Here is a 60,948-nt window from a genome sequence, read left to right on the forward strand (position 1 = left end):
ACCTGAGCCAAAATCAAGACTTGGCTGCTTAACCAACTGAGCCACCCAGGTGCCCCTGAGCTGCCCTTTTTGTAATATTGCATTGCCTGTCCAGCATCTCACTCTAAAATGTGAGGATACTAAACACTTATTGTTCTTGGCCTTCGACTCTCAGCCAAAACAGACATCATGAAAAAATTCATTCTTAACATTCTATTGCATGTGTTTTAAAAGAATTTCAACCAAGTTTTAGGGAATACACTTTTTTTTCATCAGGACTGCCTTTGCCAACACCTTCCCCATATATGTACTCCTTATTATAACCTATGAAGATCTGCTTATTACAAGGCAGTTTGTTCATGAGCTATACAAGCTGAATCTATTAACCAAGAGATTCCTTGAAATTTGCTAGTCCCTGAAAATGAAGTAGGTATCATTTTCCCACCTTCAAGAAGAGTATTTTTTTTTTAAGATTTTATTTTATTTATTTGATGGAGAGAGTGCACACAAGCAGGGGGAGTGGGAGAAGGAGAAGCAGGCTCCCTGCCCAATGCAGGGCTCCATCCCAGGACCCTGGGATCATGACCTGAGTCCAAAGCAGACGCTTAACCAACTGAGTCAACCAGGTGGCCCCCAAAAGAGTCTTAACAAATGGACAAGATAGAATAATCACAAATTAATGATAAATGATGCAAAAATAAGTTCAAGTTGCCGTCTTTGTTCCTATCTTTGGTTCAACTGTAATTTTTCTAACATTTGGCTACGTTGCACTGGACCAACACGTGTACTTGCTAAACTTTTAATTGCATTCCATCCATCTGTATCTTCCACTCTCACATTCATGACCCTTTCTTTCATCCAGGATTCCAAATTCTAGAATTCCAAGTCTCCAAACTCCCTTCTATAAAGCTCTTAGATGCATCAAATCATGGGGTTTCATGGCATGGCCCCAAATCAAACAAATAAACAAAATACACTGGAAGGAATTTTTCCCTAAGAAATAACAATGGTACTATTGTGTTTCTTAATGGCTTTCTCAGGACTTTCATAAACATTGTCTCCAATCTCTGATTCCCAGACCTCTGAACCTGTAATTTTACTGCAAAACAAGAAATAGGAATTCACTTTGTTTGAATTGCTAAATATATTTAAATAAGGATTTTTTTTAAAGTTACCCCCACATCTTTCTCTTTCCTATTTTCCCATGTCTTCTCCTCATTTGAGTCATTTTGGTTAAGCCTCACTCCTTTTTGAGATTCCTTCATTTACAAAAGTAATGAAATTATTATCTTACCTTCATGTTTGGGAAGAAAGGAAGAAAATTTCCACTGAGTGCCTGGTGAATTTTCAACAGCAGGAAGAGACCAGCAGCCTGCTCCCTCCCTGCCTCTCCCTGCTGGGGATTAACTTGGCACTCATAAATAGAGCAAGTGGTTCCAAGACTTAGCTCCAACCCCAACCAGATTCTCTGGGGACACGAAGAGCCTGCCCCTCTATTTGGTCCATGTCTTGAAGCCAGATGCATCTTATCAATTTGCACAGGCCTTAGCGATAGCCAGCTGGAACTGTTTGGAAGTACAGTTCTAAGAAAACATCTGTAAATCAAGAAAGGCAGCAAATGTTCTCAGTTCGATGTTTAAGTGATTTTCAACCAAAGGAGACTCTGTGTAAGGCAAGGGATAAGCCTCCTTCTATTTCAATCTTCTAAACTAAGCGGATGTTTTCGTGATTCTCTTAAAGGGTGTTGTACGCCAGACTTTGAGATTAAACACTGTGAGAAAAGAAAGATCTAAATGCAGTTCTGTCACTCAGAATATAAATGGAACATTCTGGGGTGGAATTTCCACCCCTCCCCCCACACAAAAAAAGGAAAACAAAACAAAACGCACACACACACACACACACCACATATGGCCTAACACAATATTACATCCATCCCCTCATGCTTGACTTTCACAGAATGGTCNAGGGACAAGCAGACTCCGCCCTGAGCATGGAGCCTGATGAAGGCTCAATCCCAGGACCCTGAGATCATGACCTGAGCCAAAATCAAGACTTGGCTGCTTAACCAACTGAGCCACCCAGGTGCCCCTGAGCTGCCCTTTTTGTAATATTGCATTGCCTGTCCAGCATCTCACTCTAAAATGTGAGGATACTAAACACTTATTGTTCTTGGCCTTCGACTCTCAGCCAAAACAGACATCATGAAAAAATTCATTCTTAACATTCTATTGCATGTGTTTTAAAAGAATTTCAACCAAGTTTTAGGGAATACACTTTTTTTTCATCAGGACTGCCTTTGCCAACACCTTCCCCATATATGTACTCCTTATTATAACCTATGAAGATCTGCTTATTACAAGGCAGTTTGTTCATGAGCTATACAAGCTGAATCTATTAACCAAGAGATTCCTTGAAATTTGCTAGTCCCTGAAAATGAAGTAGGTATCATTTTCCCACCTTCAAGAAGAGTATTTTTTTTTTAAGATTTTATTTTATTTATTTGATGGAGAGAGCGCACATAAGCAGGGGGAGTGGGAGAAGGAGAAGCAGGCTCCCTGCCCAATGCAGGGCTCCATCCCAGGACCCTGGGATCATGACCTGAGTCCAAAGCAGACGCTTAACCAACTGAGTCAACCAGGTGGCCCCCAAAAGAGTCTTAACAAATGGACAAGATAGAATAATCACAAATTAATGATAAATGATGCAAAAATAAGTTCAAGTTGCCGTCTTTGTTCCTATCTTTGGTTCAACTGTAATTTTTCTAACATTTGGCTACGTTGCACTGGACCAACACGTGTACTTGCTAAACTTTTAATTGCATTCCATCCATCTGTATCTTCCACTCTCACATTCATGACCCTTTCTTTCATCCAGGATTCCCAAATTCTAGAATTCCAAGTCTCCAAACTCCCTTCTATAAAGCTCTTAGATGCATCAAATCATGGGGTTTCATGGCATGGCCCCAAATCAAACAAATAAACAAAATACACTGGAAGGAATTTTTCCCTAAGAAATAACAATGGTACTATTGTGTTTCTTAATGGCTTTCTCAGGACTTTCATAAACATTGTCTCCAATCTCTGATTCCCAGACCTCTGAACCTGTAATTTTACTGCAAAACAAGAAATAGGAATTCACTTTGTTTGAATTGCTAAATATATTTAAATAAGGATTTTTTTTAAAGTTACCCCCACATCTTTCTCTTTCCTATTTTCCCATGTCTTCTCCTCATTTGAGTCATTTTGGTTAAGCCTCACTCCTTTTTGAGATTCCTTCATTTACAAAAGTAATGAAATTATTATCTTACCTTCATGTTTGGGAAGAAAGGAAGAAAATTTCCACTGAGTGCCTGGTGAATTTTCAACAGCAGGAAGAGACCAGCAGCCTGCTCCCTCCCTGCCTCTCCCTGCTGGGGATTAACTTGGCACTCATAAATAGAGCAAGTGGTTCCAAGACTTAGCTCCAACCCCAACCAGATTCTCTGGGGACACGAAGAGCCTGCCCCTCTATTTGGTCCATGTCTTGAAGCCAGATGCGTCTTATCAATTTGCACAGGCCTTAGCGATAGCCAGCTGGAACTGTTTGGAAGTACAGTTCTAAGAAAACATCTGTAAATCAAGAAAGGCAGCAAATGTTCTCAGTTCGATGTTTAAGTGATTTTCAACCAAAGGAGACTCTGTGTAAGGCAAGGGATAAGCCTCCTTCTATTTCAATCTTCTAAACTAAGCGGATGTTTTCGTGATTCTCTTAAAGGGTGTTGTACGCCAGACTTTGAGATTAAACACTGTGAGAAAAGAAAGATCTAAATGCAGTTCTGTCACTCAGAATATAAATGGAACATTCTGGGGTGGAATTTCCACCCCTCCCCCCACACAAAAAAAGGAAAACAAAACAAAACGCACACACACACACACACACCACATATGGCCTAACACAATATTACATCCATCCCCTCATGCTTGACTTTCACAGAATGGTCAAAAGCAGCATGTTTTGCAAACATATTGAGGAGCATTCACTAATTTTCCCAAGTTCTTCCCCAGTCCTCTGATGTGGAGATCACTGTTGGGAAGTTCCTATCCTGGTCATCATCCTCTGTCCATTGTCTCCTCTTCTGTTATTGTCTTGGCTAATTCTGCCAGATCATTGTTCCCCACAGGTTTGCATTGATTCTAGCAGTTCTCAACATCACTTTCATAGTTGGCAGGAACGTTGCATTTTGGGGGCAAGGTTTCAGATTTTCTATGGAAGCTGAGCTATGGTTTGATTCACGTTGTTTGGCCAAATATTCTGACACTTGCTGCTAGGGCATTAATAGGAGAGACATAAATGTTAATTGGGAAAGTATTTTTGAGTTGAGAGTAATTTTATAACTAAACATTCCATTATTAAATATTTTCTAGTTTAATGCTGTATTTCTTTCTTTATCCAAAGAACTTGAATAATAGAGACCAACCCCTACCTCCCCTGATAAATTAATGGGCCTCCAGAGAAAAATCTCCCACATCTTTTGTTAAAACCATTAGTGATTAGTGTGGAAGAAATTTTGCCACAGAGAAAATGACCCTTAATTCCTGAAAGACTTTTTGTTGTTGTTCAACTCCAGTTGCATGATTTCCAAAGGTTATGGACTATTCTTAAGTACTCATTGAGGGGGGAGGCTGCCTGGCTCAGACGGTGGAGCATGTAAGTCTTGATCTCGGGGTTTTGAGTTCAAGCCTCATGCTGGGTATGGAGATTACTGAAAAATGAAATCTTAAAAAAAAAAAAAGGTATTCAATGTACAATTCCACCTTAAGGTCTTCATTTGCATTCTCCTGAAAGCAGATTCTGAGACAGGAAATCAATTGCAAGTAGACTTTTTTTGGGGGGGGTTGGGGTCTTGGGTTGGGGTTTTAGTTGGTTTTTTTTTTTTTGGTGGGGTTTTGTTTTTGTTTTGTTTTCTGTTTTGAGAAGTGCTCCTACAAAGCACTGCTGGGGGGTAGAAAAGTGAAAGAAGAAAGGGAGGTAATCAATGAAAGGTACTTCTTGCAAGATACCACTGTGGCAATTAGAACTCAGTCCCAACGTGGAAATCTGGGGGACACTGCAGAGGCTTCTCAGAATTACTCCAACTAGCGGATATATCAACCAACACCCTATCCATAAGACATGCTACTACTCAGGGAGCAGAAGGAAGGGGAAGAACCAAAAAAGAGAGACAGAGTTTACAGAAGGAGAAGGAAAACGAAAACAGTGCACAGTCAAACCAATTCGGGAGAATCACAGAATCACCACAATGACAAGTGGATATCAAAGAGAAGGAGCATTGGGGGAAAACCACACCACTCGGCAATTGAAACATAATTAAAACACTGTGGATACACTGAGGGCAGAGTTTCCCCAGGTATTTTCTACTATAGTCCTACAAAATAGCTCAAGAAAAAAATAATTACTTTTATGTTCATTTTTTTTAAAGATTTTGTTTATTTATTTGACAGAGAGAGGAAGGGAGCACACAAGCGGGGGTCAGCAGAGGGAGAAGCAGGCCCCCCGTTGAGCAGAGAGCCCAACTCCGCAGGATCCCAGGACCCCAGGATCATGACCTGAGCCAAAGGCAGAGGCTTAACCGACTGAGCCCCTCAGGTGCCCCTGCTTTTATATTTAAATAAGTGTCAGAAGCTACATGTAATACAGAAGGGTTTCTCAGCCTTTGAATTATTCACCTTTAGGGCGTGATCATTCTTTGTTGGTAGAGGGGATAGGACCCTCAGCAGTATCCTTGGTGTCTGCCCACCTGATGCCTGTAACACTCTTCCCTAGTCATGACATTCAAAAATGTCCCCAGATATTGCCAAATACCCCCAGGAGGCAAAATCAGCCCTCCTCCATTGAGAACCACTGTTATGGCATCTTCCCTCAGCAAATGCTTGGCCTTAGATTCACAAATCACATTGCACAGTGCATTGTAAATTAAATGTTCTAAAAGTTGGACACCACTATGAGAGACTGTGGACTCTGGGAAACAAACTGAGGGCTTCAGAGGGGAGCGGGGTGGGGGATTGGGATGGGCCGGTGATGGGTAGTAAGGAGGGCACGTATAGTATGGTGCACTGGGTGTTATATGCAAATAATGAATCATGGAACATTGCATCAACAACTGGGGATGTACTGTATGGTGACTAATATAACAAAATCAAAAATAAAATAAAATAAAAGTTGTACACCAAGTAACATTTCTTAAAACTTTTTTCAAATCAGAATTTTCCAAATTCATGTGACCCCAAAACTTGTATTTCTGACAAGCTTCAAAACTGGTATAGCAGACATGCTTTAGCAAATGGGTGTCTGAGCCACTACTGAATCCATGGAAGAGGAAAGCAGATTTCTGCCAGACTGGGGAAGGTTCCACAAGGGCTCAGTCCTCTCCCTATCTCCTGCTATGACACACTCTCTATTCCCCATTAGTCTTCACTTCCCTTAGTAGCACCTAAAAAACTTTAACGTCCCCAGACCCTAAGGAAACAGACCACTGATGATACCAAGAAGCTTTTATGATCCACCTTGGGGAGATATTTGAAAACATTTTAACAAGCCTATTTCATCTGCTAGCCATTTGTTTTATCATGAATTGTTCCACTGATTCTAGGAGCATAAGAGGAATAAACCTGCTGAGGAAGAATAAAGCCTCCTTTTATCTCTTCTGTGGAGTCTGGTAAGGTCAGAATGGAAACTGCCAGAGATTGGAGCAAAAAGCAACAGTACCCCCTAGTGGCAGGCATGCGGCAGTGCCTTGAGTAATAGACGCATCAGGCTCTGGGGTTAAACCACTCAGGAGTGAGAAACGTTGAATCTTCTAAGTCTCCCACTCAAGTGCTTGTTAAACTAATAAGTACTCCAGGTGGTATCTCTTTTTCCGTTAAAGTGTCACGGTGTGACTAGTTTGAGAATGAAAAACGGCTGCTAGGCAATACCTTCTCTAAAGGAATTTTTCAGCAAAACAATGACTGTCAAGTGGCTTTATCATATACCTAATAAGAAGCGGCCCATCTCTGCTGGGAGCACTGCATTCAATACTGCGATTTATGCATTATTTAATTAGTTAATTTATTTACTTATTTATTTTAAAGGAGATAGAAGCTTACTGATTACACCACAAGGGAGCGGCAGGCAGGACAGCAAAGGAGAGACTATCTGCCTGCATTGAAGTGAGGTCACCAAAAAAAAAAAAAAAGTGAGGTCCCTAGATTTGTACTTTCTGTTGGTATCCAGTTCCTAAGAATGATGTTTAAGGTTTAAATAGATTAAGAAATATTCCCAGGGCATTACGCTTCCTTGTAGATGGTTGTTGTTGCCGTTTACAACAACATTGGACGAGCCTTTGCCCTGGGGGCCCCTATGGCTGCAGGTGGCAAGGATCCAAATACAATCAGGAAGCAATAAGACGCTTTGCCATTACGGGTGTCAAGGTTTTTGATAGTGCCAGGCATCTGCTAAATTTAGCAGAAGGCCTAGCTTGGTTTGGATTTCTAACATCTGGGTTTTTCAGTTTTCTGCAATGCACGTTGTGGCGGTAGTCTGCAAGGCTGAGATACATTGCATTTGGCTTAAATTTGAATAAAGTCAAAGAGCTCCGAGAAGGAAGACACGAAATGCAAAGATTTTCGTGGTTCCACAACTGCTGTGTATAAAGACCTGCAGAGGAAGTGTGAATAGCAAAGGACAAGGTCATTTGTTTGATGTGCACAGTAAACTTGGGGTTTACTTGGGGTTAGTAAACGCTGGTTTGTTGTTGTTTTTCCAGATCAAAAGTTCAGCATATTAGAGCTCTAAAATAAAAAGTAATCATGTTCGGAAAACATCAGTCTACGCCATAATTTTAAGCTTTCTCTCCTTAAGCTGTCTCTACACAGATATATTTTGATATCAGATTTATCATTACATGTTCCACAGGCCAAGAAAAAATAATAAGTGGTAGAAAGAAATAAAATCCTGAATTATACAACTCTTCAATGTTTGTGAGAAAGTTTAAGAAAATAGTGAAGAATAGTCACAAATACATAACTAGAGACTTCTTAAAACTAAGAATTCTCCTGAAAGCAATAAGGCATTAACCTGTGTACAAATACATGTTCTAAAGGGAGAGAGTCTGGATTCAAATCTTGGCAAATTGGTCAGCCTCTTTGATCCTCTTGCTTCCTTACCTGAAAAGTAGAAATAATATTATCTAAATCATAGGGTTGTGCTATTAAATAAATCCAGGTAAAGCAATTAGCACTGTGCCTGGAATATAGTAAGCATCATCCAATAAATGTGAGCTAGAATGCAAAAGATTAGAAACAACACAGGGGCGCCTGGCTGGCTCAGTCAGTAGAGCATGTGACCCTTGATCTCAAGGCTGTGAGTTCAAGTCCCACGTAGGGCATAATGCCTACTTTAAAAAAGAAAAGAAAGAAACAACACAAACAAACATCAATAGTGGCTTGGTTAAGTAAATTATAGCATACACATTAAATGGAACATTACACACCTATAAAAAACTGAAGAGGTTCCCTATGCACTGATATGGAAAGATCTATAAAATACACTGTTAAGGAGAAAAAGGAAAAATACAGAGCAGTAGTTACTTTGGGTTTAAAAGGAATACATATTCATATTGGTTTATACTTGCATGAAGAAACTCTGGAAGAATACACAAGAAACTAATAAAAATTGTTATCTCGTGGGACATACATATGAGAAGGGCACTAGGTGGAAAGATGGAAATAGGATAGAAAAAGAGATGGGACTAAGGCTTTTTACCTTATTCTAGCTTATATTTTTAATACATTAACGAATGCATTACCTATTCAAAAAAAAAGAAATTTAAAATTACTTAATTTTATTTTGTCAGCTGCCATTCTTTTATCTCCTAGTACTGTGGAATAGCATCCTGACGGTTCTCTGTCTTCTCTCGGCTTGTTTATTCGTTTGTCTGGAGGAGCTGGGGTAGAGCGGGAGGCTGCACATCGCAATCATAGAAACAAGCATCTTAATGAAACGCTTCATGAATACCAGGGCGGAAAGGTTGGTCTGCAGCCCAGGTAGAGCTGGGTCGATCAGTGCACCGTTGATCTATTGCCTCAGTTTTTATGTGATCATGTTTACAAACGTATGCTACTTTATTTCACAGTGAGCGTATGAATAACGTACACTACACACGAAGATGTACTAAGGCCCCCATACTCGTGAAGAAATTCTTTTCTCTCTCTTCTTGCTCCTTCTTCAGCTTCAGCTAGTGTGGGCCTGCTTCTTGGGAGAACGTGGCTTGCCAGGAGGGACATGGGACAAATCTCATCTCAATGTAAGTTTTACCATTTGCTGTCTGTGTTATCCTCTTAATGGTCAATTTTCTTTCTTTTTTTTTAAGATGTTATTTTTAAGTCATCTCTACACCCAATGTGGGGCTCGGACTCATGACCCCAAGATCAAGAGCCACATGCTCTTCCAACTGAGCCAGCCAGGTGCCCCTTACCCCTCAATTTTCTTATCCTTTCTTTTCTGTTTAAGATTTTGTTTATTTATTTATTTATTTGAGAAGGAGAGAGAGTGAGCAAGAGAGTAAGAGAGAGTTCACAAGCTGGTGGGGAGAGAGAAAGGGAGAGGGAGAAGCAGGCTCCCCACTGAGCAGGGAGCCAGACTCGGGCCTTGATCCTAGGACCCTGGGATCATGACCTGAGCCGAAGGCAGATGCTTCACCAACTGAGCCACCCAGGTGCCCCAACCCTCAATTTTCTTAAAAAAAAAAAAAAAAGAAAAAAAAAACATAACAGAATCTTTGTAGGGCTGATGAAATTCAAAATATGTAAAATGCACACTAAGCATCTTGAGCGCATAGAGATACCTTCCACACCCATGAATAAATGAGTTTTTTAAATATATCCATAAACAAATGTGAGCCAAAGAAAAATTTTAGCAAATCAGTCTATCCAGAGATATTCTTTCCATGATACGCAGTTTGAGTGACTTCCTGAGAACAATCAACTTGCAATTAATTAATCAGAAGGAAACTGATTAATAATTAATTACCAGGGAAATTATCAACTATGTGACATTAGATTCATACGGGTCCATGAAGATAGTCACCAGGACCAAGAGCTGTTTTACTGATTGAAATTTACATGATCTAAAATGAGAATGTAAAAAATTTAATTAATTAATTAATTTAATTTAATAAGAATGTACAGGTTTATCAAAATATCAAGATCCTTTTCTTTAGATTGAAATTATATCAACTAGCATTGTGAGGGATGGTTCATACCAATGAGAAGTCCCAGTTGACAGTTACATTATTATAACTTTGATTAAGCAAAAAGTGAAATCAATTTACGTTAATAAATGTTTTTGTTGTCAAAAAAATTCTTCTGGGGGCACCTAGGTGGCTCAGTTGGTTAAGCTGGTTTCCGCCTTCTTGCTCAGCGGGAAGCCTGCTTCTCTCCCTATGCCTGCCACTCCCCCTACTTGTGCTCTCTCTCTGACAAATAAATAAATAAAATTTTAAAAAAATTAAAAAGTCTTCCAAAACGCATGGCCAGGTAAAGTAAAGACAGCACCTCTTTGGGGAAAAGAACATCCAACACTTAATGTGGAGTCAATAAATGCTAGTGTTTCTCTCATCAAGACTGAAATGGGAAACCTCAAAATCGTCCAAACACAGGAAGTAATCTGTCTCTTCCCAAGAGAAACTGTGCAACATTCTTGAAGTGTATAAAACAGACCCATGAAAATGGAAATCCCGGTTGATGTTTTATCTGAAGTGTGTCTGAAATTGCCACTCATTTCCCTTTCCCTGCAGAAGGACCATATGTATTTAGCCATGATAGGGGGAGGAATATGTATTCTAATAGGATGGGCAAATGTAAATAAATCAATCAAATACAAGGTGATAAGGCACCTCTGAATCATTCCTGAATTTCTCCTCCCTCTCACTGCCTCCCACACCAAATCAGTCATCAAGTTCTGTAGAATATATTCCTGACTTATATACCCCTTCATTCATTCATACTGTCAGTGTATAGCCACACCCTCCATAGCATTTGCTCCCTTATCGCCTGTCTGGTATATTTGTTTTTTGGGATATAATTCACACAATATAAAACTCACCCTGTTAAAGTGCATAACTTAGTGATTTAAAAAAGACTCACATGTGTGTGAAGCCATCACCACTATCTAATTCCAGGGTATTTCCATCATTCCCAAAAGAAATCCCATAACCATTAGCAGTCACTCACCATTGCCCATGACCTCTAGCTCCTGGAAACCACTAATCTGCTTCCAGGCTCTATAGATTTCCCTCTTTTGGACATTTCATACAAATGGAATCACATAATATGTGCCTTTTTGTGTCTGACTTCTTAGCATAATGTTTTCAAGGTTTGTCCATTTTGTAGCATGTATTAGTACGTCATTCCTTTTATGGCTATATAATATCTTATGGATGTACCAGAATATATAATATTCTGTGGATATATAGCAATAATATTTTGTATATATACCACTTCAATTTTTTTGAGAATATACAGACATACCTCAGAGATATTGTGGGTTTGGTTCCAGGCCACTGCTATTAAGTAAATATCACAATAAAGTGAACCACATGAATTTTTTGGTGTCCCAGTGCATATAAAAGTTATTTTACACTATACTGTAGCCTATTAAGTGTGCAACAGCTTAAGTCTAAAAACACAATTTGCATACCTTAATTTTAAAATACTTTTTGCTAAAAATGCTAACCGTCACCTGAGCTTTCAGCAATCTATAATCACTGATCACAGAACACCATAACAAATACAATAATAATGAAAAAGTTTGAAATACCATGAGAATTACTAAAATGTGACAAAGACACAGAGTGAGCAAATGCTGTTGGAAAATGGTGCTGATTGATTTACTTACTGGAGGGTTTCCACCAACCTTCATTTTGTAAGAAACACAATATCTGTGAAGCACAATAATGTATTATGCAATAAAACAAGGGGTGCCTATACCTAGGACTAGAAATACTGGATCATATGGTAACTCTTTGCTTAACATTTTGAGGAACTACCAAACTGTTTTCAAAAGCAATTATACCATTTTACATTCCTATCAACAATGTATGAGACTTCTCATGTTTCTGCATCCTCGCCAACACTACTTACTATCTTTTTAAGGGTACAAAATGGTATCTCATTGTGGCTTTCATTTTCATTTATCTAATAACTAATAATATTGAGCATCTTTTCATGTGCCTTTGGTTATTGTATTTCTTCTTTGAAGAAATGTCCTTTACCCATTTTCTTAATTGAATTACTTGTCTTTTTGTTATTGAGTGTGAAGAGTTCTTTACAGATCTTAGATACTTAGTCATATAATTCACAGATATTTTCTCCCATTCTATAGATTGTCTTTTCACCTTTTTGTCTTTTCATGGACAAAAGCTTTTAATTTTGATGAAGTCCAATTTATCTAATTTTTTTTNAAGAATGTACAGGTTTATCAAAATATCAAGATCCTTTTCTTTAGATTGAAATTATATCAACTAGCATTGTGAGGGATGGTTCATACCAATGAGAAGTCCCAGTTGACAGTTACATTATTATAACTTTGATTAAGCAAAAAGTGAAATCAATTTACGTTAATAAATGTTTTTGTTGTCAAAAAAATTCTTCTGGGGGCACCTAGGTGGCTCAGTTGGTTAAGCTGGTTTCCGCCTTCTTGCTCAGCGGGAAGCCTGCTTCTCTCCCTATGCCTGCCACTCCCCCTACTTGTGCTCTCTCTCTGACAAATAAATAAATAAAATTTTAAAAAAATTAAAAAGTCTTCCAAAACGCATGGCCAGGTAAAGTAAAGACAGCACCTCTTTGGGGAAAAGAACATCCAACACTTAATGTGGAGTCAATAAATGCTAGTGTTTCTCTCATCAAGACTAAAATGGGAAACCTCAAAATCGTCCAAACACAGGAAGTAATCTCTCTCTTCCCAAGAGAAACTGAGCAACATTCTTGAAGTGTATAAAACAGACCCATGAAAATGGAAATCCTGGTTGATGTTTTATCTGAAGTGTGTCTGAAATTGCCACTCATTTCCCTTTCCCTGCAGAAGGACCATATGTATTTAGCCATGATAGGGGGAGGAATATGTATTCTAATAGGATGGGCAAATGCATAAATAAATCAATCAAATACAAGGTGATAAGGCACCTCTGAATCATTCCTGAATTTCTCCTCCCTCTCACTGCCTCCCACACCAAATCAGTCATCAAGTTCTGTAGAATATATTCCTGACTTATATACCCCTTCATTCATTCGTACTGTCAGTGTATAGCCACACCCTCCATAGCATTTGCTCCCTTATCGCCTGTCTGGTATATTTGTTTTTTGGGATATAATTCACACAATATAAAACTCACCCTGTTAAAGTGCATAACTTAGTGATTTAAAAAAGACTCACATGTGTGTGAAGCCATCACCACTATCTAATTCCAGGGTATTTCCATCATTCCCAAAAGAAATCCCATAACCATTAGCAGTCACTCACCATTGCCCATGACCTCTAGCTCCTGGAAACCACTAATCTGCTTCCAGGCTCTATAGATTTCCCTCTTTTGGACATTTCATACAAATGGAATCACATAATATGTGCCTTTTTGTGTCTGACTTCTTAGCATAATGTTTTCAAGGTTTGTCCATTTTGTAGCATGTATTAGTACGTCATTCCTTTTATGGCTATATAATATCTTATGGATGTACCAGAATATATAATATTCTGTGGATATATAGCAATAATATTTTGTATATATACCACTTCAATTTTTTTGAGAATATACAGACATACCTCAGAGATATTGTGGGTTTGGTTCCAGGCCACTGCTATTAAGTAAATATCACAATAAAGTGAACCACATGAATTTTTTGGTGTCCCAGTGCATATAAAAGTTATTTTACACTATACTGTAGCCTATTAAGTGTGCAACAGCTTAAGTCTAAAAACACAATTTGCATACCTTAATTTTAAAATACTTTTTGCTAAAAATGCTAACCGTCACCTGAGCTTTCAGCAATCTATAATCACTGATCACAGAACACCATAACAAATACAATAATAATGAAAAAGTTTGAAATACCATGAGAATTACTAAAATGTGACAGAGACACAGAGTGAGCAAATGCTGTTGAAAAATGGTGCTGATTGATTTACTTACTGGAGGGTTTCCACCAACCTTCATTTTGTAAGAAACACAATATCTGTGAAGCACAATAATGTATTATGCAATAAAACAAGGGGTGCCTATACCTAGGACTAGAAATACTGGGTCATATGGTAACTCTTTGCTTAACATTTTGAGGAACTACCAAACTGTTTTCAAAAGCAATTATACCATTTTACATTCCTATCAACAATGTATGAGACTTCTCATGTTTCTGCATCCTCGCCAACACTACTTACTATCTTTTTAAGGGTACAAAATGGTATCTCATTGTGGCTTTCATTTTCATTTATCTAATAACTAATAATATTGAGCATCTTTTCATGTGCCTTTGGTTATTGTATTTCTTCTTTGAAGAAATGTCCTTTACCCATTTTCTTAATTGAATTACTTGTCTTTTTGTTATTGAGTGTGAAGAGTTCTTTACAGATCTTAGATACTTAGTCATATAATTCACAGATATTTTCTCCCATTCTATAGATTGTCTTTTCACCTTTTTGTCTTTTCATGGACAAAAGCTTTTAATTTTGATGAAGTCCAATTTATCTAATTTTTTTTGCCTCCCTTGCTTTTGGTGTCATATCTAAGAATCCTTTGCCAAAATCAAGATCATGAAGATTTAGCCCTATACATTTTTCAGAAAATTTTAAAGCTCTTTTTAGGTCTTTATTTATTTTGAGTTAATCTTGTATATGGTGTGAGGTAGGGGCCCAACTTCATTCTTTTGCACATGGATATCCTGTTGTCCCAGTATCATTTGTGAAAGAGATTTATTTACCCATTGAATGGTCTTGGCAATCTTGTTTAAAATCAATTAACTAGGGGTGCCTGGGTGGCTCAGTCAGTTAAGCATCCAACTCTTGATTTTGGCTCAAGTCATGATATTAGGGTTGTGAGATGGAGCCCCACATTGGGCTCTGCTCTCAGCACAGAGTCTGCTTGGGATTCTCTCTCTCCCTCTGCCCCTCCCCCTGCTCAAGCACGTGCTCTCTCTCTCTTTCTCTAAATAAATAAATAAATNGTCCCAGTTGACAGTTACATTATTATAACTTTGATTAAGCAAAAAGTGAAATCAATTTACGTTAATAAATGTTTTTGTTGTCAAAAAAATTCTTCTGGGGGCACCTAGGTGGCTCAGTTGGTTAAGCTGGTTTCCGCCTTCTTGCTCAGCGGGAAGCCTGCTTCTCTCCCTATGCCTGCCACTCCCCCTACTTGTGCTCTCTCTCTGACAAATAAATAAATAAAATTTTAAAAAAATTAAAAAGTCTTCCAAAACGCATGGCCAGGTAAAGTAAAGACAGCACCTCTTTGGGGAAAAGAACATCCAACACTTAATGTGGAGTCAATAAATGCTAGTGTTTCTCTCATCAAGACTAAAATGGGAAACCTCAAAATCGTCCAAACACAGGAAGTAATCTCTCTCTTCCCAAGAGAAACTGAGCAACATTCTTGAAGTGTATAAAACAGACCCATGAAAATGGAAATCCTGGTTGATGTTTTATCTGAAGTGTGTCTGAAATTGCCACTCATTTCCCTTTCCCTGCAGAAGGACCATATGTANAGATTTCTATCTTTATGCCAGTACCACACTGTTTTGAGTACTGTAGCTTTGTAGTAAGTTTTGAAATCAGGAATTATGAGTCTTCCAACTTTGTTCTTTTTCAAGTTTATTTTGTTGACTGAGGGCTACTTGTAATTCCATGTGGGTTTTAGGATCAGCTTTCCATTTCTATAGCAAAGGTCATTGAGATTTTGACAGGGATTACATTGAATCTTTAGATATCATTGGGTAGTTACCATCTGAATGGTATTAAGCCTTTCAATCCATGAACACACTATGTCTTTCTATTTATTTAGGCTTTCTTTAATTTCTTTCAGCAGTGTTTTAAAGTGTTCAGTGTACAAGTCTTGAATCTCCTTGATCAGATTTATTCCTAAGTATTTTATTCTTTTGAATGCTATGTAATGGAATTAAAATTTTTTTTTATTTTCAAAAAAATTATTTTCAGATTGTCCATTGCTAGTTTGCAGAAATACAATTGATTTTTGTCTATGAATCATATATTTCATAACCTTGATGAACTAGTTTATTAGGTTGCATAGTTTTTTTGTTGGATCTTATAACTTTCTACTTATAACATCATATCTGCAAAGAGAAATAATTTTACTTCTTCTTCTCTCCAATCTGGATGCCCCTCATTTCTTTTTCTTGCCTTAGCTAGAATCTCCAGGGCACTATTGAAGAGAAGTAGCAAGCAGACATCCTTGTCTTATTATTTATCTTAGGAGGAAAGCTTTCAGTCCTTTGATATTAAGTGTGATGTTAGCTATGGGTTTTTCATAAATGTTTTTTATAATGTGGTTTTTCATCAATGTTGAGAAAGTTCCCTTCTACTCCTATTTTGTTAAGTGTTTATATCATGAAAGGGCATTGGATTTTGTCAAAAACTTTTTTGCATCTTAAGATGATTGTATGGGTTATGTCCTTTATTCTTTTAATACAGTGTATTACAATGGTTAATGTTCATATGTTGAAACAATCTTGCATTCCTGGAGTAAATCCCCATTGACCCATAGTATGTAACACTTTTAATGTGCTGCCAGATTTAGTTTGCTAGTTTTTCCTTGAGAAATTTTGCAGCTATACTGATAAGAGATATTAGTCTGTAGTTTTCCTGTGATGTCTTTCTCTAGTTTCTATATCAGGGTAGTACTGGCTGCATAAAGTAAGTTGGAGCATGTTCCTCCCTCTACTATTTTTGGGAAGAGTTTGTGAAGGATTGGAAGGACTCCATCTCTGTTCCCCTAGCCTCCTATTAGTAAGCATTTGCATAAGTAACCATTTGTGTTAGCTTTGGTGTATCTTTCTGGTGTTTCTTTTATGCAAATAAGGAAAATACAAATTTATGCTTTTATTTCCCCTCTTTATTACATATAATTTATATATTTAAACTGTGTGTGTGAATGCGTGAAGAGAGAGAAAGAGGGGGAGGAAAAAAGAGAGAGATTGAATGTATGAGAAGAGGGGAAAAAGAGGAAATAGTTATCCACAAGTGTTTCAGTGTAAGAATTCTTGCATCCTTTTGATTGAAGCTACCCTAGTCCATTCTCCCCATCTCATCCCATCATTTATCCCTAGCAGGTGTGTATGTGTATGTGCATGTGTGTGTACTTATTTACTTATTTATCAGAATCACAAACCCGGTTAAATCCAGTCCAATTCTCTTCCTGTAACCAGTCCGTTCAGTTGTTCACTGTGACTATTTCACACTTCCTTTTTTAAACTTCTGTGCACTTGAACTCGCGTCTCTGGTAATAACCTTGTTCTCCACTTCACCGAGCAAACTGAACTAAGAGAGAGAGCTTCCACATACTCCCGGGAACAAATGTACCCTGTGTCCCCTCTGGTTCTTTATACTCCTGACTCAGTAGCTGATATTCTACCTCCTGTAGGATTAGAAGGTCTGAAGNGTACTGTAGCTTTGTAGTAAGTTTTGAAATCAGGAATTATGAGTCTTCCAACTTTGTTCTTTTTCAAGTTTATTTTGTTGACTGAGGGCTACTTGTAATTTCATGTGGGTTTTAGGATCAGCTTTCCATTTCTATAGCAAAGGTCATTGAGATTTTGACAGGGATTACATTGAATCTTTAGATATCATTGGGTAGTTACCATCTGAATGGTATTAAGCCTTTCAATCCATGAACACACTATGTCTTTCTATTTATTTAGGCTTTCTTTAATTTCTTTCAGCAGTGTTTTAAAGTGTTCAGTGTACAAGTCTTGAATCTCCTTGATCAGATTTATTCCTAAGTATTTTATTCTTTTGAATGCTATGTAAATGGAATTAAAAAATTTTTTTTATTTTCAAAAAAATTATTTTCAGATTGTCCATTGCTAGTTTGCAGAAATACAATTGATTTTTGTCTATGAATCATATATTTCATAACCTTGATGAACTAGTTTATTAGGTTGCATAGTTTTTTTGTTGGATCTTATAACTTTCTACTTATAACATCATATCTGCAAAGAGAAATAATTTTACTTCTTCTTCTCTCCAATCTGGATGCCCCTCATTTCTTTTTCTTGCCTTAGCTAGAATCTCCAGGGCACTATTGAAGAGAAGTAGCAAGCAGACATCCTTGTCTTATTATTTATCTTAGGAGGAAAGCTTTCAGTCCTTTGATATTAAGTGTGATGTTAGCTATGGGTTTTTCATAAATGTTTTTTATAATGTGGTTTTTCATCAATGTTGAGAAAGTTCCCTTCTACTCCTATTTTGTTAAGTGTTTATATCATGAAAGGGCATTGGATTTTGTCAAAAACTTTTTTGCATCTTAAGATGATTGTATGGGTTATGTCCTTTATTCTTTTAATACAGTGTATTACAATGGTTAATGTTCATATGTTGAAACAATCTTGCATTCCTGGAGTAAATCCCCATTGACCCATAGTATGTAACACTTTTAATGTGCTGCCAGATTTAGTTTGCTAGTTTTTCCTTGAGAAATTTTGCAGCTATACTGATAAGAGATATTAGTCTGTAGTTTTCCTGTGATGTCTTTCTCTAGTTTCTATATCAGGGTAGTACTGGCTGCATAAAGTAAGTTGGAGCATGTTCCTCCCTCTACTATTTTTGGGAAGAGTTTGTGAAGGATTGGAAGGACTCCATCTCTGTTCCCCTAGCCTCCTATTAGTAAGCATTTGCATAAGTAACCATTTGTGTTAGCTTTGGTGTATCTTTCTGGTGTTTCTTTTATGCAAATAAGGAAAATACAAATTTATGCTTTTATTTCCCCTCTTTATTACATATAATTTATATATTTAAACTGTGTGTGTGAATGCGTGAAGAGAGAGAAAGAGGGGGAGGAAAAAAGAGAGAGATTGAATGTATGAGAAGAGGGGAAAAAGAGGAAATAGTTATCCACAAGTGTTTCAGTGTAAGAATTCTTGCATCCTTTTGATTGAAGCTACCCTAGTCCATTCTCCCCATCTCATCCCATCATTTATCCCTAGCAGGTGTGTATGTGTATGTGCATGTGTGTGTACTTATTTACTTATTTATCAGAATCACAAACCCGGTTAAATCCAGTCCAATTCTCTTCCTGTAACCAGTCCGTTCAGTTGTTCACTGTGACTATTTCACACTTCCTTTTTTAAACTTCTGTGCACTTGAACTCGCGTCTCTGGTAATAACCTTGTTCTCCACTTCACTGAGCAAACTGAACTAAGAGAGAGAGCTTCCACATACTCCCGGGAACAAATGTACCCTGTGTCCCCTCTGGTTCTTTATACTCCTGACTCAGTAGCTGATATTCTACCTCCTGTAGGATTAGAAGGTCTGAAGGGAAAGAAGGTAACTTTGGACTCGCACTGAGTCTTTTTGATCTCCAGAATCCCCAGAATGCCTGTCAGAGCAAACTGGTTTACAGTACTCAGTCAGGCAGTCTAGCCAGGAAAAGAACCTCTGCCCCAACTTTCACCCCTGGAACTAAACTAGTCTCTTCTGAGGCACTGGGGTAAACATGAAAATGAGTGATTTTAAGTGACAGAAACTGGGCTCTCTCTCAGTCCCTAAGGGCTTGGAAGAAATGATCCTGGGCTTAACCATTCATTGTCTTGCATGTCTGTCCCCTATGACATTCCTCTTTCATTCATCTTGTCAAGTTTGTCATTCAGTCTTTCTTCACTGGCTTCTATTTCATATTGATAATTGGGATGTTAGGAGTAGGTAGTGGGTGTAATGGGGAAAGTTGGTGAGGGTAACTTAGTCTGAAAAGAATCCAAGACTTCTTACATGAGAACACTTGTAGATAACTACTTCATGCTTACTTTTCCCCTCATACCATACCTCTGATATCTTCTGTCTCACACTCATTCTTAACCAACATCTTTCTTATTTCGTTAATGAAACAGAAGGCATTATGAGAGGGCTTCCACATGCTCCCACTGCGTATCTGCCCACCAGCATCTGTGCTCCAATCCTCTGTCTTACCCTCTGTTACCACAGGTGAACTCTATGTGCTCCAAACTGAGGCCAGTTCTTCCCCTTGTTGACCAGATCCCATCCTTTCTACTCTCAATAAGAACTTAAGGAGCCAGACTTCGTTATCTTTAAAAAATCTGCTTGGAAACAACCTTGCACTCAGCGAGACTGCAACCCCGTTCCAAATTCAGCATTGCATGATGGAGTGATTATATGACCCTCGTTCCAGCAGAGATATTTAAATGTTTCCCCAAACAAGTGCGTTTCCGAGACCAAGGGACACTCTGCATTTGGGCTTATACTGAGTGCTGAGGGTATTTGGCAGAAAAACATTCATAGATACAAACCCAGATCCCAGGGCTGCAACTCCAGCCAGAGCTTCTAACACTCTCAAGAAAAGCTTGCCTGGTGTTTCATCAATAATGGATGAATGATCCTGATAGAGTATAAAAAGTATATTGATCAGGTCTATTTCAAGAAAGAAAGCGTATTATACTTTCTAATCAAATATGTTGCCCACACCTTATGCTGGGGGAACTGGTTTTTACTCTCATGGCCACTTAAGTATTCTGCTGAGTGATGTGCCGTTTTGGTTAAAAAAAAAAAAAAAAGATAAAATTGACCCGCTGTTCACCCTAAATCCCTTCAGCAAGATTTAAAAAATATGATGCTGCCCATTACTAAAATTGGTTTCTAAAGCATTTTACATCCCATCTGAGAGCAGCCTTCAAAAACATATGGAAAGAAAGCCACTGATGAATTACGCTCCCAGGTAATGAAAGAAGCTATTGAGCCGACACTTATAGGATAGATTCGATACAGAAAAGCGGTGTTTCTCCCGAGGAAGCAGCAACACTAGTGTGTTGCAAAGACTTTTCCAGGTGCCCCAGCCTCTGTCTTCTGCCCTCTCTCTTTGTCGCTTCTCTTTCAACGAAAAAATCGCCCATGCCAGTTTTCACACACTTATTCAGGGTATATTTTCCAGATATCTTTTATCCAAATATTTATCTGTCATGAGGCATAAAGTTTAGCTTTAAAGGTTTATTCTTTCCTTCAAATAATCCTTCTCCAGCCTGGGCCACTTAAAAGTCCTATTTGAAAGGGAAAAGAAAAAAGAAAGGCAAGGAAAAGACATAAGAAAGAAATTAAACAACATTATGTTTCTGTCCCGGTAGTGGCAGAGCTGAGCCAGCGATGCCAACACTCCTGGCTTTCAAAGCCCCCACTCTGGCCTCACCGCCTCCTCCCAGCCCATTCTGCTGCCGTGACTCCACAGGTCATCTACTTCTTGATGACAGCATCGCCACTGCCGTTGCCACGACTGCAGTGGCCGAGCAAGTGGGCGAAGTAACTGGCGGATGCAACGTGTGAGCCCACAGGTTGCTACCGACTCCTCGTACGACGGCATAGGGGATCGTATATTGCATCTTCACAAAGGGCAAGAGATGTTCTCCTTCTGAAAGGGCACCATGACAAGTGTCAACAGATGTTTCTTGCTCCAACCCTTTTCTTTGCTTTCTAGGGTGACTACAAGCAGGTGTTTTGGGGAAGAAGAGGCAAGCACAAACAGCACCAGTGGGATTCTGTCGGTAACGTGATCTCTCGTGGAGAGCTAGAGCCACTTCACTCTCTTTCATCTACCCAGCAGATTTTCCCAGAACCCATTTGGCAGCTGATGCTAGAAAATCTGCCATGTAAGCAGAATTGAAAAGCCAAGGCGGTTTCCTACCCCTGTGATACTGTGAGCCCGTGGTTGACTTTGCAGTGTGGGCACAAAGGAGCTGACATCACGTGTACTGGACTCCTGGAATGCTGGAGGAGGATTTCCAAACACACAGGTGGAAGAGCCTTTCTCCAGGTGCATGGTCCAACGTTCTCAAGGGCTGGATGGAGCACCTTCCAGTGTTCTAAGACTCAATCTGAAAATGGGGCTGGAGGAGTCTTCCCATACAACACCAAGTAATTCAAGGACACAAGTAGGGTGTCCAAGGATCCAACTCAATTCTGACACTGTCTACCAGGAGATTGCACCAGATTCTTCAGGTTGAGGGCTTGGTCCTATAAGCCTGCCCTCATCCCCACCCCCACTTTAGCTTCCAGTTGCAAACCCTGGCTGTTATCTGCATTCCAAGCAACTGACTACAAATTGGAGCTTCCAATGACCACCCCCCCCAACCCAGGATGCCAACCTCAAGTCCAGGTTTTTCCCTATACTTATGACTGGCTGGTTATAAGTTAAAGGTTTGTATGACCTCTTACTCAGGTCCAGTTAATTTGCTAGAGCAGCTCACAGAACTCAGAGAAACATCTTACTTACCAGGTCACAAGTTGACCATAAAAGTGTATATTAACTCAGGAAGAGCTAGATAGAAGAGACACTAGGACAAGGCATGAGGAAAGGGCGCAGAGCTTCTATGCCCTCTTCCAGTACCTCGCCTGTTCACCAACGAGGAAGCTCTCCAAACCCGGTTCTTTTGGGTTTTTATAAAGGCTTCATTACACAGTCATGGCTGATGAAATTATTGGCCATTGATTCAACCTCCAGTCCCACTCTCCTCCCCTGTTGCCCTTTTAATGGAAATACCCTTAGTATCATTTAACAGTTTTAAAATATTGTGGTTTAGTAAAGTTGATACCTGGTTATAAATATTATGCCTTTATTTTCAGTTAGAAGAAGAATTATTTTTAGCCTAGATCTAACCATTTTCATACTCTTCACTGACTGAAACAGATTCAAAGAAGTATCAAGTGCTATGCATTGAAACGTGTTTTTAAATGTTAACTGGCACTATGTATAGTATTGTAAAACAATGTTAATTCACTCAAGTTTTCAGCTTGTACTGCCTGGTATGTCTGTGTAAGAAGTCAGTTTATGTGTGTTGTTATGGTTTCAGGTTATTTATATTTGATGTTTTGTAGCACTCAAATACGACTATACTGTACTTATGGACCAAATAAATGGCTTCTGCATATTTGTTAAGAAAAAAAAAAAGGTCAGGGGGTGAGACCGAAAGTTCCAACCCTCTAATGACATGGTTGGTTCCCCTGGAGGTCAGCCCTGACCTTTCAGTAGGGTCTAAAAGCCATTGCAGGGGCGCCTGGGTGGCTCAGTCGTTAAGCGTCTGCCTTCGGCTCAGGGCGTGATCCCAACGTTCTGGGATCAAGCCCCACATCAGGCTCCTCCGCTAGGAGCCTGCTTCTTCCTCTCCCACTCCCCCTGCTTGTGTTCCCTCTCTCGCTGGCTGTCTCTCTCTGTCAAATAAATAAATAAAATCTTTAAAATAAATAAATAAATAAAAGCCATTGCATTGACATAACAAGACATAACTTCATGGCTTTCATCACAGGAAATTCCAGGAGCTTTAAGGATCTCTGTGTCAGAAAGGGGAGGGAGACCAACTATATATTATGGATCACAATACCACAGAGCCCTTGTGCTATTCCTGTATAAGAAATCGAAGAAAGTCATCTAGTTGCAGTCTCGCTAGAAATAAGAACCAAGGGATTTGTGTAGAAGACTCACCATATTTGCCCCATGAAACACTCTCCTTTGAGAAAATTCTGCTGTCTTTTACCCAAGTCAGCTCGTATTTGCATGATGGAAGGGGAAACTTTAGGAAAAGGAACCAAGTGCAATCACACCCAACCACTGGCTGTGATGTTCCTACATTTTGGTTATTTCAATTTGGGCAGGGAAAGAACGACTGTTGTTTGGGGTCCAGAGATCAGGCAACTCAACCAGTCAGATTTAGAAACCATCTAATTGAAATACTACTTTATAAGACCCCAGATTATATCTAAGTATTTATTTGGACAAATGACGTTTCCATTTGTACTTAAGTCCTACATACCATTTTGCACATCAGAATATTTTCGGTTATGCTCTATGTCAGCTATTTTGTTGTAAAAAAATAGACATGCAAAACACGTTTTTAAAAAGACCTATTGAAAAGGAAAACCTGGGGGCGCCTGGGTGGCGCAGCGGTTAAGCGTCTGCCTTCGGCTCAGGGCGTGATCCCGGTGTTATGGGATCAAGCCCCACATCATTCCTCTGCTATGAGCCTGCTTCTTCCTCTCCCACTCCCCCTGCTTGTGTTCCCTCTCTCACTGGCTGTCTCTATCTCTGTCAAATAAATAAATAAAATCTTTAAAAAAAAAAAAGGAAAGGAAAACCTAAGTTATGGAAGAAAAACTGCCTTCCTTACCATTTGCCAGTGATTGGCCCTGGATGAAATAATTCTTTCTGTTTATCTCTCTTGTCCAAATGAGAAAATATATATGAAAGTCTCCAATCAGGTGCCTGGCATATTGCCAGAAATAAATCTTAGTTTCCTTTCTTTTGTGTCAGGGGGAGGAGCAGAGGGAAAGGGAGAGAGAGAATCTTTTTTTTTTAAAGATTTTTTTTTTTTTTTTTTTTTTATTCAACAGAGATAGAGACAGCTAGTGAGAGAGGGAACACAAGCAGGAGGAGTGGGAGAGGAAGAAGCAGGCTCACAGCAGAGGAGCCTGATGTGGGGCTCGATCCCATAACGCCGGGATCACGCCCTGAGCCGAAGGCAGACGCTTAACCGCTGTGCCACCCAGGCGCCCCGGGGAGAGAGAGAATCTTAAGCAGGCTCCACACTCAACAGAGAGCCTGAGGTGGGGCTCGATCTCACAACCCCAAGATCATGACCTAAGCTGAAATGAGGAGTCGAGTGCTTAAACCAACTGAGCTACCCTAGCGTATGTCCACCCTCCGCTCCCCGCCTGCTTTTCTATTCCATTAAACTTCACCGCCCCAGCCTACCTAGTATGCTATGGAACATATTAAAACCTATAAGTAAATTACAAAAATAACAACCTTTGGAACACTAACTAGAAATTATAAGAGTAGCAAACTATACACAGAAGCCTTGAAATAGTTAATGTTATCCCACCTAATGTCATCCAGTAACTGGATACAAGAGTGTTTTTGGTCCCCTTATGCTCTTTCTCCCCTTTTTATGCAGTAATGGAACTCTGACGTTGAACTGCGCCCACGATGATGTGGAGTGAAGACTACATTTTATAAACTCCTTTGCAGTTAGGCAAGGACATGATGCTAACCTCTGGCCGAAGAGATGCCAGCAAAAGTGGTGTGTGCAGCTTCCTGGAAGAGATCTTATCCCAGTCTCACCCCTAAATCACAATAAAACCCCAAGCCAGCCTCTCTCCCCTGTTCTCACACCATTGTCGGGCCAACTGGGAAGCCTACCCAGGAGGTAGCCTATCCCCAGAAACTTCATTATGTATTTTTAATACCTTTTTAATGTGTATATGGCATCATTGGTCTTGAGGCCCAAACCAAATCTTGGATGGAGGTGTATTCATCAAGGTACAAAAGTATTTATTGAAATTTTCTGGGGATCTACTTTTTTCAGGTATCTGTATGTTGAACAAGGAAGTTTCATAACCACTAGACTTGAGAAACATTAAAGTGTGCATATTATACAGAATGGCAGACTAACAGTAGCCCAATGATGTCACAGTCAAGAAAGAAAGAAAGAGAAAGAAAGAAAGAAAGAACAAGAAAAACTTCCAGTTTCCAATTTATTTACTAAATATTTGCTGAGCATTTTAGTCTGAGCTGTGACCTAGACGTCAGGGTGTAGCAGCCAACGGAGCAGACCAAACGCCTGCCCCCATGGGTCTTACGCTGCATACTTGTGTGAAAACATTACAGTGCAATTGAGAATTTTCAGCAGAAGAGTTGTGGGGGAAGGATGCTTGTCAGTGTCATCAGGAAAATACCTCACCTTATTTCCTCTCAGCATAGTAACAGTAACAGCAAGAATTACGGTCAGTATTTTGTGAGTACCTACGATGAGTCCGGCGGCGTGCTCAGCACGTCTTCTATGCTACCACGCATTTCAGTTTAGACACTTGCACCGGCTGTTCCCCTTTGACCCTTTTGGGTATAATAGAAAGAGCACAGCATAGGAATTCAGAGTATTTGGACTCAGTTCCTGATTTGACCATTTGCTGGCTCTGTGATATTTGCAAGTCACTCAGCTTTCCTTACTCCCAATTTTATTAAATAGAAAAGAATATTATCTTTTATATATACATCTTTGCATACATCAACAAGAATATACATAGGATTCATTCATAAAGTAAATTTGCTGGGCCAAGAGTTACACGTGTTTTATTTTTATTTCTTATACATGTGGTCGAATTGCCTTCCCAGAGGACTGTAGTAACTTATACTCCCACCAGCAATGGAATAGCCTTTTTACCCACCACCTCTATTAACATTAACCTTAAAAATTATCATTGGACGACGCTGAAATTAATGGCCAAAAAGTGGCTGCTTTATTACTTGTCAATTGTTACTGTATATGTTTGTCTCCATCCCCTATAAAGAAAATAACTGACCTCTGAATACATATACCTTTAGCCTCCCTTTTTTATAGGTATTAAGTTGTTAAAGAATTTTTCCAATTAACTAAAGAAATAACTTTAATTATACAAAGTTCAGTATGTCTGCCCTAGATTAGAAAGAGCTGGACAGAACTGGTTTTAAATTGTCTGTATTGTTGATGTGTTAGCCTTCAAAAGATCCAGAAGATGGCAGCATATGACATTTTTCCTAAATTTTGAAGTGAAAATATTTAAGTAGGAAGATCTGGAAATATATGGGTTTTTTTTTCCAATGATGAAAATATATGGATTGTTCCCCCTTTTTATTTTCTCTTTCCTTACAATGCAAGATCATAAGATGCAAGGCACTAAGGAATGAGGACAGAGCCCTCACACAGGAAAGAGGAACAGGGTCTGAGTGGGAAGGGCACCCAACAGGGAATTTAAGGATTCTCGCTTCAAATTTCAGCCCTTTGGGCAAGTCCCTTACTCTCTAAATCTATGTTTTCTTTGTAGGTAAAATCATCTAGTAATGCCCACCCCACAAACCCATTGTGAAGGCTAAATGAGACAAAATATATAAATGTGGACAGCACACTGGGGCAGTAAGAATGCAATCAGCATTCTGCTTCTAGTCCTTCTAAAAATCCTTCTCCATGAGAGATAGCTACTGAAATATTTATGATTGAAACAACATGAATATCTTGGATCTGCTTTTAAAGATTTTTTTTTTTTTAGAAAAATGTGAAGGTGTGAACATAGGTAAAACAAGATTGACAAATTATTGATCACCTTTGGAGCAGCTGTGATGGGGTGGTTATACCACCCTAATTGTGGGTATGATTTTAAATGGCCATGCACATGCATACCCCTCACTTTGGCTGAAATGCAGAGAACAGGTCGCAGGAAGTCAATGGCAGGGGCGGAGAGGGCGGCTGGCACAAGCAGGAGGTGATGGTGGGTTAGACTGGCCTCGTAGCAGTGGAGATGTTAGCCAAGTGCAGGGACTCAGAACACTAGGGAGATCAAGTTGACAAGAGTCTTTGGTGACTTGGGACGGGTGAAGGAAGGGGAGGCGGCACTGCCAGGAGAAGCCCTGGTTTGTCAGCTTTATTATGATGAGGGGGTCTGGGGTGGGGTGCGGCTTTGGGATGAGTTCTCTTTTGCCCAGTTTGGGATTCCTATCAGGCAGGCACCATATTAGAAAGGTCAAGCCAACAACTGGTTGGTGTTCCTAGCACAGATCAGGGAGTCAGGGTCATGGGGATAACATTTACAGTCGGGGGACTGAGTCATGTCATCAAATGAGTGAAGACATACAGGAGGAACTTCAGGATAGATGTTTAGAGACTGAACATCAATGTCCCCATCTGTGTAACAGAATCATCATAGGGCTGTTGGAATGGTTATATATGATTTTTGTATGTAAAACACTGTATGAGGGGCACTGGGGTGGCTCAGTCATTCAGGCAACCAACTCTTGATTTTGGCTCAGGTCACGATCTCAGGTTGGAGAGATAGAGCCTTGAGTCTCGCTCCATGCTCAGCAGGGCATTGGCCTGAGATGTTCTCTCTCCCTTTCCCCACTTCTTGAATAAATAAACAAATCTTAAAAATAAATAAATAAATCTTAAAATCTTAAAAAAAAAAACCCACAATACTATGTGACACACAGTTAGTGTTCAATAGCTATTAGTCTATTAATCTATTAGCTAATATTAGTCTATTAGCTATTAGTCCTCTTTGCCCCCTTCATTTTTAGCTGATGACCTCTTCTCTTACTTCCCTGAGGAAAGCAGAAAACCAAGGCCATCAGGAGGCAGCTCCTGTCCTGCCCCCAAATCTGCTTGTAAGTCTATCACACTCCCGTCCAGTGTCATAAGATGACAAATTCCTTTTCCTCTTCAAAGTTCATTTTCCCCCAACAGGTTGTCAGCTCTATCCCTCCCACCACTTCTGGGACATTGCCCTCCTAATTATGACATTCCGTTTTATACTTTCTATTTTTTCTCCTTTATAGATTTTTCCTCTCAGTCTATAAGCATGAGTCCATGCTACTTTTTTTTTTTTTTGAGATTTTATTTGTTTATTTGACAGAGAGATAGAGAGAGAGAGCACAAGGAGGCAGAGCAGCAGGCAGAGGGAGAGAGAGAAGCAGGCTCTCTGCTGAGCGAGGAAACCGACATGGGGCTCGATCCTAGGCCCCTGGGATCATGACCTGAGCCGAAGGCAGACGCTTAACCAACTGAGCCACCCAGGTGCCGCTCCATGCCATCTTTAAAGAAAAAAGTCCTCCTTATTGCTTTTAGTGATTTGTCTATAGAAAGTGCTTCTCTATTTTTATTGTGCATATGAAATATCAAGGGATCTTGTTAAAATGCAGACTAGGTTTCAGTAGGTAGAGAGAGGGTGCAGAGCTGAGATTCTGTTGGATCCTGATGCTCATGCCACTGGTCCACAGACCCTTGAGTAGCAAAGTCCCGGAACCGTGGTTCCCAACCGTAGATCCACCTAGAGAACCTTAAAGAATGCTAATATCTGGGGGTTATGTCTTTGACAGGGGCTGTGGACTTGGCATCAGGCCAAAATATCTCTCTAGATGACTCTAATATGCAGCCAATATTGAGAACTCCTGCTTTCCAGAAGGTAGAATGAGGAGGGACTTCGAACAACATACATTTCCACAGTGTTTGAAATTTTTTCCAAATATTATGTTACCTTCGTGTTTGTTGTTTTTTTTTTTTTGATAACAGGAAGATGGATCAGAAGAAAAATAAAGAGGAAGAGGAAGGATGGAAAAAGGGAGGGGGAGGAGGACAATAAAAAGAAAAGCCTTTCTTTTCTAAAAATATTATTTATTTATTTATTTATTTATTTGAGAGAGAGAGATTACAAGCGCAGGGCGGTGGTGGGGGGTGGACTGGGGCAAGAAGGGGAAGCAGACTCACCCCTGAGTGCAGGGCCTGATGCGGGGCTCCATCCCAGGACTCTGGGATCATGACCTGAGCCGAAGGCAGATACTTAACCAACTGAACCACCCAGAAAAGGCACCCAGAGTCGCCTCAGAAAAGCCTCTCTTGGCCAGATAAGTAAAGCACTTTCCTTCTCAATCAAATTTCCTGAAGTGTCCACTTCTTCACTTCCCATTACCATCTTGACCCTGCTCAGTCTGGCTCCTGTGCCTTTCTCTTCCTAAAACTGAACAGACCATGAGCACACAACACAAGGGCACGTGGCTCCGTTCTGAGCGTCCTGACCTCTCCGAGGTATTCGCCATGGTTAGCCCACGTTGTTAGAGATCCGAGGGACCTCAAGCAATATCCTGGCACTCACCATATTATGATTCTTTTCTTCTTTCTTATGGGTTACAAAAGAGAAGAGCAAATTATGAATGATTTTGTGTTATCTTGAAGCAAGGAAGAATGCTTAATGACCGGGGGACAGATGGCATATACAGTGCCTGCCAAGATCCGGTTTAAAAAAAAAAAAAATCTCTCCATGTTCAAAATGAATGTCCAGCCTGAAAGAGATAATTAAAGAGAGTCAAAGCTATTCTCCCTCTTTGAAGTAGACTCAGCATTACAGACAACATTCTCCGGGTCTGCTTTCTCATGCAAGGACTGGGGGAGGTATAAGTGTGTCCAAGAATGCACAGACATTTGGAAAAAAGAAGAAACATTTTTCATAAAGAACTTGTGCCAGTGTGAGTCCTTCACGAAGCATATGCTAAGAGAGAATTCGGGTGCAAGAGAAGTCTGTGAAGCAAAAGGGAGAAGGGAGCAGGAGTGGGCGGGAAGGGCCTCCCACTGCCATGCAGGTCTGACACCTGGAAGGCAGAGAAGAGGGAGCAGGATGGGGGGGAGGTTGGTGAGCATCAGACCACCATGCAGGGACCCCCATCCCCAGCTCTAGTACCCCCACCTTGCTGAGTCACTGGCCAGAGCAGCTTGCCCGAGTGTGGTTTCCAGAATGCTGCTGTGGATTCTCAAGACAGAGCAGCACGATCCACGGGGAACGGAGAACCTAGCAGCGCATGCCAGGGTTGCCCAGGACTGAAACTATATGGGCAATTATTTCTCTAGTTTTAAATAGGATTGGGGCAGAGTAAAGAGGCAGCATAAGAACCCTTTGAGGGTCTTCCTCTTAGTTTCTGAAACTTTCATTCCTTATTTTAAAAGCGTCAAAAGTAAGTCTAGTCTCAAAGTGAGGAAATTGGCCCTGATTGGATAAAATGCCCAAGACAGACTGTGCTGTCCTCTGGAAACACACCTCACCAGGGGCTTCCTCCACACCCCTCTTGGTTCTTCTCCATGCAGTCCTCCTCCTCTTTGCATCCCACCAATTCTCTGCCTGTCCCTTAAATGCTACCCTTCCTCAGGCTGCTCCTGGCATTCTGTTTCCACTACCCAGGTTCCTCTTGGGGCAGGATGATATTTGAAGGACTGATTAATATACTTTTTTACTAACAGTATTTACTTCTCTCTTACCTCACCCTTTAACCCAATCCAATCATGGGAAATGGGACCGACATGAAAGGCCCACAGTATTCAATCTATTTGGGTTGTATTGCTCACCCTAGGGTCCAGAGATGGGACTGGGGAATCTACCAAGGACTGGCGATAGGAGGCAAGGGCCCACCTGGAGGACACACGCAACATCTCAGTGTCTCGATCTATTCCTTCTCTCTGCTTTTTCCAACCCAGAGAAGTTTATCTGGTCTGCAAGGTCTAGAGACATGGGAGTGTCAAATCAAGACCCAAGCCAAAAATCATCTGTTTTAATCCCTAGCAAAGTCACTCTGTCATTAATGAAAGGATAGTATGATAGAAACTGGTGACGCTGGGGAAGAGGAAGAAAGGGCTGAGGCTTGAGGGGAAGAAAAATCAAGTCTTAGCCATGGAGTAAAGAGAAAGAAGCACATTTTGAAAAATAAAAGGATATGTTTTAAATTTTATCAGGTATAAAACTTACCAAAAAATGGGAAGTGTTAGATATAGAAACCTATAGGTAGAACAGAACAGTGCTAATCTTATATGGCTAAAACTTTTTACCTCATTCTAGCTTCATTAAACCAGCTTTTTAGTGCCCAATTTTTCAGCAGGAGATAAATAATGAATTTAATGAGAATGATAATGAAGGGAAATTATCCCAGACTGAATTGCTGGTGCAGAGGAAAGTTTTTCTCTGAGCACCAGAAAACAAGTTTGCAGCCCAGGCCATATCTGGGTTTTCAGAATGTGGCCCCGGGATCTTCTGTGTCAGTGGGAGTCCCTAGAAAGAGGCCATTCCTCAGGCTTACCCCAGACTTACTAAATCACTCTCTAAGGGGAACCCTGGTAATATGCAAATTTAACAACCACCTCACGTGATTTTTATGCATGCTCAGATTATACACTCACTGCTTCAGAATTTAAGGAAACTTGCCAAAAGGGCATGAAGGATTTTGACACCTTGGATTAGGGAACAGATTATATTTCTATCATAGAATAGTTATTTAAATAAAAAGAATATATAATCTAAAATCTTCTCTTCACTGCAACATCATTCAAAATCCTCCCTTCAATTCAGGTAATTATTATCTCTTCCCATCACTGAAATAATATATCCTATAAATAACAAAATATTATTATTAAGGTGGTAGGAATGAACATTTGATATGTGTTCTAGGATTCTATCTGGTGATTTTATCTTCCTCTTCTGGGCCTCTCTCTGATATTCTTGATGTTCTATGATATTTTGGCAAAAAGCTGCTTCTCTTTCCTGGTTGCATGGCCACACAGCTGATGACTCTATTTCCCCACATGTGGCTATATGACTGACCAAGTTTGAGCCAATGAAGTGTGATTGAAAGATGTATGCAATTTCCAAATCATCCCTAACTTAAGTCAGGCTGGTCTATCTGGAATTTGGCTTTTCTCACATTCTGTAAATTGCACCACGGAAATAAGAGAGTGGCTTCAATTGTGCAGAAAAAGACAATGTCCAAGATAGAAGGAACTTAGTTCTTGATTAACCCTAATGAGAAGAGACTCTCCACCAGTTTAGACAGGCTGAATTGTTACATGAGGAAAAATTAGCTCCCATATTATTTAAGCCACTAGACTTTTGCCTTCTCTTTGCTCTAGCATCTTATCCTTTACCCTAACAAACACGAAAAACTACCCTTAGCCAATTACCACTTAGAGCCACGCATTACATCAGATTTCTGAATCCTTTTAGTCAGTGTCATGTTTATCCTCCCCACTTTGCTTACATGGACCCATAGAGCAAATAAGAAGAGAGCTATACCTTAATCATGAAGGGAACTATAAAAAATACTCAAAGACATGAGGAAATGCAGAAGGTCACTATGTGTGTAAGTAAAACCTAGATTTATGAAGCTTAAGTAGGATTTATGAGGCAGCTTTGTCCCTATGGCCAGTCTTTGTCTCACATTGGAATATACTCCTTTCAAGCATCTCAACAAAGAGCATACTTTTTTTTAAAGTTTTTTTTTTTTAAAAGTAATCTTTATTTGGTTTCTTGTACAAAATATAAATTGATTTAAGATGTTTAAGAAAGGATTTTCAGGTGTTGGAAAAGGTAAGTCATTGGGTAGTCTCTTCAATCTGCTAACAAAAAAAATCAGGTACAAATTGAATGCTCTCGATTTAGTAAATAACACACATAAAACAAGTGGTTCTGAGTTTTTGCACGTTTGACTTAAAACAATTGAACTTGTGCATTGTATAAAGATGCCCTTAAACTGTGTTTCATGTCTTGAATTCAGATTTTCTTAAGACATCTGGAAAACCAATATTTCTTCTTTTTTTTTTTTTTTTAAGATTTTATTTATTTATTTGACAGAGAGAGAGACAGAGCAAGAGAGGAAACACAAGCAAGGGGAGTGGGAGAGGAAGAAGCAGGCTCCCAGCAGAGAAGCCCAATGTGGGGCTCGATCCCAGGACTCCGGGATCACGCCCCTGAGCCGAAGGCAGACGCTTAACGACTGAGCCACCCAGAAGCCCCTGGAAAATCAATATTTCATACTGTTTATACCACCTGCCCCAACACTGTACTTGATTTTGCTACATTTGACCCAGATAGAGACTCAAATATGTAACTGAGTGCTGCCTGTATATTTACACAGAAAATATATATATTTACACAGAAATAATATATTTACACAGAAAAAATATAAGCAAATATTATTAGTGAGTTAGAGGACTACATTACCAGGTCCCCGAGTTATGAGATTACAGACTATTTTTATGTTCCTTTCTTCTTTATCTATTTCTGAATTTTCAAAACTATATATAATGGGCTTATAGTTTTATAATAGAGAGGAAACAGATTTATAGGATCTCACAACTGTAGCAGGATTTCTCATTCTCTTTCCATATCTTCTCAGTTCCTACTTCACTGCCTCACACATAATATATGCTCAATAAATAAATGCAAGAGAAGGAAAAAAGGGGAGGAAAAGGAAGGAAGAATAAAATGCAAAGTGCCATCTGTTTGCTCCTCCAGATTCACTCTCTACCCTGCTTTGAAGACTGACCAACATGAACTCCCTAGATGAGCTCCTTGTTCTCTTGTGTCTGGTTGGCTTTGGCCAAGGCGATGCACTGGCAGATCAGGGGTGTGGAGTAGCTATTTATTCCCTGAGGCAGCTCCCCGAGGGTCACTGCAGCCTGCTGTCCCCCTCAACCAACCAGACCCAAGACCCTTCCCAAACAGCTCTTCTGGTTGGGGAAAGCACTGTCCCCTCACCCCCTTCGGATCGTAGGGTGTCAATGTGCCTCACTTTTACTAGATCCAGGGTGCTGCACTTTCTTTTGCCCTGTTTTTACATCTTGTCCAGCTCTTCATAAATAGTCCCTTTATGAAATGCTCCTCAGAGTGTTCAAATTGAATGTACCATCTATGTATCGCAAGACTCAGATTGATACAGAATCTGTTGGTGACAAAGAACCCAACAAGTTCTGTCCTCCAGGAACTAATCTTGAAGGATTCAGAAAAATGTTTTAAAAGTATCACTAAGTATTGCTCAGTTCAAGTTAAAACAACAAAAAGATTATTCTCATTGGAAAACTCCAGTTTTACACCAAAGATGTTGTAGTTATGAACGAGTTATTATGCTTTTTCTCTTGAAAGGATAAACATAAACATCTACATACATAGTCCTTTCTTTCTTCATCCTTACAATAACTTTAGAGATTTAACACCCTCCAAATACTCTATATTAATAGTCTAAATCATGCATAAATGAAAGATGCTTTATTATAGTATGAGAATGTTCTCTGAAATTATTCCTTTTTAAAGACCATTTTTCATCATCTATTTAACAATATGATTTTTTTTCCCCCTTGGTGTCCTTGAAGGTGAAAAAATTTTTTAACCCAGAAAAGACAATGTGGGGTTATTTTAATACTTAAAATTAGTAATAATTTTATAAAAGTTATAAATTCAAAAAACAGAGGTCTTAATCCAATTTACAAATTTTATTATTTTATTTCTACATCTAGTGAATTTTAAAATCAACCTTTAAGTGGCCTTAATTAAACTTCACTTAAATATTCTAAATTTAATGTGTTCCTTTTATTTATGCTTGTAACTGCCAGAACTTACCCAAATGTTTAAGATAGTAATGAATCTAATAAAGTAAAAGTGTAAATTTTGTGAATCTTAAGTTCTCTTACACATTGCAATGCTTTTTAAAGCTTTATAACTCTAAAATTAAAAATTCAATTATACATTTTAAGTTGAAATTATGAAGATATCAGATCTTTTAATAAGCCAAATTACCTTAACTATTACCAATACTTTAAATACAAAACATACACAAATCATACCCAAGTTAATGCAAAATAATTTATTTCATTGGTTGGTTTTTAGCTCATTATTTCTGTATATAAAGGTCAAATGAGAGAATTACATCATCCAAGCAAACTGCAGCTGTTATCACAAGTAAATGGATTTAAACATCCCAAACAAATAAGATTATCTGCTTTAGTGGCTGATACTGAACCAAAAAGTTTTGACCAAGACACCTCTGGAGCAGCCAACACCTAGAGCAATTTTTCTTGCAACAATGAGGCTGCCTGAGCTTTATTTTATGGGACGGTCTCAATAGCCCCATTCCTCGGGTTCAGGCGATATATTACCTAATACTCAAGGCTGGGTTCAGTTAATTTATTTATTCCTTGACTCTGTTCTTAATTCTTTTCATATTTTTCCTTTTGGTAGACACAATTCTTACAGATATTTTAATGATACCAATTAGGCTGTGCATATCTTTTTTTTTTTTCTGTCATGCTAATGATAGGAGTCTCTTATCATCACTGCCACCTTTCTTTAGGTTACCGTGTAATAGCAATGGCCTGGGTGAAGGACTTGTTTCATAGGTCTCTAGGCTAAGCACTTTAACGTTTCCCTGCCCTCTTGGGCACTGCTCTTGGATTGTATGTCTTAGCCTGTGAAGGACTGGTTCTACATGAGTTGGTTTGAGTGGGTCTGGGCTGAGAAGGCTTAGATTGGGAGGGCTGGGGTGGGCATGGCTTGGGCTGAGTGGGTCTGGGCTGAGAAGGCTTAGAGGGAGGCCTGGGGTGGGCATGGCTTGGGCTGAGTGGGTCTGGGCTGAGAAGGCTTAGATTGGGAGGGCTGAGGTTGAGTGGGTTTGGGTGGAAAGGGTTTAGCTTGGGAAGGCCAGGGTTGAGTGGGTTTTGTGTGGGTGGGTTTGGGTTGAGAGGGCACAGGTTGGAATTGCTTGACCTGGGATGGCTTGGGCTGGTTGGATGTGACCTGTGAGCTGGGTAGACATTTGCTATTAGACCTGGGATAGGAATCCATTTGGAAAGCTGAATTTGAAGGCCCATCCTCTGTCTTCAGTTTGGCTCCTTGCTGAGAAGCAGGTCTTATAGGTTTTTGTATGGCTCCTGGTTGAAAGTCCCGGGGGTAAAGACCTTCAATACGGGATGTTGTTTTCATAAGTTTTCCAGTTGCCCTAGTTGGCTGTGTTCTCTGGGCAAAGGCTTGATTAGGCTGTGGACCCAGGGAATGGAAGTGACCTACATGGGAGACCATGGCCCCAGATCTTTCAAGAGCTCCTGTTGTCTGTGGTCTCCTGGGCCAGGCCTGTACATGCTGAGACATAGGCCTTAGCGGTCTCCCAAATGTTTTATCCATGTGATGTCCCCAAGGAGTTCTTGAAAATTTCATAAATCTTTCAGGTGAATAAAATCTCTGTGGTTGGAAGTATTGAAACCTAAAATTTTTACCTCGACCATGGTCCCTTGTTTTCTGAAAGGGCCAGGGATGGAACCACTTAGACCTCTGCTCTGACCAAAAGTGGGAGCCCACAACCCAGGGGGCTTTCAAAGAAACACGGTTAAAGTTACCTCCAATTCTGGTTGGTAAAGAACAGGAGTTTTCCAGATGAGTCATGAGTACTGGGGTGCAGTGGAAATTCTGAAGATTCCAGCTAGCCTGAGGCTCTCTTACAGGCATCTCAGCTAGGCTTTCAGATGAGCTTTCTGGCTGACTGTGTCTTTGTTGTCTCTCATCTTTAGCTGTTCCAGCCAGGTTTTCACTACGGGAACTGTGAATTCCCTGAACGTTCTCGAAGTCTTGATCTACCTGGATTCCCAGCTCCCTGGCCAGGGAGCCCATGTCCTCCATGGACACACATCTGAGTGAAGATGACATCACTTCCTGCAGAGCAGCTTGAAGACCCTCCATATTCTTCCCTCTCTCCCCAGCTTCCTCCTCCTCCCAAAACAGTAGCTGTGATGGTTTCAACTTTAGAATCCTCTGGAAAAGCTGAGCCTCTTCACTCTCCTGGGCCTGGGGACTGAGGACAAAGTAGAATCTTTCGGTGGCAGCTTCTCCTAAAAACATTAGCAAGTCCCACTCCTTCTCACCTAGGTAGTCAGTGAAAAAAAACACAGCTGAGGAAACTTCCACCAAAAAACCAAACTGTATCCAAAAACTTTCTAGGTCTCCACGAAGGTTGGCCAGAGCAACAGGCTTTTGGAAAAAACTAGGGTTTGCCTTTAGACCATCGCTCTCAGGAAAATGCCACATTATCTCAACCAGGCCATCAGAGATTTGCCGCGGAAGCACTGGGACAGTACAATCCTGATGGAGAAAGATTTTGTGTGATTTCAGTTGGGCAGGACCAAGCAGTCTATTGAGGATTCTGGACTTGGAGAAGCTACAGTTTCCTAGGCGCACAAAAGAGATGACAGGCATCTTCGGAAACATTTCTGCGTCCCCCATAGGCCCTCCTGAAGACTGTGTTGACCACTTTTTCACAATGTCCTTCATGGCCCCTAGCATTAAGATGCTTTTGTTGTTTTCTGCATCTGGCAGGAGCAGCGGAAGAGCAAACCGGCACTGATACATGTTTGACATGACTTCACGCTGCAACGAGCTGTCTGAACAGAGCAGAGAGGCACAAAGAACATCAAAAGGATGAATGGTTTGTATGTCCCTGATTTCCAAATTCTCTACTCCAGTCAGCAACTCCTCTTTGCCATCCTCAGCCGGAACCTTGTATCTGAGGACTGTATCTCTGGCTGTCACATCCACAGCTTGAACTTTCATCAGGAAATTCCAGGCTAAGTCTCCTGGAGTCTCAGGCGTCCACATACATCCTCGATCTAAGGAGAATTGCTTAACAACATCTGGCAGAATCTTTGTGCTCCTATCCATGTTCAAACAAGACAGGACATCTTTAAACACTTTTTTTCTTTCTGTAGGGAAAAAGATACTCTGTGAATACCACACTCAAAATTATATAAGCAATTGACATTTTCATTGTAAAAAGATGGAACAACACATAAAGTGAAAGTTCCCTTTCACCACTCTGCCAATTCCACTTTCCTTCTAAGAGATGTCAATATGTTACATGTTTGCTTCCCATCCTTACTCCATGCAAGTACGTAAGTATGCATGCATACATCACTTGGTTTAGTGGGTGCTATTTTATTTTTACATAAATGATATTAAACTAAGCAAATGATTCTTCAACTTCTTTCCACTTAATGGTATTCTTTGCAAATTCTTCCAAATCAGTTTATACAGAGATTGACTTAATTCATTTTAGCTAATCCATCATATTTCATGATTTAGATGGACCACTACTTATTTAACCACTGTCTACTGATGATCATTTAGGCTTTCCAACTTTTTTACCAATGTTTATATGCAGCAATGAAAAACATTGCTAATGCTTCATGATATACATGTATGAAGAATTTTCTAGGTTGATACTGATTTCTTTCTTAAATGTATCTCTTGCTAAAGTTTGGAGAAATGGAATATTTTATTTCCATTAAAGTTTTCTCAGAATTTATGTGTTGTACCTAATTTCTCCTGATCTCCCATTTCCTAATACACCTCCTAACCACTTCTTGGAAATACAGAGATAGTGCTTAGTAGAGAAAGAAGACCAGAGAACATTTTTTACTCCTGGTAGATGGCAAACTAGCATAAGATTCTTGGGTCCTCTATAAAAATAATCTGGAAGAGGGGCGCCTGGGTGGCTCAGTCAGTTAAACATCTGACTCTTGATTTCGGCTCAGCTCATGATCTCAGGGTTGTGGGATCGAGCCCTGTGGTGGGCTCCATGCTTAGTGTGGAGTCGGCTTGAGATTCTCTCTCTCCCTCTCCCTCCACTCTTCCTTCCACTCTCTCTTACTCCTTCTCTCTCTCTCTCTCTCAAATAAATCTTCTTTAAAAATAGCATGGAAGAAACAACAGACATGAAGAAAAAGTATGGATTTTAAGAATTCACAAAGGTAACTCTAAGAAATCCTAGGGCAGTCTAAAAGTCACTTGAATTGGAATATGTTTTGGGATAAGAAGGTGAGGGAGGAGTTGAGCAAAAAGGGTTCCCAGAGGAGGCAGTGAGAGGATAAGTTGCAGGTAACCTTTTAGGTCCTGCTTTTGCCTATCACCTAATTTGTCTTTGGACAACAATCTACTATTTCTTCAGCACAAAAACCAGTACTCACACAGCCCAGGCCAAGATGTCTAGTATTGACAAGGTAATAATAGGGTTACTATGGAGCTCATTTGGGATGCCACCAAGAAGCAACAGAGTAAATCTTATACGCAGCAGCAATGATACAATCAGTAAGTACAGAGCTGGATGAAAAAGAAAAAGTTAAGAAGCAATATCTAGAACCCAATACATTTTATTTATTTGTCAGAGAGGAAGTGAGAGAGAGTGCATGCACACAAGCAGAGGGAACAGCAGGTAGAGGGAGAAGCAGGCTGCCCCCTGAACAGGGACCCCGACACGGAACTTGATCCCAGGACCCCGGGATCATGACCCGAGCTGAGGGCATACACTTCACCAACTAAGCCACTCAGGCATTATAAATTTGTGTAGATTTAAAATTCATGAAAATAGCCCAGCTAAGGCAAAAAGAAATGATCAGAGATTTTAGCTGCCACCCACTGAAAGGAGAATTTCAAATTTGAGTCCAGTTAGGTTAATTGGAAACTAAAACAGATCAAAAAAACTAAGATTCTTAGGAGATATTTAACAATTGAGAGGGTTGACTGGGTGGCTCAGTCAACTGGGTTAAGTGTCTGCCTTCAGTTCAGGTCATGATCCCAGGGTCCTGGGACAGAGCCCTGCCTCTCCCTCTGCCGGCTACTCCCCATGCTTGTGCGCTCTCTCTCTCCCTCTCTCTCTCTCTGTCAAATGAGTAAATACAATCTTTAAAAACAACAACAACAACTTTAGTCTTAGAAAGAGACTTGTAGTCTCAGAAAGAGAGGAAGGAACAAGTGAGACTGAAAAAAAATATTTGAATAAATAGTGGCTGAAGATTTTCCAAATTTGGTTTAAAAAAAGTTTTACAGATTTACACAACTCTCTAAACCCTAAGGAGGATAAAAACAAAACAGCTAAAAAAATTTTAAGAAAAAGATCTTGAAATCACCCAGAATAAAAATGACACTTACAGGGAACAATGATTAAAAAAAAACTGCACGCTTAGCATCAGAAACAATGGAAGCCAAAAGACAAAGGAATGCCATTAATAAAGTCCTGAAGGCAGAAAAATTGCCGATCTATAATTCTGTACCTAGCAGAAATAGCCTTCTGGAATTAAAGCAAAATAAAGACATTTTCAATAAACAAAATCTAAGAAAATTTCCCACGAGCAGACCTGCGCTAAAAGAAATAATAAATAAAACTCTTCAGACTAAAGGGAAACAACATCACATTAAAACTTAGGCCGTCAGGAAGAGAGAAAGGGTGCAGGAAATGGTAAATCTATGGGTTTGTACCATGGGATGAACTCAACTATAAGCTGGAAGGGAAGGGAATAGATTGATACAGTCTATATACAAGCCGACCTTATACACAGCAGAGCACACAGAGCAACACCATAAGCCATCCTGAGACTTAGATTAGACACTGATATTTTTTGTCATGAAATTTAACATAACAGAAAGCATGGTGACTCTTCTCCTTTGAATCAGATTAATTTGGATTTTTTTTTTCAGTTCCTAGCTGCATAGATAAATATTACAGAGGAAAGAGACAGAGGATAGCCACATGCCTCCAGTCAACTAGAGTAGACTGGTTAGCTATTAGAATTACATTGCAAGTCATAACTACATTACTGAAACTTTTCTTGACCTGTTTTGCTAAAATTGACAAATCTGCTAAAATTTGCTAAATTGCTGAATTTACTAAAGGTGTTAGATTGATTGAAAAAAATAGCCCCAATTAATGGCTTTCTGGATATATTTTGGCTTTCAGCAGTATCATTTTGTCAGAAGTGGTATCTATTTTTCCCTAGTCCTTGAATTTACACCGTCTTTGTGACATACTTTGACCAACAGAATGTGGCAGAAGTGATGGTGTTATGGGCTGAATTATGTCTACTTCCTACCCCCCCCCGCAAAAAAAAAAAAAAAAAAATGTGTTGAAGTCCCCAGGTCCTCAGAATGTGGCCTTATCTGTAAATAAAATCTTTACAGAGATCAAGTTAAAATGAGGTCATCAGGGTGGGCCCCATCCAGTATGACTGGTATCCTTACAAAAAGGGGAAATTTGAAAACAGAGACATGCACAGAGAGAAAATTATTTGAAGACACACAGAGAGGAGGTGGTCTACAAGCCAGGGAATAACTGAGGCTACCAGAAACTAGGGAGAGAAGACTGGCACAGCTCCTTTACTAACACCTGCAGAGATGTTATGACCCTGGTAACACCTTGGTTTCAGACCTGTGACCTCCATAACTGGGAGACCTCCACTGTTAGGCCACTCTTTTGTAGTACTTTAGTGAGCCCTAGGAAACTAATACAGATGGCATGACAGTTCTGAGCCTAAGTCTCCTCCTCTCTCTGTCTCTTTCTCTCTCTCCCTCTCTCCCTTGCCTTCTCTCTTATACCCCTCTGTCTTCACCATAAGAATATGCCCCTACTGGTCTGAGAATAAGTCCAGACCAGCCTGCCAGGAGATGACAGACTAGCCTATAGCCAGCTGACCACAGACACATGAATAAACCCAGGGAAGACCAGAAGAACTGCCTAGTGAACTACAGACACTCTTATTGTTTTAATAAGCTTTGTCAGGCAGCGCTACTGTTGCAATAAATAACTGATAGAGAAAACAAGATTATACAAACCAAACAGTAACAGACAAGAATCATCATATGGAGGAATGGAGAATGAAGAAAAAATGGAATAAACAAACAAAAGGGATTTTTTGCAGGATAATGATGATACTATGCAATGAATAATTAAGTCAACCCTATACAATAAGTGAAATATGTAAATAAATAAAAATTAAGAATGAGGCCTAAAAATGATTATGGACTGGGAAGGTATGGGGGTGGGACAAGATTTGTGTCGTAGGTTAAATCATGCACCCCTCAAATTCATGTTAAAATCATTGCAGATGTAATTAGTTAAGATGAGGACATTACAGTGGGCCCTAATCCAATATGACTAATGTCCTTATAAAGGGGGAAATTTGGACCTAGACGAATGCGCTCAGGGAGACAAACTGTGTAAAGATGAAGGCAGATGAGGGGGATATTTTTACAAGCCAAAGAATGCCAAAGATTTCCAGCACACCACCAGAGGCTAGGAACAGATTCTCCTTTACAGCCTTCGGAAGTAACCAACCTTATAGTCACCTTGATTTCTGCCTTCTAGCCTCCAAACTGAGATAACACATTTCTGTTGCTGATTGTTTAAGCTCCCCCGTTTGTGGTACTCTGCTACGGCAGCCCTAGCCAACTGATGCCAGGTGTGATGAGGAGGTCACTACTCCTCTCCTACCTAGAACTGGATGGTGAATCCCCAGGATTTGAACTGAATGGGAGATGATAGTTACCTTTCCCTCCTCTACTCAGAACTTGGCGATCTTTACTGTCATAGACAATCTCTCTCCAAATAAAGCATTTCTCAGTTTTCGAATTTTCATTCAGAAATACTCCAATTAAAGATACTGATATAATTTCCCTTACCAAGATGGCAATTTATGACTAGATTGAGCCAAGTAACAATATTTTGGGATCTTATCCATTCATCACAGGCTCCTCTCTGATTTTCACTTCAATAATTAGGCCCATAACCTCCATATCCCATTGGTCACAAAGGCATTAAAATGACTTAAGAACCTTAATTTGACAAATACAAGATAACACCTAAAATTAGTGGTGAGCAACTTCTTATATGCATCCTGGAGATGACTGCAGAAACCTATAAGCTGACAATCAGTATTTATTTTTGCTTATACTGTCCACCATTGTGTACGTCCTGGGTCTTCCTCTCTGTCAACATCCCCCTCTAAGAAAATTCCAGGTTAGGGAGGCAATAAAGAATCTCTGAGTAGCCGCTTTTCTGCTGACATCTGGTGCCCTTCCTCACCCCTTCTCCCCATTATGGCACGGAAACCTAAAAATAAGTTGTTGCCCAACTAACTATCACATATCACTCCCATACCTTCAATCCTTTTCTCCTCCTCGTGCTCCTCCTCCTCCAATGACATGCCAGTTTCTGAACCCTCACAACTCCGTTCTTCATCAGAGAAGCGTGTGCTTTCTGAATCTGCAGAGCCCTCTTCACCATCAGAAACACTGTGCTCTGGGTCATTATAATCCTCTTCTTCCACGGCAGGGTCCACATCTTCAGAGCATCGAAGAGATTCCAGATACTCCTCTTTTCCTAAGTACAAAGAATCATCTGGCTCCTCGTATCTCTGTCCATCCTGTAAATACACAATAGTTTCTGGAATTTCATATTCAGTGTTCTCCATTGAATGTGGCAGTATGACTTGGGGTGTATTGTATTCCTTCTCATTTTCCCTGGAGGTCCAAGCAGTTTCCTTATGACTCGTTTTCTTGTCCCCGAAGGATTCAGAGGTTCCTATATCCAGGTGTTCTTTCTCTGGGAAGGACACTGTGATCTCAGGACTCTCAGGCTGTTTCTCTCCAGAGGAAAAACGATCTTCTGAATTCCTGCCTACCCTTACAGGTTGAGGAAGTTCTATATTCTTGTGCTTTAAAAATTCTGAAAAGAACAAGAAAGTTGGGGGGGGGGGTTGTTTCATTTTTCCAAATTAACAAAAAGAAATTTTATAGTAACTTGAGTTTCCAAGACCTCGAAGCATCATCTCTCTTCATTATTTCAAAACTGGAGGATAGGAATACTGAGCATCTCCCACATAAATAACAAGTCAACTGTCATTCTTTCTCTCCCTGGAAAAAAATCAGATCACATTCCTACCTTGCTCAAAAGTTTGAGTTCTACACAGCAGACTAAAAAGAGTACATGAGTGAAACAGAAAATGTGAATCCTATGAATAGTGCTTACTTGTGGTTTTACTGTGACCCAAAACCAACTCAGATTTCCTAGGGCCATTGCTAATGAAATCTGATCCTAGTAATTTCTAATCAGGAAGCAAATAGCTCTAATTTGGAATAGTAAGTCCTAGAAATAACAATATCTATTTCTCTAAGCATATGGGCCTTGTCCTCCATTAGAGACCATTAACATTAACCTTTTTATCTGAGCCTCTGTCTCTCTAATATCTGTTAAAATAATCTTCAGTATTTTTTAGATTTTTATACAAAGGAGCTACATCTGCCTCTAGTGGTAATCTACAGAATTGCTAAATAATCCATTCTGGAAGAATTACTCCCTCATCTGCCACGAACTATCTTTAAACATAGAAGAATTAGCATTTGAATTGCTCCAGAAAAGTAGGCTTCTGCTGGCATTCTTATCACAGAAAAAAATGAAGTTACTGAACCATCATGCCTGTGTGCTACAAATCATTTTTCTGACATTTCCAAAATGGTTATACTAAGTGAAAGATGCAGCCTTTGGTCTTGGGTTTGTTAAATATGCATGAATTTACTTACTGAATAGTAAGCAGTTTATACTAGCACTAAAAAAAACCCTGCCGGTTTTGGAAACAGTTTCAACAAAAAATTATCAATCCCCTAAACCAATAAGATACATTGTTCCCTACTTTAAAATCCTGGACACTTTTACCCTTTATCATATTTCAGTGAAAATTATCTCCGGGAGATAGACGAATGAAAACAAAAGGCAATCATTTTCTTTTTTCAGGAAATCTGCCTTTTCTCTCTCACCCCCACCAAAAAGTATAGAAATCCAACTTACCATGCTGTAAGCCCCAAATGGTAGCTGACTCTGGAAAAGTACTAAGTAAACACTTGAGAAAATTCTGACAGCTCACTTCTCCCTTTTTCTGCACCAAAATTAACAGCTTTCGACTTTTCTTCAGGGGATCTGTAATATTCTCCAAAGTCTCATATTCTTCCTCAGAAACCAGCCTCCGGGAGGTTAATGTATCTAACACAGAATCAGGATCTTGTTGGAGGATTTCAAGTAAGTTTCTTCGTTCTCTTTCTATGATCTCTGAAGGAACACTCCCCGCAGCCATTGTTCTCCTGTCCTTTAGACCAGGAAGTGGATTATGAAACCGTTCCAATAGCAAATAAACACAGGTTTTTAAGAAAATGGCAAAATAATTATATTTGGCAAAGATTCAACAAAGATGCCTAGCATTGGAGAAAGTGGATACAAATAAGCCAAGACAGTGTGGAGATCTAGCCCTGAGCCCACCCAGACCTGGCTCCCTATAGATTATCTATCTACTCTTTCGATGACTCGAGTCAGTCTCATCTTGACTCAGCCCCAGGGTCAATTCTTCCGAGAAGTCTCCCTTGAACTTCAGTTTGGACTAGGTATTCCCTGCTCTGGGCTCTATTTGTCATAAGAATGTGAATTGATTAACTCTTTCCAGAGAGAAATCTGGCAATAGGCAGCAAAAAATAAATAAATGCCGATAGACAAAAATACAAATTTATTCCATTCAACTCAGCAATTTCACTTCTAGGAAATTATCCTAAGGAAATAATCAGACAAAGGCCCAAAGGTGTAAGTGCAAGAACCTGCATGACAACATTGTTTATAACAGCAGAAAATTTAAAATAACCAAGATTTCCATAAATTGGGGATTTGTGGAATAAATGTTGATATATCAACAGTGAAACAGAAAAGAACAGTTTAAAAGGACGAAGCAGGGAGCCTGGCTGGCTCAGTCAGCACAGCATGAGACTCTTGATCTCAGGGTCATGAGCTCAACCCCCACGTTGGGGGTAGAGTTTACTTGAAAAATAAAGACACAAATAAATAAAAGGATGAAGTAAGTGTATGTATATTGACAACTAGTGATATCCATGATATATTGTTATAAAAGGCAGAAAGTTACAGATCCCACTTTTGTTTAAAAAATTAAAATGTGTAGGGGCGCCTGGGTGGCTCAGTTGGTTAAGTGTCTGCCCGGGATCCTGGGATCAAGCCCTGTGTGGGGCTCCCTGCTCAGCGGGAAGCCTGCTTCTGCCTCTTCCTCTGCTGCTCTCCCTGCTTGTTCTCTCTCTCTCTGACAAATAAGTAAATAAAATCTTTAAAAATAAATAAAAAATTAAAATGTGTATAGTGTACATATATAAAATGTATATAGAGATAGGTATTTAAAAGAAGACAGTCAGGAGAGAGATACCCCAATTGTAACACTGGTTATCTCTAAGCATATGATTACAGAGGGATTCATACTTTCTACTTTAAACACTACTGCATATTTTAATAGTTTATATTTTTTGTTTCTATTAGCAGACTTCAGTTTTTATTTTTTTTTTAAGATTTTATTTATCTATTTATTTATTTACTTGAGAGAGAGTGTGTGTGAGCACATGTGCATGCAATGTGCAGGGCGGGGGGGTGGGCAGCAGGGAACAGCAGATTCCGTGCTGAGCACAGAGCCCTAAACAGGGCTCAATCTCACGACCCTGAGATCAGGACCTGAGCTGAAATCAAGACTAGGAGGCTTAACCGACTGAGCCACCCAGGCACCCCTGATTTTTTTTTTTTAAGACTATCTAGTTGGTCCTTTTTTTTTTTNTTGGTCTTTTTTTTTTTTCAGATTTATTTATTCATTTGAGAGAAAGCGCGTGAGCACAGGTGGGAGGGGCAGAGAGAGAATCCTAGGCCAACTCCATGCTGAGCACAGAGCCCTATGCGGGGCCTCTCCCTCCCATGACACAAAGATCATGACCTGAGTGGAAACCAAGAGTCATACGCTTAACCGACTGAGCCACCCAAGTGCCCCAGATGGTCTTTATTTACAGTTCCATAGTTCACAAGAATCTGAAAACAATCTAAATAACTATCAACAGGATACTGGATGAATAAACTGTAGTATTTCATGTAACAGTATACACCTTTCAAAAAGAATGAACTTAAGTGACTCACAATATAATCATAAAAATATAAAAGGAAGGGGTGCTTGGGTGGCTCAGTCGGTTGCGTGTCTGCGTTCGGCTCAGGTCATGATCCCAGGGTCCTGGGATCAAGCCCCAAGTCGGGCTCTCTGCTCAGCGGGAGTCTGCTTCTCCCTCTCTCCCCCTCTGTGCTCTCTGTCTCTCTCAAATAAATAAAATAGTTTAAAAAAATTTTTTTAAATGGAAAACTTTAAGTCCCAAAAGATTATGTACAGCATGATACCCTTTTTAAAAGTTGAATGTAACTTAAATACATACACATGCATGCACACATTTTAGGAATATACATGGAGTCATTAAAATTATGTAAAGTGTGGGTGCCTAGCTGTCTCAGTCAGTAGAGCATGCAACTCTTGATCTCGGGGTTGTAAGTTTGAGCCCCTAGAGATTACTTAAAACTAACATCTTTTAAAAAATTATATAAAATGGAAAATAATGAAATAATGAATATGAAGTTAAGAAAGATGGTTACCTAGGTTCGGGAGAAGTTGGAGATAAGAGGGGATAAGGGGACAGGGAGATCATGGAGTTAGACACAGGATATCATCCAGGGATGAGTATATAGGTCCTTACTATATTATTAAAGGTAATTAAATATGTAAATAAAGGCAGGCACCAATGCTGCAGGCACCAAAGCTGAGAATGTATTAAGAACCAAGGATAACGATTAATCCAATTCCACTGTCCCCGAGGTTGAAAAAAGATTAAGAAAATCCCTATATATTAAAAAGTAGTTTTAGGTTAAGTGTTTAACTAAATGTGTCTCAAAAGTAGGAATTTTGAGATGCATCCCAGCTAATACTGACAGACAATGTAAGTTTGCCAATCTTTTTTTATTCACCTTGGTAGGTAAGGCATTCTAAGAATAGGCTCTCAAACCCCATCTCCTCCCCACTGCTCCACCCTAAATACCCTCTTCTCCCACAATAACCTGCCCTTGGAGATTTCAAAGTTGATGGGAAGGAAAGTGTTTAAATGGGATATTTAGTAAAGAAATTTAAACTTAGGAAGTTTAAATTCAGATTTTTTAGGGGTGCCTGGGTGGCTCAGTAGGTAAGCGTCTGCTTTTGGCTCAGATCATGATTCCGGGGTCCTAGGGTCGAGCCCCGCATCCGGTTCCCTCCTCAGCGGGAAGCCTGCTTCTCCCTCTTCCACTCCCCCTGCTTATTATGTTCCCTTTCTCGCTCACTCTCTCTGTAAAATAAATACATACATACATACATACACACATACATTCAGTTTTTTGGTAATAGGAAATTACCGTCATGTGTATTTTAATTGCAGTTAACACTTATCTAGAGATCTACCCTCTTAACAGATTTTAAGTGTACGTATACGGTATTGTTATCTATAGGCACAATGAGGTACAACAGATCTCTAGAATTTATTCCTCTTGAGTAAATAAAAAATCTTTTAAAAAGTATATCTTAATTGTTTTAAGCCACTGAGTTTGTGGTAAGGAGTACAGCAGTAAGAAACTAATTCAGCACCTAATCCAGAAAGCCCCCTGAATTGCAGTTTGTCCAAGCATTCACAGGTTGGCGGCTTCTTTACCCCCCCTTGCTGCCCACCGCCCAACCCCTATTTACCGCTTCTATGACGACAGGGACTGCCCTGTAAACCCGATTCCTAGAGTTCATTTTGTTCTGCCACCTGCTAGTCCGTCAGCTTTGCTAATATTTCACATGTGACACGTAAGGAATTCTCGGTTTACATAGAATATAAGCATGTTATCTGGCTCTTTGGGATCTTTTTCCCTATTAACTCTTAAATACTTGGATTTTTTGTTGTTTTGCGAGGGTGGGGGCTTTGCTGGGTAAGAGGTTACAATCGGATAGCGTCTATCAAGGAGATCTGGAAACCACCAATTAACAATCTACTTAGAGAGGGCTTCAGTACAGACTTCCAGGCCCTACCTAAAGGGGCCGAATCAGATTCCCTCACATCGGGGCGCAGGAAACTGTATCTGAAGATTCCACGTGTGATCACTTGGCACAATTAATTTAAAATCAAAACATGTGCCTCTAAACTACTACAGTTAGAAAAAACATAATTCGCCTTTCTTTTTAGATTCGGAGCCCAGCTCCTCAGAGGCGGGTCCATGCCTCCGTACCGCCGGCGACCTCTCGGGGAGCCAGCGTCAACCAGAAGCTTCTAGTCGGGGTGAAGAGCGATCGGAGGAACCGGTTTCTCCCGGATGGGGATCCCAGTCCCACACCGAACCCTCCACCACACGCCGGGAGCGCGGACTCGGCACGGGTACCCCCACGTTCCCCACCAGCTCGGGGACCGAAATCCGCGAAGCAGCCACACATCTGAGGACGCGAGGAGGCGGAAAAGCAGGAGCAGCCGCACAAAGAACCGAGTTCCGGCGTCAAGGCCGCTCTCGGCTAAGGCGGGTCCGACGAAAACACGTCCATTCCGACGACAGGAAGCTGTGAGCCCTCCCGCCCGCCGAGCGCCGAAATCCCTATTGGCCCAGCCTGGGTCTGGATCCTCCTGTAGACCCCACCCACACTGAGGCTCCGGACGTTTGAGAACGGTGCACAGCGCCCCGCCGGAAGTACTTCCCTAGGCGGAAGCTTCTGAGAACCATATAGCGGAAGCACCTCCTCTTCCGGTCTCTTTGGGATCTGCCGCGGAAACAAGATGGTGAGTTGTCTCCAATGGTTTTCCGAATCGCCTTCCATCCTCTTCTTCTGCGTCGCGCTCCCTGCCATCCTGCGGGGGCCGGCAGGGTTCCTGATAGAGGGAGCGGGTGGGCAGGAAAGGGGCATGCGGTGGCCCTCAAGAGCCAGAAGAATGGCTCCTAACTGTACCTGGGGATGCTGAGTCTACAGCCGTGGAGCAGGAGCCACTCTAGGCTCCTTGTTTTCTTTGGAGAAGCCTTTCCCTCGGGTGAGAACTGAAGGAAGAAGCGTGATCTGGGAATGTTTGGCTCCGTGAGCAAAAAAATTCATTGTTCGCAGGAGCTCTAAGGTTTGGGGTTCCGGATCGGTAGGAAAACCACGACGTTATTTCGTCTTGCACTTGTCTTTTTTCTCTCTCCTTTAAAAAATGTAGCCGATTTCAAAAGATAGCAACCCCTGCAGCAGGCTTTAGATAACGTGAAATGCTGGTAGTGGTCTCTGATTTAGCATTTAAGAAGTTAGGACCTGCCGCCACACTTTCAGCCCCAGATTGTCTTAAACCTTTCTTTTTAAATTGTCTCTAAATCTTAATCAGTAATTTCTTTCCCTGAAAACGTCGGGATATGTACAGAAATGACTAGATCTCAAAATCGTTTCACCCCTTTGCAGACGAAGGGAACGTCATCCTTTGGAAAGCGTCGCAATAAGACGCACACGTTGTGCCGCCGCTGTGGCTCGAAGGCCTACCACCTGCAGAAGTCCACCTGTGGCAAATGTGGCTATCCTGCCAAGCGCAAGAGAAAGTGTAAGTGGAATCTGTTTCAGGTCGACTGTCAGGTGTTGGAATGGATGTCAGTAGTCTCTTGTTTGCGTGGTAGGAAAGTGGGCATGGCTTGGGACATTAGTTGGTACTTAAGGAAAAGTGCATGCGTATGCAGATGAAGTGGATTTAGAAAACTAAGGCACTCTATAACAGTTGTGGTGAAAACCTGTTCAAACTTAATCTGAATTTGTGCTTTAGATAATTGGAGTGCCAAGGCGAAAAGACGAAACACCACTGGGACCGGGCGAATGAGGCATCTAAAAATTGTATACCGCAGATTCAGGTACAGTATTTTGTGTTTCCATCATAAGTGGTTCTGTGAGCTTGGAGAAGAACCTCCTTAATCCGCTGTAAAATAAGGATACTACCCTGGTTAGTGGGGATGAAGTGTTGGAAGGTATTTTTTTCTGCTGCCACTGTAACCTTCAGATCAGTTAATCTGGATTTTGTTACTCTCTCAATGAGCAATAGTGTAAGCTGTAAATGTCTAGAATGTGGTTTGAGCTAGACACCCCAAAATGTAATGGTATTAGGGATAGGCCACACCTGACTTTCTCACCAAAATTTGTCAGGACAATAGTGGTGAAAGAGGTCTTGGGTCAGGCCTTCACTTTGTGGCTTTGAGCAAATCTGCTGTAGAAAACCGTCATAATTATTGCCTTTGTATAGAGAGATATCTTACTTTCTTGTTAAAGTCAGGCTCTAGAGTTAGAAATGTAGAATTTCAGCCCCACCTTAGAGAAACTACATTTTAATCATCTCTTTTAAGGCGTCAGTCACTTAGGTCTCAAGATAACTCTTTGTTGGGGAGACTTTCCTGTGTTGTGTGATACTTAGCAGAATCCTTGGCGTTTGCCCCCTTAATTCCAGATTTTCTCATTTTAAAAGATCACACAGCATTTTGGGGCTTTGTAAAGACAACACCCTTTGATGTGTTTGTGTGCTGAGGAGACCTTCTTTGCACTTAAAAGCATTATACAGTAGGTGGGCTTGTATTGAGTGGACTGCTACATAATGTAGTTTAAGAGTGTGAACCATACTATGGTGCTTCAATTCACAAAGCTTTACAAGGGGGATAACAGTACACTGTCTCCTTAGGGGGGTGTGTGTATATTAAATGAGTTAAAATGTAAAGCATAGTTAAGCAGTTTAGAAAATGTCAGCGATTGAACATGTGCCCTATTTTGCCTTGACTAAAGGAAACTACTTAGGATCTCTGCCTGATAGCGTAGGGACCCATTTTCACAAATGGCTCTCTCAAACCTCGAGAGAAGTACTGGTCTGGTCAGTACAAGCAAATTATTGACCTTTTTTACAATTGCAGTTAAGTGTATGTTTAAAACAGGTATCTTGAAGCAGAAAGAAGTCAATAAAATACTGCAGCTTATCGATGATGTTGTAAAAATAAATGTCTGAACATATGAATTTGATAACTGATTTCAGCATTTAACTGAGATAAGCACATATAAATCTATATTAATAAAAATTGAAATGCATATATTGTTGATGAAGTAACGGTTTTCATTTTGAATATGATGCAGGCATGGATTCCGTGAAGGAACAACACCTAAGCCCAAGAGGGCAGCTGTTGCAGCATCCAGTTCATCTTAAGGATTTCAACGATTAGTCACACAATAAACATTCTGTCTGGTTTTAAAAAATATCTGGTGTGCTAAGGTATTTTTGGTTGTCTTGTAGTATCAGTGAATTGCCACAGGATTGGGGATGGGACAACTTTAAAATATTAGATTTACTTGTTAAGTGACTGTTCTGGGGCACTAGCTTTTGAACTGGGCTGTGCTACTGCTTAAGAGGTTAAGAAATAAGCGGAATTCCAGGATTCCTTCAAGCAGACAACACTGGAAGACGATAGAAAGAATGCAGTATGAGTTAGCACAGCAGAGCTCATGATACATAAGGGTATTTAAAATGCTAAGATTAGGGGTGCCTGGGTGGCTCAGTTGGAGGAGCATGCAACTCTTGATTTCAGGGTCATGAGTTTGAGCTCCATGTGGGGTGTAGAGATTAACATTTTTAAAAAGTTGAGTATTGCAAGCAACACTCTGTGGCAGGTGATGGAAGTTGTCTGACACAATTTGAGCTTGCTATAGCAATAAAGTCTAACCTATTCCAGTGTTCTCCTCCATGAGACCAACTGTTACATAGACTTAAACAGTGTAAAAAAGAAAAAGGAAAAATGTTAAGCGCAAAAGCATAACTGCTTTTAGTAACATTCATCTGCTGTAGTCTAGTGACTTTGGGGAGTGGTAATCAATCCTGTGTGATAGGGTTTGGAGTACCAGTGAGAACATGGAGGATTGTAATTGAATGAGTTGTTTTGGAAAGGTGATGTTAACTTATTCTAGTCTCCAAAATGCTTACTTGGTATTCAGCATATAGGCTTGTGTGTGATTTAAGGTGGCCAGCTAAGTGAGTATCTGAAGGTACTTGTTAGATGGGGGTCAAAGAACACTTGAGTGGGCTGGGTTAAGAGAGAGTTGGGCCACATGCAAATGCAGTGGATTGAGTACAAAGTAAAAGTCAAATATATGAACTTAACATTTGTAGATGAAAGGCAATGATAAATAGGTCCCCAGTAGAGTTTTTTTAACCCTCAACTGAGTGATCGTTGATTTTTTTGTGTCAAAGGGCTCTGAAATTTTTTGCCATGCTTTCCCAATTTTGGTGGTTTATTGCCAGTTTTTTGCAAGGAGGAGACAACAAGGCCAACATATTTGGACTGCTGAGTGAGAGAGCAGAGAAGCTGAAGTGGAGCGCAGTTGTTAGCACAGCCACCATAAGATACAGTGGCCAAGTACTGTCTAATTTGCAGCTTCCCATTGATGACATCCTGACCTGTAAAGGATTTTCATGATTTTCAGTGCCTTGCCAACCTCACCTTTTTACACCCGACAATGCTTTCCCAAGATCCTAGTTAAGTCCTGCCTTCCTGCTTTTCTCTCTCTTTTTTTTTAAGATTCATTTATTTGAGAGAGCAAGCACAGGTGTACATGAGTAGGGGTTGGGGCATAGGGAAAGAATGTAAAGCAGACACCCTGCTGAATGATCTCAAGACCATGACATCGTGACCTGAGCCAAAATCAAGAGTGGGATGTTGAACAGATTGAGCCACCCAGCGCCACCCTACTTTTTTCTTAAGCTTCTAAAGCATCCTTAAGGTTATGGCTTGCGTTCACTTCTACAGGAGCCCCAGCTCATCTAAACACATTGGGCTTCCCAGCGTGATACTAGAGTGACAGCTCTGATTTTCAGCCATATATTGTTACAGCATGGTTGCTGGAGTCTGGTTGCCGTTTGTTAGTGTGATTTTACTAACTTATGTGCCTCTGCTCACTGGTAAACTGAAGGGTTAATTGTAACTTTCATGGGCTTTGTGAGCACAGTAAGTAAAGGAAGTGAAGTTGCTTTTAGCATAGTCACAAGAATCAAGTTTATGAAATTAAAACAGCAATTTTAATATACAGGTGGCCGTTGAAAAACAGGTTTGAGTTGTCAGTCTTTTTCAATAAATGCTGTATAGTACTATAAACTTCACTGATTTTAACATTTTACCTAGCTTTATTGTAAGAATACAGTGTATAATACATATACACAATGTGTTGACTGTTTACACTAGCAAGGTAAACGTAGAAGGTGGTGGTGTGGATGTCATGAGTCTTAAAGCTGGAAGATCAGGCAGCAGGTTCTGAAGTTACGTGAAAATCATAGAGACATGGACTGAGGTGGCAGTGGGGCTGGCTGTAATGGGGAGGTCTCTAATGAGAATACCTGAAATTTGAATCAAAGGGAGTTTCTAACCCCCCCCCCTTTCCTTCCGTAACATGGCTTCTGAGGATTCCATGAGGTCACATATGCAAAAATATTACCAGGAGGGTAGGAGTCTTGGATGATAGGTTTCTGACCGGGGCAAAGAGGTGGTTTGTGCATTTCCCCGAGATGGATGGAGTAGAGTAGAATGGAGGCAAGAGGGGAAAGTAGTAAAGCTGGTTTTGTTAACAGTTCTTGTGGGACATGAGGAGGAGGTATTTAGGAAGAATTGAGTAAACCTGGTGGCAGTTGGAGCAGAAGGCTGAGCTGGAGCTCTACAATGGAAGTAGTGAACATAGAGTTGGGAAAGGGATTTTAAGGGTTAGAAAGGTGAAGATAGGGGCGCCTGGGTGGCACAGCGGTTAAGCATCTGCCTTCGGCTCAGGGCGTGATCCCGGCATTGTGGGATCGAGCCCCACATCAGGCTCCTCCACTATGAGCCTGCTTCTTTCTCTCCCACTCCCCCTGCTTAATGTTCCCTCTCTCGCTGGCTGTCTCTATCTCTGTCGAATAAATAAATAAAATCTTTTAAAAAAAAAAAAAAGAAAGGTGAAGATAATTTACACAGAGATAAGAGATGAAGAGAAAAGATATAATTTCTTGACTGAGGAACTTCAGTAGCCATCCTTGACAGCTGAAACTTGGAAAATATACAAATTCAAGAAAAAAGACAGTGTAGAGAGGCTCAAAGATTTGAGGAGATGTCCATAGACTAGAAAAGAATTCATTTGTTCAACATACAGTGTGCATGGTAATGTACCTACTATGTGCCAGGCCATATTAGAGGTGCAGTGGGAACAAATACACGCTCTTGAAGTTGACAGTTGACTCCAATGTTGCAGAATTAATTAGCCCATGAACTAGGACAGGGTTGAGTCCTACAAAAGGGGATTTGAGGGGGCATTCAATCACCTGGTTGAGGTCAAGAGAAATGAAGGGGTTTTGTTTTTGTTAATTGAGAATGAAGTTTTGAAAAATAAAGACTTCAGGGGCACTTGGGTGTCTCAGTTAGTTGGTTGAGCAGGTTGAGTGTCTGCCTTTGGCTCAGGTCATGATCCTAGGGTCCTGGGATCAGCTCTGAGTTTTGAGTCATTCCCTGAGACAGGCTTCATACTTGCACGCACACATACTCACACTCTCAAGTAAATAAAATCTTTAAAAATAAAGACTTACAGATTTGGCAAAAGTTGGGTTAGTGTTTACATTCCATAAACTTTATTTCAGTAGAGTATTGAGAATAAAGCCAGTTTTCTAGAGATTCAGCAAAGATCAGGCAATGAAGAATGGAGAGTAAAAAAGATGCTTTGGAAAGAGTTTTTAAAAGATGGTTTTCTCTCATTTCTATTGATGATCTAGTACCCTTTCTCCTGAACCAAATACCTGTTCAGTGACCTCTGTGTGCCAGAAGCAGTTCCAGGTCTAGGAGATAGGTGGAAAGTAACAAAGGACACTGCTCTGACAGATTTCAATTGTGTGTACATAGGCTTGTGCGTGTGTATGTGTGTGTTGCAGGGTGACTGGGAACAAGCAATTTCAGGTAGTGATAAATGCTGTAAAAACAAAGATGTGTTAGAGAATGGGGCAGATGACCCTACTTTAGAGAGGCGGTTAAGAGCTAAATGATAAGGAGCCACCCCTGCAAAGACAACAGTCATTGGGCAGATTTTAGCCTTTTTTGAGTTCTGGGTTGGTTGCAAATTTCACTTAGGCTGTAATTACCTGAAATTTTGTAATACTGTATATTGATATAAGAAAAGCAAGTTAACAGGGTGCCCGGCTGGGTTAGTTGGTAGAGCATGTGACTCTTGATCTTTGGGTTGTAGGTTCAAGCCCCATGTTGGGTATAGAGATTACTTAATAAATAAATCTTCTTTTAAAAAAGTGTTAAAAACGGGGTGCCTGGGTGGCTCAGTTGGGCGTCTGCCTTCAGCTTGGGTCATGATCTCAGGGTCCTGGGATTGAGCCCCACATTGGGAGCCACCTTCTCCCGCTCCCCGTTTGTGCTCTCTTAAAAAAAAAAAAAGTTAAAAAACAAAATGTGGACGCCTAAGTGGCTCAGTTGGTTAAGTGTCCAACTCTTAATTTCGGCTCAGGTCATGATCTCAGGGTAGTGAAAGTGAGCCCCACCTGGGGCGCCACACCGGGCCTGGAGCCTGTTTAAGATTCTTTCCTTTTGCTGTACCCGCCCCACGTGGAATCTGAAATAAAAAATTTCCTTGTACAGTAAGGTAGAAGGGGAGGGATGTTTTGTCAAGGAAAATTCCAATGAAAAAATGGTTCCTGTGTGTGCAACTGGTTTGTAGAATAGGCATGGTATGTGGATTGAGATAAAAACATAACTTTTATTTTTGTGTCCTTTCTTTATACAGTGGGAGTATGCTCCAGTGCCCCAGGATGAAGACTTAGTCTCACCCATGTATTTTTTTTTTAAAGATTTTATTTATTTATTTGACAGAGATAGAGACAGCCAGCGAGAGAGGGAACACAAGCAGGGGGAGTGGGAGAGGAAGAAGCAGGCTCACAGCAGAGGAGCCTGATGTGGGACTCGATCCCATAACGCCGGGATCACGCCCTGAGCCAAAGGCAGATGCTTAACCGCTGTGCCACCCAGGCGCCCCTCACCCATGTATTTTTAGAACACTCACAGATTAAAACAAAGCAAAAAAAACTTCCAGTCATTTTTAGTTATAAAACAGTTTTATTTCAATAAGTAAAATGCCCAATCCTGTGTAATAAGTCAAAATTCAAAGATGACGTAACCTTACCTCACTTCTTCCAGCTTGGTCTTCCTTTGGGCCAGAAGCTAGCAGTGGAGGAGGAGGTATGGTCCCTCTGGTTTCACCTTTCTCTCCGGTACATCTCGGGCTTGTCAGCTGCAATTTTACTCCTCCCCTGGACCTAGCAGAGGATTAAGCTGACTTTTACTCTTGGGCTCTTATATTATCTCTGGAGATTCCCTACTGAGATCCCTCTCCTGTAGTCCCCATCTCATTTCAAAACTGTCTTTTGTGACTTCTTCCTCGCCCCTAGTACCTAGCCTCTTTCTCCTAGGGTTTTCTGCACCTTCGAGGGCCCTATTGGCAGGATCCAAAACTATCCCATGCTCTCTCTTTCCTTGAACAGCCCACATTTGGTCCACAGGAAACATTCTCACATTCCTGGCCTGACCAAATTCTGAAGTGCAGCAGGCCTCTCCTGGCATGCCACCAAAACAGTAGCAGGAAACACATTTCAAAGCTCTCTGAGTGGTTCCTTTGAAGTTTCCTTCACCGGAAGGTAGCAACCCTCTTTTCCAAGAAGGTTGGAATAAATACTTAAAACTCTCTTCAAAGGAGTTTTTTTGCCCATCTCTCCCTTGTACCCCTCTTATATCATTGATCTAAGGATTCTAAGAGCTAACCAGGTATTTGAGTATATTTTCTTGGAGGGGGTTATGGAATGTATGTCTCATTTTGGTAGTTCCCTGAGGCAAGAAAAGTCCTATTCTGATAGAGTATTATATTTATATAGCTCTGCAGATAAACATCTAGCAAATGTAAAAAGTATTTGGTTTGCCCTTAAAAACGCTTAAAGTGATCTGGACTCCTGAGGGTTATAAAGAGAAAATAAGTCCTTTAGAGGAAAGTTCTTTAAAAAAAAAAAGACGAATGGTAAAATGGTATCAGAGAAAGGTCCAGCTTCCCCAAGTTAGAATAGAGATGGTCGAGGTGGCTGAGAAGGAAGCAAATGATACATGCCAGATGGCAAATGGTATTATTTCAGGAACAAACTATCTTGGGCAAATGTGAGGAAGGGAGGGGTGGCATATGATTCAGTCACCACAGAATGGAGAAGGCACAGTCCGGGCAGAAACTGTTTACGGTCTGTGTCACAGAGGAGCAGCCCTCAGAAGCAGCAGTTCCCCTGGAGAGGAGACAGGAAGCAGGAAGCCTCAGAGAGAAGTACTGTCCAATTAGGGATGGCTCTGGGGAGAGAAACCTCTGGGAACATAGCAGGGGTAGCACTTCATAGCCCGGTGCTTTTACAGTTGCAGGAGACCTGAGATGGTGTAATGTAACTTCTTTATTTTGGAGAGGAGAAAACTAAGGCATAGATTATTTATTAAAGGTGTATATTTTCTTTGGCAATAAAAACAACTGTTGAGTGTTACTGGAATGTGTTCCTTTAAAAAGACATTGCACAATGTAAGGTTACTTCTGTAGAAAATGTGTCTTCATTAAATGGAATCCTTACTCATCTGTGGCCTGGATGTGGAGGCACAGGGCTAATCATATGTCGTAAAGTACAGAGATCTAACATACTATTCACATACATAGTTTTAGCATTGGGTCAGAGCAAATCTGCTCTTCCTAATCTACTCCCTCAGGAAAGTCCTATGAGAATATTATAGAGTAAAATCCTCAATAGTTAAATTTTTGAACAGTTTAAAAATTTTGAGTAAATTTCATATGAGTGTAAGGAGGTAACTTTGAAAGTCTGAATAGATTAACTCAAGGTAGATTTAAAGGCAGTATCTCACACGTTCTCCCTTCTGATTTTTTTCAATGTCATGAGTTTAGACTACACTAAAATCTGTGGATGCAAGCACAGACAGTCCTTTAGTATTTACAAAATTAGAACACTTACTGTACTAAAACTAGTTTATAACAGAAATAACATGCAGAGTATAAAATGTAAACATCCAGTAAAAATAGCTGGTGTATCAGGCTTCCGTGAGGTAAACCACACAGCAATTTGAACAGGAATCATTTGATGTAATGAGGGATTGAATAGTAAAAATGAAAACGAACTCTATAGGAAGAGTGAAGTAAGGAGCAGCCACTACCCCCAGAAGCTGAGATAGAGCACTAAAGGAAAAGGCCTCCCTTCCCCTGAAGTTGAGATCCAGATGTCTGAGAAGGTAGAGCATAGCTCACTGGATGCTGAAGTGTCTTGCTGCTGGGACTTAGCTGGAAAGCCCCGGGGGATGCTGATGGGAAAGCTGTTCACGGGGAGGTGCACTGCCCAACAGCCTTCTGTGGAACTGCCTGGAGGGCTGCTGAGGGAAGTTTCTGGTCACTCTGGCACCTGTGGCCAGTGCAGGAGCCTGACTGCAGAAATCCTAGGCCTTTCTCTGAAGTTAACCAAGAATAATTTTCTTTCTAAGTACCCTCTACAACCAACATGGGGCTCAAACTCACAACCGCAAGATCGAGTCACATGCTCTACCAACTGAGCCAGCCAGGTGCCCCCAGCTTAGAGCTCTTTGTCAAATTTCAACCTGAGTAAAATTTGTGCTGAATTGGCCAATATAAGTGTCTGTAAAATGTGCTAGACAATCATTGTCTACTAGGAATATGTGAGCCACAAATGCAAACCACACGTGGGGTTTTAAGTTTTCTAGCTGCCACCTTTATTTTTAAAGATTTTATTTGAATGAAAGAGAGAGGGATAGAGCACAAGCAGGGGGAGCGGCAGAGGGAGAAGCAGGCTCCCCCCTGAGCAGGAAGCCCTATGCAGGGCTCCACCCCAGGAGTCTGGGATCATGACCTGAGCCGAAGGCTGCTGCTTAACCAACTGAGCCACCCAGGCGCCCCTTAGCTGCCACATTTAAAAATACGCAAAACAGGGCACCTGGCTGGCTCAGTCCGTGGAGCATGTGACTTGATCTCAAGCTCATGAATTCAAGCCTCATGCTGGGTATGAGATTACTTTAAAAATGTAAAGAAAGTGAAACTAATTTTAATATTCTTTAAACAATATATCCAACATCATTTACCATGTAATCAGTATAAAACTGGAGATATTTTTCATTCTTTCTCATACCAAGTCTTCAAAATGCAGTGTGTATTTTACACTTTCAGCACATCTCAGTTCCGATGTCACATTTCAAATGCTCAATAGCTTCGTGTGGCTAGGGCTTACTCTACTGGGTAACATGAACCTCGACATCAAGTTTACTGTTTTGGGATTGAGTGATTGATTATTTGGTAAAGTTGTCTTCATCAAAAAGAGTGCTGCATCCACCATGTAAAATATGTAGGTAAAATCAAAACACACGAAAGTTACTAACTTTTAGGTTAATTAAGCCCAGCTTTTTACCTGTAAAATGGCAAAAAGTTGTACTTACCTCATAATGTTTGCTGCAAAGTGTCGCTGTGAGAACAAAATGAGATAGTACATGTAAGTTACCAGCACCATACCTGGCACATGGTAACAGTTTGATAAATGTTAGTGTTCATTATTACCATGTAGGTATCATTCCTGGATAAGGGGTATCACTCTGATAATAGCAGAAAGACAGAA

General features: G+C 40.4%; 2 protein-coding genes and 2 non-coding genes across 4 annotated transcripts; 3 read left to right on the forward strand and 1 right to left on the reverse strand.

Moving 5' to 3' along the window:
• Window positions 1-35,389: 35,389 nt before the first annotated feature.
• CARD6 (caspase recruitment domain family member 6) lies at window positions 35,390-46,354 on the reverse strand. Its single transcript, XM_002922615.4, has 4 exons — window positions 45,200-46,354; window positions 43,514-44,080; window positions 36,136-38,288; window positions 35,390-36,077 (listed from the first exon to the last, which is right to left on the reverse strand). The coding sequence occupies exons 1-4, from the start codon at window positions 45,480-45,482 to the stop codon at window positions 35,958-35,960; spliced, it is 3,123 nt and encodes a 1,040-aa protein (XP_002922661.1). The 5' UTR covers window positions 45,483-46,354; the 3' UTR covers window positions 35,390-35,957.
• Window positions 46,355-49,880: 3,526 nt separating this feature from the next.
• RPL37 (ribosomal protein L37) lies at window positions 49,881-52,498 on the forward strand. The gene is made up of 4 exons (XM_002922608.4): window positions 49,881-50,034; window positions 50,682-50,817; window positions 51,034-51,118; window positions 52,377-52,498. Exons 1-4 carry the CDS (start codon window positions 50,032-50,034, stop codon window positions 52,444-52,446), a joined length of 294 nt encoding a protein of 97 aa, XP_002922654.1. The 5' UTR covers window positions 49,881-50,031; the 3' UTR covers window positions 52,447-52,498.
• Window positions 52,217-52,297, forward strand: LOC117801687. The gene has a single exon (XR_004624435.1). It is a non-coding gene; the product is annotated as a small nucleolar RNA SNORD72 (small nucleolar RNA).
• A 390-nt stretch (window positions 52,499-52,888) lies between the features above and the next one.
• LOC117801679 lies at window positions 52,889-53,012 on the forward strand. The gene has a single exon (XR_004624427.1). It is a non-coding gene; the product is annotated as a small nucleolar RNA SNORA28 (small nucleolar RNA).
• The last annotated feature ends 7,936 nt before the right edge of the window (window positions 53,013-60,948 follow it).

Source organism: Ailuropoda melanoleuca, chromosome 3 (assembly GCF_002007445.2).
Source record: "Ailuropoda melanoleuca isolate Jingjing chromosome 3, ASM200744v2, whole genome shotgun sequence".
NCBI classification, from domain to species: Eukaryota; Metazoa; Chordata; class Mammalia; order Carnivora; family Ursidae; genus Ailuropoda; species Ailuropoda melanoleuca.

Excerpts from the sequence above, each read along its gene's own strand:
- CARD6 (XM_002922615.4), bottom strand. The coding sequence starts at position 45,482 with ATGGCTGCGGGGAGTGTTCCTTCAGAGATCATAGAAAGAGAACGAAGA. Across the intron at positions 44,081-45,199 it reads CATTTGGGGCTTACAGCATG|AATTTTTAAAGCACAAGAAT; the intron begins GTAAGTTGGATT and ends TGTTCTTTTCAG. Across the intron at positions 38,289-43,513 it reads GGAGGAGAAAAGGATTGAAG|AAAGAAAAAAAGTGTTTAAA; the intron begins GTATGGGAGTGA and ends TTTTCCCTACAG.
- RPL37 (XM_002922608.4), top strand. Across the intron at positions 50,818-51,033 it reads TGCCAAGCGCAAGAGAAAGT|ATAATTGGAGTGCCAAGGCG; the intron begins GTAAGTGGAATC and ends TTTGTGCTTTAG. Across the intron at positions 51,119-52,376 it reads ATTGTATACCGCAGATTCAG|GCATGGATTCCGTGAAGGAA; the intron begins GTACAGTATTTT and ends AATATGATGCAG.